At 46.3% G+C, this 70,846-nt stretch overlaps 4 protein-coding genes across 4 annotated transcripts in view; 3 read left to right on the top strand and 1 right to left on the bottom strand.

Moving 5' to 3' along the window:
• The first annotated feature begins 39,162 nt into the window (after nucleotides 1-39,162).
• LOC148784518 (zinc finger BED domain-containing protein RICESLEEPER 1-like) lies at nucleotides 39,163-43,464 on the top strand. The gene is made up of 4 exons (XM_088876938.1): nucleotides 39,163-39,660; nucleotides 40,880-43,025; nucleotides 43,125-43,202; nucleotides 43,301-43,464. The coding sequence occupies exons 2-3, from the start codon at nucleotides 42,308-42,310 to the stop codon at nucleotides 43,166-43,168; spliced, it is 762 nt and encodes a 253-aa protein (XP_088733064.1). The 5' UTR covers nucleotides 39,163-39,660; nucleotides 40,880-42,307; the 3' UTR covers nucleotides 43,169-43,202; nucleotides 43,301-43,464.
• A 3,139-nt stretch (nucleotides 43,465-46,603) lies between these two features.
• LOC105176781 (conserved oligomeric Golgi complex subunit 4) lies at nucleotides 46,604-49,762 on the top strand. The gene is made up of 2 exons (XM_020698763.2): nucleotides 46,604-48,261; nucleotides 48,976-49,762. Exons 1-2 carry the CDS (start codon nucleotides 46,672-46,674, stop codon nucleotides 49,603-49,605), a joined length of 2,220 nt encoding a protein of 739 aa, XP_020554422.2. The 5' UTR covers nucleotides 46,604-46,671; the 3' UTR covers nucleotides 49,606-49,762.
• Nucleotides 49,763-64,677: 14,915 nt separating this feature from the next.
• On the top strand, nucleotides 64,678-67,643 carry FTSH6 (FTSH protease 6). Its single transcript, XM_020698760.2, has 5 exons — nucleotides 64,678-65,449; nucleotides 65,571-66,111; nucleotides 66,251-66,564; nucleotides 66,888-67,128; nucleotides 67,221-67,643. The coding sequence occupies exons 1-5, from the start codon at nucleotides 64,842-64,844 to the stop codon at nucleotides 67,560-67,562; spliced, it is 2,046 nt and encodes a 681-aa protein (XP_020554419.1). The 5' UTR covers nucleotides 64,678-64,841; the 3' UTR covers nucleotides 67,563-67,643.
• A 140-nt stretch (nucleotides 67,644-67,783) lies between these two features.
• The window catches only part of YSL7 (YELLOW STRIPE like 7), a 4,920-nt gene continuing 1,857 nt past the window's right edge, over nucleotides 67,784-70,846 (bottom strand). The window contains exons 2-6 of the mRNA XM_011099686.3: nucleotides 70,174-70,337; nucleotides 69,755-69,852; nucleotides 69,535-69,669; nucleotides 69,157-69,346; nucleotides 67,784-69,065 (exon numbers count right to left, since the gene is read on the bottom strand). Of these exons, the coding sequence (XP_011097988.1) occupies nucleotides 67,968-69,065; nucleotides 69,157-69,346; nucleotides 69,535-69,669; nucleotides 69,755-69,852; nucleotides 70,174-70,337 (1,685 nt within the window). The 3' untranslated portion in view covers nucleotides 67,784-67,967. The remainder of the gene's footprint in view (nucleotides 69,066-69,156; nucleotides 69,347-69,534; nucleotides 69,670-69,754; nucleotides 69,853-70,173; nucleotides 70,338-70,846) is intronic.

Raw genomic sequence — 70,846 nt, 5'->3', positions numbered from 1 at the left:
CCATGTGTGCGGAGCTGCCGCAAGTCAGGAGGTGATCTAGGCGTTGAGGCCGTTTTGGTGTGCGAGATGCCACCTTTTGTGGAGAGTGGTGGATGAAGGGCCACCTTCTCATGAGGATTCGAGGAACCTTCCAGCGGAGAAGGATGAGCATAATGTTGAGGTGCTTAGGCACAATTGCACATGAGGTGCTTGGAACAAGCCACCCTTGGGGTTGCGAGGAGTGGATGTTGAGACCCCTTCGTTTGTGGGCAGTTGTCGGTATGTGCCGTATGTGGCCGAGCAGAAATGTGGGATGGAATGCTGTTGTGGTAGATGAGAGTGCGTCTAGAGGAATGACAGCACGCTTCAAGAACCAGAGGAGCATAAGCATCCGTTATGAGAAAAACGGCAACTTGTCCGGAGCTTGAGTGGGAGCAGCCCACTAAGCCGTGCGTTGGATGCTCGTCAGAAGCATAGTTGAGCGGAACTGCGAATGTTCTTCGAGGGGATTCTGACACCATATTATGGGCTCTTTGGTTGATGGATTTCCGAGGGGGACTACCGAGTTGAGATTTGAGGGGAGCATCAGGCTCCACTGACACCACGAGCAGCATGGTGCGGTCGGGCTTGAAATGGAATTCGAGTTTGCGGTTGGGCTGGGGGTTGAAAATCCCCTTCTTGTGGGTGCTAGCAGGCAGGGATTTGAGCTTGAGTTTTGTAGTTGGGCGAGGATTCAGAAATCTTAGCCTTGTGTTGCGTTGTGAATGAAAATCCCAGTCCCGCAATCTTTGAGGGCAGTGACCTTATTTTGTGCTGAGTCAAGAGAGGACTCTTTGCAGAGATGTTTGGTCCACGAGCGGCGTGGTTCCGACAGTTTGGGCAACCGGCCCATGTGCGTTTAAGTTGGTTCAAGTGTGAACAACCGCAGCGGCGGGTATGAGTGTTTGCCGAGGACGGCAACACCTCGAGTGGGGGAGAGAGTGTGAAGCGTGCACACAGACTCCACACTTCAGTCGTTCCAAATCAATTCGAGTGTATCTGAGGCACTGTTTTGAGGGACATCAGAGTTTCAAAGGCGCACTTGACAGGACTTGAAGCACAGTTTGCTACCCACCCGTTTGAAAAGTCGTGAAGAGAGTACAGAATGCGTGTACAGACTTCCGACCTGTGGTATTTGCATTGTAAATTGAGTGTATTCAGACACTACCTGTGGGGGCAAACAGTCAGTGAGCAACAGTTCGGAGAGAGTGTAGCAGCGTACACAGACTCCATTATCGATTGAGCGACATTGGGGAAGAGAGTGTAGAGGAGTACACAGACTTCCAACTTGAGCAGACAATGAGAAATGCAGTGCATTGAGGCACGATTGTGGAGAGCTACCCGCCACTTTGGGAAGAGAGTGCAGAGAGAGGCACAGACTTCCGCTTTGAATTTTCGTGATGAATCGAGTGCGTTTGAGGCACTATGTTTTGTGGGGGAGCTTAGCACAGATTTGGGAAGAGGGTGTCGACGAGTACACGGACTTCCACTTGCGTTGAGATGATCACATCAGGTGCGGCAGAGGCACCGTTTGTGGGGAGATTACGTGGGGTGCTGAAGAGGCACTACACGACCGAAGTGCTCGAAAGAGTAGGAGGACGGTCTGGTGTCGCGCGATACTGAGAGAGAGTATTGGGCACCGCATACACCTCAATCCTTCGTGTATGTGTTGACGAGGACGTCAACGGATCGAGTGGGGGAGAATGTCACTGGCCGCTCCTTGGGCAAGACGGCCGGCAGTGACTTGCGGAGTACGTGCGGGCGGCTAGGGGAGGCCGGCCGGCACGCAGGTGCGCAAACGGCCTACGAGCAGAGACTCTTACCGATTGGGGATTGCAAAACTGTTCGTATGGGAACTTCCTTGATGTGTGGGGATGCTATCCGCCAAGTATGAAGTCATTCCGAGGACGTTTGGGCAAGGAGATATAAGGGCGACGATCAGGCGCCACCCTGCGCGCGAGCAGGAGAGAAATGCGTGAAGCAGAGTGCTTTATCTTTCGAGATTTGCAAAACTGTTTCTATGGCGAGATCCTTGGAGTGTTGGGAACACCTCCAAGATGTTTCAGAGGTAGACGGTTCCGTTTGGGTAGGAAACGACGATGATCTTCAGAGTCTGCCAGTGCAGTGGCGAGACTGTAATTTCAGAATATTGCGTGGGCAATTCCTCAGCGATGGATGATCGGATGGGGCTGAAATTCAAGAGTTATGATGTAGAAGTCGTAGGCTACGCTACGGTTCAAGCGGCACGTGATTTGGACGTCGGTTGAGGGAGATGCGAAAAAGGTGCGCTCCTCAACCCCTTTCAATGTCTACTGCTGGAAATAAGAAAAACTTTCTTAAGCCTATTATAAGGGGGGTATGATGCGGTGAGCTCCAGCCGGCCCTCCCCGTGCACGACGGCAGTGGCGGTAGGCAACGTCGGCACTAAATGAGCATCTCTTGGGGGCATGTTGGGGGCCTCCAAGGGCCGGCTCTAGGCATCTCAAAGGAGTGTTTAGAGTCCCCGAAAGGCATGGGAACCGGACGGGCAGCGTAGGGCCAGGACGGCCTACGTTGGGCACAAATGCGGCCGAGAGGTTCCGTGTGACGTGCAAGGTTGCTCCGCGGGCTGCGAGATATTTGGGGCAACACCTCTCGTGCGAATGGGTGATCGAGGCAAGCACTCCAAGACCTCGTGATCCAACTCATGGCACGTGCTATCGGGTTCTAGCCGTCCATGGGGGTCCGTTGGCTAAGATGAGCGGTCGTGGGGCGACGCCGCACTGTGGGCAAATTATGTAGCCACGTCGAAAGGCAAGAGGGCATGTCGGGCATGCCATGCGGGATCAAAGCAAGATGTCGGCATATCATGTGGGCCTCGGACTTAAGGTGCGGTCCTACTCGGGCGAGGCATAAAAGACGGCCACGACGAAGGCGTGCGCCAAGGATGCCCCGAGTGTGCATTGGACATGAGACGGGCGTTGCTGGCGCATGCGGAGCGCCGTAATGCCGAGGCAGAGCGAGGATGCTCCTTGCCATCGAGGGATGCGTCGGCGGGTTCCGAGATTGTGGGCGAGACGCATGGCGGCAGACTAGCTAGTCGGGGCCGGCCGCTAAGAGACGCTAAGGCGTGCGTGCCGAGAGCCTCGGCGAACATGGGCATTTTGGATAGGCGAGCGCAAAGGCACGCGGTGCCGCGCAGGGATGCGTTCAGATGTCGTGCTAGCGAGCTTCAGTGTCGAAGACACGCGACGAACAGTCGGTAAACTCTGAGATGTGCGAAGGCTGGTCGAAGGTTGGGTGAAACCTGAGACGCCGCACGGGCGAAAAATATATTCCGCTGCGTGACAAGAGAGTCCGCCCGTGACAGTTGGTATCAGAGCCCGGTACCCGGGCTCTGGACTCTTCAAAGAGAATTGTGCCCAGTTGAAGATCTGGATTGGCACACGCCTCTACATCAGGTAGAGCTCAGTTGGGTTGAGACCGTCAGTTGAGACAAGATTATGCCGTAATTCGGGCACAGATATGTGGCTTTGTTGTCTTGGGCTTTAAAATGCTTCAGCGAGCCGATTGAGAGACGGTATGATTTTGGGGGACGTCTTCCACAGAGATTATGCTCAGTAGAGTCCTTTCGCGCGAGTTTGAGCTGCTTCAAGAGAGCAAGTGGCTACGGTCCAACTTTGATGATATTGGTTGGCAGTTGGGTTAGCGTCGCAGATATGTTGAGCGAGCTGTCAACCGTGGTCCGAAATTTTTTTTTGGAAGGAACGAATATCAGATTTCAGAATTCATCTTGGCTTCCCTGAGCGAGAGGGGGACATGCCGATGCGTCGGGTGGACTGCGAGAGCCACGATTGCGAGATAAGCAACCATGTGTGCGGAATTGCCGCAAGTCAGGAGGTGATCTAGGCGTTGAGGCCGTTGTGGTGTGCGAGATGCCACCTTTTGTGGAGAGTGGTGGATGAAGGGCCACCTTCTCATGTGGATTCGAGGAACCTTCCAGCGGGGAAGGACGAGCAGAAAGTTGAGGTGCTTAGGCACAATTGCACATGAGGTGCTTGGAACAAGCCACCCTTGGGGTTGCGAGGAGTGGATGTTGAGACCCCTTCGTTTTGTGGGCAGTTGTCGGTATGAGCCGTATGTGGCCGAGCAGAAATGTGGGATGGAATGCTGTTGTGGTATATGAGAGTGCGTCTAGAGGAAAGATGGCACGCTTCAAGAACCAGAGGGGCATAAGCATCCGTTATGAGAAAAACGGCAACTTGTCCGGAGCTTGAGTGGGAGCAACCCACTAAGCCGTGCGTTGGATGCTCGTCAGGAGCATAATTGAGCAGAATTGCGAATGTTCTTCGAGGGGATTCGGACACCATATTATGGGCTCTTTGGTTGATGGATTTCCGAGGGGGACTACCGAGTTGAGATTTGAGGGGAGCATCGGGCTCCACTGGCACCACGAGCGGCATGGTGCGGCCGGGCTTGAAATGGAATTCGAGTTTGCGGTCGGGCTGGGGGTTGAAAATCCCCTTCTTGTGGGTGCTAGCAGGCAGGGATTTGAGCTTGAGTTTTGTAGTTGGGCGAGGATTCAGAAATCTTAGCCTTGTGTTGCGTTGTGAATGAAAATCCCAGTCCCGCAATCTTTGAGGGCAGTGACCCTATTTTTGGTGCTGAGTCAAGAGAGGACTCTTTGCAGAGATGTTTGGTCCACGAGCGGCGTGGTTCCGACAGTTTGGGCAACCGGCCCATGTGCGTTTAAGTTGGTTCAAGTGTGAACAACCGCAGCGGCGGGTATGAGTGTTTGCCGAGGACGGCAACACCTCGAGTGGGGGAGAGAGTGTGAAGCGTGCACACAGACTCCACACTTCAGTCGTTCCAAATCAATTCGAGTGTATCTGAGGCACTGTTTTGAGGGACATCAGAGTTTCAAAGGCGCACTTGACAGGACTTGAAGCACAGTTTGCTACCCACCCGTTTGAAAAGTCGTGAAGAGAGTACAGAATGCGTGTACAGACTTCCGACCTGTGGTATTTGCATTGTAAATTGAGTGTATTCAGACACTACCTGTGGGGGCAAACAGTCAGTGAGCAACAGTTCGGAGAGAATGTAGCAGCGTACACAGACTCCATTATCGATTGAGCGACATTGGGGAAGAGAGTGTAGAGGAGTACACAGACTTCCAACTTGAGCAGACAATGAGAAATGCAGTGCATTGAGGCACGATTGTGGAGAGCTACCCGCCACTTTGGGAAGAGAGTGCAGAGAGAGGCACAGACTTCCGCTTTGAATTTTCGTGATGAATCGAGTGCGTTTGAGGCACTATGTTTTGTGGGGGAGCTTAGCACAGATTTGGGAAGAGGGTGTCGACGAGTACACGGACTTCCACTTGCGTTGAGATGATCACATCAGGTGCGGCAGAGGCACCGTTTGTGGGGAGATTACGTGGGGTGCTGAAGAGGCACTTCACGACCGAAGTGCTCGAAAGAGTAGGAGGACGGTCTGGTGTCGCGCGATACTGAGAGAGAGTATTGGGCACCGCATACACCTCAATCCTTCGTGTATGTGTTGACGAGGACGTCAACGGATCGAGTGGGGGAGAATGTCACTGGCCGCTCCTTGGGCAAGACGGCCGGCAGTGACTTGCGGAGTACGTGCGGGCGGCTAGGGGAGGCCGGCCGGCACGCAGGTGCGCAAACGGCCTACGAGCAGAGACTCTTACCGATTGGGGATTGCAAAACTGTTCGTATGGGAACTTCCTTGATGTGTGGGGATGCTATCCGCCAAGTATGAAGTCATTCCGAGGACGTTTGGGCAAGGAGATATAAGGGCGACGATCAGGCGCCACCCTGCGCGCGAGCAGGAGAGAAATGCATGAAGCAGAGTGCTTTATCTTTCGAGATTTGCAAAACTGTTTCTATGGCGAGATCCTTGGAGTGTTGGGAACACCTCCAAGATGTTTCAGAGGTAGACGGTTCCGTTTGGGTAGGAAACGACGATGATCTTCAGAGTCTGCCAGTGCAGTGGCGAGACTGTAATTACAGAATATTGCGTGGGCAATTCCTCAGCGATGGATGATCGGATGGGGCTGAAATTCAAGAGTTATGATGTAGAAGTCGTAGGCTACGCTACGGTTCAAGCGGCACGTGATTTGGACATCGGTTGAGGGAGATACGAAAAAGGTGCGCTCCTCAACCCCTTTCAATGTCTACTGCTGGAAATAGGAAAAACTTTCTTAAGCCTATTATAAGGGGGGTATGATGCGGTGAGCTCCAGCCGGCCCTCCCCGTGCACGACGGCAGTGGCGGTAGGCAACATCGGCACTAAATGAGCATCTCTTGGGGGCATGTTGGGGGCCTCCAAGGGCCGGCTCTAGGCATCTCAAAGGAGTGTTTAGAGTCCCCGAAAGGCATGGGAACCGGACGGGCAGCGTAGGGCCAGGACGGCCTACGTTGGGCACGAATACGGCCGAGAGGTTCCGTGTGACGTGCAAGGTTGCTCCGCGGGCTGCGAGATATTTGGGGCAACACCTCTCGTGCGAATGGGTGATCGAGGCAAGCACTCCAAGACCTCGTGATCCAACTCATGGCACGCGCTATCGGGTTCTAGCCGTCCATGGGGGTCCGTTGGCCAAGATGAGCGGTCGTGGGGCGACGCCGCATTGTGGGCAAATTATGTAGCCACGTCGAAAGGCAAGAAGGCATGTCGGGCATGTCATGCGGGATCAAAGCAAGATGTCGGCATATCATGTGGGCCTCGGACTTAAGATGCGGTCCTACTCGGGCGAGGCATAGAAGACGGCCACGACGAAGGCGTGCGCCGAGGATGCCCCGAGTGTGCGTTGGACATGAGACGGGCGTTGCGGGCGCATGCGGAGCGCCGTAATGCCGAGGCGGAGCGAGGATGCTCCTTGCCATCGAGGGATGCGTCGGCGGGTTCCGAGATTGTGGGCGAGACGCATGGCGGCAGACTAGCTAGTCGGGGCCGGCCGCTAAGAGACGCTAAGGCGTGCGTGCCGAGAGCCTCGGCGAACATGGGCATTTTGGATAGGCGAGCGCAAAGGCACGCGGTGCCGCGCAGGGATGCGTTCAGATGTCGTGCTAGCGAGCTTCAGTGTCGAAGACACGCGACGAACAGTCGGTAAACTCTGAGATGTGCGAAGGCTGGTCGAAGGTTGGGTGAAACCTGAGACGCCGCACGGGCGAAAAATATATTCCGCTGCGTGACAAGAGAGTCCGCCCGTGACAGTTGGTATCAGAGCCCGGTACTCGGGCTCTGGACTCTTCAAAGAGAATTGTGCCCAGTTGAAGATCTGGATTGGCACACGCCTCTACATCAGGTAGAGCTCAGTTGGGTTGAGACCGTCAGTTGAGACAAGATTATGCCGTAATTCGGGCACAGATATGTGGCTTTGTTGTCTTGGGCTTTAAAATGCTTCAGCGAGCCGATTGAGAGACGGTATGATTTTGGGGGACGTCTTCCACAGAGATTATGCTCAGTAGAGTCCTTTCGCGCGAGTTTGAGCTGCTTCAAGAGAGCAAGTGGCTACGGTCCAACTTTGATGATATTGGTTGGCAGTTGGGTTAGCGTCGCAGATATGTTGAGCGAGCTGTCAACCGTGGTCCGAAATTTTTTTTTGGAAGGAACGAATATCAGATTTCAGAATTCATCTTGGCTTCCCTGAGCGAGAGGGGGACATGCCGATGCGTCGGGTGGACTGCGAGAGCCACGATTGCGAGGTAAGCAACCATGTGTGCGGAATTGCCGCAAGTCAGGAGGTGATCTAGGCGTTGAGGCCGTTGTGGTGTGCGAGATGCCACCTTTTGTGGAGAGTGGTGGATGAAGGGCCACCTTCTCATGTGGATTCGAGGAACCTTCCAGCGGGGAAGGACGAGCAGAAAGTTGAGGTGCTTAGGCACAATTGCACATGAGGTGCTTGGAACAAGCCACCCTTGGGGTTGCGAGGAGTGGATGTTGAGACCCCTTCGTTTTGTGGGCAGTTGTCGGTATGAGCCGTATGTGGCCGAGCAGAAATGTGGGATGGAATGCTGTTGTGGTATATGAGAGTGCGTCTAGAGGAAAGATGGCACGCTTCAAGAACCAGAGGGGCATAAGCATCCGTTATGAGAAAAACGGCAACTTGTCCGGAGCTTGAGTGGGAGCAACCCACTAAGCCGTGCGTTGGATGCTCGTCAGGAGCATAATTGAGCAGAATTGCGAATGTTCTTCGAGGGGATTCGGACACCATATTATGGGCTCTTTGGTTGATGGATTTCCGAGGGGGACTACCGAGTTGAGATTTGAGGGGAGCATCGGGCTCCACTGGCACCACGAGCGGCATGGTGCGGCCGGGCTTGAAATGGAATTCGAGTTTGCGGTCGGGCTGGGGGTTGAAAATCCCCTTCTTGTGGGTGCTAGCAGGCAGGGATTTGAGCTTGAGTTTTGTAGTTGGGCGAGGATTCAGAAATCTTAGCCTTGTGTTGCGTTGTGAATGAAAATCCCAGTCCCGCAATCTTTGAGGGCAGTGACCCTATTTTTGGTGCTGAGTCAAGAGAGGACTCTTTGCAGAGATGTTTGGTCCACGAGCGGCGTGGTTCCGACAGTTTGGGCAACCGGCCCATGTGCGTTTAAGTTGGTTCAAGTGTGAACAACCGCAGCGGCGGGTATGAGTGTTTGCCGAGGACGGCAACACCTCGAGTGGGGGAGAGAGTGTGAAGCGTGCACACAGACTCCACACTTCAGTCGTTCCAAATCAATTCGAGTGTATCTGAGGCACTGTTTTGAGGGACATCAGAGTTTCAAAGGCGCACTTGACAGGACTTGAAGCACAGTTTGCTACCCACCCGTTTGAAAAGTCGTGAAGAGAGTACAGAATGCGTGTACAGACTTCCGACCTGTGGTATTTGCATTGTAAATTGAGTGTATTCAGACACTACCTGTGGGGGCAAACAGTCAGTGAGCAACAGTTCGGAGAGAATGTAGCAGCGTACACAGACTCCATTATCGATTGAGCGACATTGGGGAAGAGAGTGTAGAGGAGTACACAGACTTCCAACTTGAGCAGACAATGAGAAATGCAGTGCATTGAGGCACGATTGTGGAGAGCTACCCGCCACTTTGGGAAGAGAGTGCAGAGAGAGGCACAGACTTCCGCTTTGAATTTTCGTGATGAATCGAGTGCGTTTGAGGCACTATGTTTTGTGGGGGAGCTTAGCACAGATTTGGGAAGAGGGTGTCGACGAGTACACGGACTTCCACTTGCGTTGAGATGATCACATCAGGTGCGGCAGAGGCACCGTTTGTGGGGAGATTACGTGGGGTGCTGAAGAGGCACTTCACGACCGAAGTGCTCGAAAGAGTAGGAGGACGGTCTGGTGTCGCGCGATACTGAGAGAGAGTATTGGGCACCGCATACACCTCAATCCTTCGTGTATGTGTTGACGAGGACGTCAACGGATCGAGTGGGGGAGAATGTCACTGGCCGCTCCTTGGGCAAGACGGCCGGCAGTGACTTGCGGAGTACGTGCGGGCGGCTAGGGGAGGCCGGCCGGCACGCAGGTGCGCAAACGGCCTACGAGCAGAGACTCTTACCGATTGGGGATTGCAAAACTGTTCGTATGGGAACTTCCTTGATGTGTGGGGATGCTATCCGCCAAGTATGAAGTCATTCCGAGGACGTTTGGGCAAGGAGATATAAGGGCGACGATCAGGCGCCACCCTGCGCGCGAGCAGGAGAGAAATGCATGAAGCAGAGTGCTTTATCTTTCGAGATTTGCAAAACTGTTTCTATGGCGAGATCCTTGGAGTGTTGGGAACACCTCCAAGATGTTTCAGAGGTAGACGGTTCCGTTTGGGTAGGAAACGACGATGATCTTCAGAGTCTGCCAGTGCAGTGGCGAGACTGTAATTACAGAATATTGCGTGGGCAATTCCTCAGCGATGGATGATCGGATGGGGCTGAAATTCAAGAGTTATGATGTAGAAGTCGTAGGCTACGCTACGGTTCAAGCGGCACGTGATTTGGACATCGGTTGAGGGAGATACGAAAAAGGTGCGCTCCTCAACCCCTTTCAATGTCTACTGCTGGAAATAGGAAAAACTTTCTTAAGCCTATTATAAGGGGGGTATGATGCGGTGAGCTCCAGCCGGCCCTCCCCGTGCACGACGGCAGTGGCGGTAGGCAACATCGGCACTAAATGAGCATCTCTTGGGGGCATGTTGGGGGCCTCCAAGGGCCGGCTCTAGGCATCTCAAAGGAGTGTTTAGAGTCCCCGAAAGGCATGGGAACCGGACGGGCAGCGTAGGGCCAGGACGGCCTACGTTGGGCACGAATGCGGCCGAGAGGTTCCGTGTGACGTGCAAGGTTGCTCCGCGGGCTGCGAGATATTTGGGGCAACACCTCTCGTGCGAATGGGTGATCGAGGCAAGCACTCCAAGACCTCGTGATCCAACTCATGGCACGCGCTATCGGGTTCTAGCCGTCCATGGGGGTCCGTTGGCCAAGATGAGCGGTCGTGGGGCGACGCCGCATTGTGGGCAAATTATGTAGCCACGTCGAAAGGCAAGAAGGCATGTCGGGCATGACATGCGGGATCAAAGCAAGATGTCGGCATATCATGTGGGCCTCGGACTTAAGATGCGGTCCTACTCGGGCGAGGCATAGAAGACGGCCACGACGAAGGCGTGCGCCGAGGATGCCCCGAGTGTGCGTTGGACATGAGACGGGCGTTGCGGGCGCATGCGGAGCGCCGTAATGCCGAGGCGGAGCGAGGATGCTCCTTGCCATCGAGGGATGCGTCGGCGGGTTCCGAGATTGTGGGCGAGACGCATGGCGGCAGACTAGCTAGTCGGGGCCGGCCGCTAAGAGACGCTAAGGCGTGCGTGCCGAGAGCCTCGGCGAACATGGGCATTTTGGATAGGCGAGCGCAAAGGCACGCGGTGCCGCGCAGGGATGCGTTCAGATGTCGTGCTAGCGAGCTTCAGTGTCGAAGACACGCGACGAACAGTCGGTAAACTCTGAGATGTGCGAAGGCTGGTCGAAGGTTGGGTGAAACCTGAGACGCCGCACGGGCGAAAAATATATTCCGCTGCGTGACAAGAGAGTCCGCCCGTGACAGTTGGTATCAGAGCCCGGTACTCGGGCTCTGGACTCTTCAAAGAGAATTGTGCCCAGTTGAAGATCTGGATTGGCACACGCGGGGCTGTTTCCGCACCGGCGCGCTCGCGCCGGCGGGGCTGTTTCCGCAAAGCCGCGCGCGCGCACGCGGGGCTGTTTCCGCACCGGCGCGCGCGCGCACGCGGGGCTGTTTCCGCACCGGCGCGCTCGCGCTGGCGGGGCTGTTTCCGCACACGCGCCGGCAGCGTCCGCACAGGCGCGCGCGCGCACGTCGGCAGTGGCTTCCTACACGGGCGCCCGTCTTGTGCCGACAGGCCTGCGCGCGCGCACGTCGGCAGTAGTCGGGCAGGCGGCGTTTGCCGCCGTCGGCAATTTTTTCCCGATGCTTCTTCAATCTTGTGGGACGCATAATATAACATAATATAATAAAATAAATATTTCGCGATTCAAATACAATGCGTAAAAAATTAAAATATTATTCTAATATGTCTTCATATTTTTCCCTTTTTTCCCATTTATTTATTATTTTTTTAATAATTAAAATAATTAAATAAATATTTTAAATTAATAATTAATAATAATTATTTTAATTAAAATAATTAAATTAATCGTGTGATTTTGAGGCGACGTGAAAATTTTTATGCTGCGGCCGCCCAAGGCGCGCGCGCGCACGGCGGCAGTGCCCGAGCAGGCGCGGGCGCACGCCGCCAGTGCCCGCGCTGGCGCGCGCGCGGGCGCGCGCGCGGGCGCCCGTCGGCAGTGCCCGCGCGGGCGCGCGCGCGGGGGCGCCCGTCGGCAGTGCCCGAGCGGGCGCCCGACCGCCCTGCCTGTGCCCGCGCATGCGCGGGCGCCCGACCGCCCTGCCTGTGCCCGTGCAGGCGCGGGCGCCCGTCGGCAGTGCCCGAGCGGGCGCAGGCGCAGGCGCCCGACCGCCCTGCCTGTGCCCGCGCAGGCGCGGGCGCCCGACCGCCCTGCCTGTGCCCGCGCAGGCGCGGGCGCCCGACCGCCCTGCCTGTGCCCGCGCAGGCGCGCGCGCGCGGGCGCCCGATCGCCCTGCCTGTGCCCGCGCAGGCGCGCGCGCGCGGGCGCCCCGCCGCCCTGCCTGTGCCCGCGCAGGCGCGCGCGCGCGGGCGCCCGAGCGCCCTGCCTGTGCCCCGATCGCCCTGCCTGTGCCCGCGCAGGCGCGCGCGCGCGGGCGCCCCGCCGCCCTGCCTGTGCCCGCGCAGGCGCGCGCGCGCGGGCGCCCGTCCGCCCTGCCTGTGCCCGCGCAGGCGCGCGCGCGCGGGCGCCCGAGCGCCCTGCCTGTGCCCGCGCAGGCGCGCGCGCGCGGGCGCCCGTCGGCCCTGCCTGTGCCCGCGCAGGCGCGCGCGCGCGGGCGCCAGTCGGCCCTGCCTGTGCCCGCGCACGCGCGCGCGCGCGGGCGCCCGTCGGCCCTGCCTGTGCCCGCGCAGGCGCCCGCGCGCGGGCGCCAGTCGGCCCTGCCTGTGCCCGCGCAGGCGCGCGCGCGCGGGCGCCCGTCTGCCGTGCGCGCGCGGCCGCCGGCAGGCGGCGTCTTCCGGCGGCGGAGGCCGGCGGCGTCTGCCGGCCGGCGGCGGTTTTTTCCCAAATTTTTTTCAAACTTTTGCGACGCATAATATAACTGAATATAATAAAATAAATATTTCGCGATACAAATACGATGCGTAAAAAATTAAAAAATTATTCTAATGTGACTTCATATTATTCCCTCTTTTCCCTTTTATTTATTATTTTTTTAATAATTAAAATAATTAAATAAATATTTTCATAACTCAAAAATAAATTATTTCGACAAAAATTAATTAGTCATGTGATTTTGCGGTGACGTGCAAATTTTCGGCAGCGTCCGCAAAGGCGCGCGCGCGCACGTCGGCAGCGTCCGCAAAGGCGCGCACGCGGGGCTGTTTCCGCAAAGGCGCGCGCGCGCACGCGGGGCTGTTTCCGCACCGGCGCGCTCGCGCCGGCGGGGCTGTTTCCGCAAAGCCGCGCTCGCGCTGGCGGGGCTGTTTCCGCACACGCGCCGGCAGCGTCCGCACAGGCGCGCGCGCGCACGTCGACAGTGGCTTCCTACACGGGCGCCCGTCTGCTGCCGACAGGCCTGCGCGCGCGCACGTCGGCAGTAGTCGGGCAGGCGGCGTCTGCCGCCGTCGGCAGTTTTTTCCCGATGCTTTTCAATCTTCTGGGACGCATAATATAACATAATATAATAAAATAAATATTTCGCGATTCAAATACAATGCGTAAAAAATTAAAATATTATTCTAATATGTCTTCATATTTTTCCCTTTTTTCCCATTTATTTATTATTTTTTTAATAATTAAAATAATTAAATAAATATTTTAAATTAATAATTAATTATAATTATTTTAATTAAAATAATTAAATTAATCGTGTGATTTTGAGGCGACGTGAAAATTTTTATGCTGCGGCCGCCCAAGGCGCGCGCGTGCACGGCGGCAGTGCCCGAGCAGGCGCGGGCGCACGCCGGCAGTGCCCGCGCGCGGGGGCGCCCGTCGGCAGTGCCCGAGCGGGCGCAGGCGCGGGCGCCCGTCCGCCCTGCCTGTGCCCGCGCAGACGCGCGCGCGCGGGCGCCCGAGCGCCCTGCCTGTGCCCGCGCAGGCGCGCGCGCGCGGGCGCCCGTCCGCCCTGCCTGTGCCCGCGCACGCGCGCGCGCGCGGGCGCCCGTCGGCCCTGCCTGCGCAGGCGCGCGCGCGCGGGCGCCAGTCTGCCGTGCGCGCGCGGCCGGCGGCGGCGTCGGCCGGCAGCGGCGGCCGGCAGCGGCCGGCAGCGGCGGCCGGCGGCGTCTTCCGGCGGCGGCCGGCGGCAGCGGCGGCCGGCGGGGCCTGCCGGCCGGCGGCGGTTTTTTCCCAAATTTTTTTCAAACTTTTGCGACGCATAATATAACTGAATATAATAAAATAAATATTTCGTGATACAAATACGATGCGTAAAAAATTAAAAAATTATTTCGAAAAAAATTAATTAGTCATGTGATTTTGCGGTGACGTGCAAATTTTCGGCAGCGTCCGCAAAGGCGCGCGCGCGCACGCGGGGCTGTTTCCGCAAAGGCGCGCGCGCGCACGCGGGGCTGTTTCCGCAAAGGCGCGCGCGCGCACGCGGGGCTGTTTCCGCACCGGCGCGCGCACGCCGGCGGGCCTGTTTCCGCAAAGCCGCGCGCGCGCACGCGGGGCTGTTTCCGCACCGGTGCGCTCGCGCCGGCGGGGCTGTTTCCGCAAAGCCGCGCGCGCGCACGCGGGGCTGTTTCCGCACCGGCGCGCTCGCGCTGGCGGGGCTGTTTCTGCACACGCGCCGGCAGCGTCCGCACAGGCGTGCGCGCGCACGTCGGCAGTGGCTTCCTACACGGGCGCCCGTCTGCTGCCGACAGGCCTGCGCGCGCGCACGTCGGCAGTAGTCGGGCAGGCGGCGTCTGCCGCCGTCGGCAGTTTTTTCCCGATGCTTTTCAATCTTCTGGGACGCATAATATAACATAATATAATAAAATAAATATTTCGCGATTCAAATACAATGCGTAAAAAATTAAAATATTATTCTAATATGTCTTCATATTTTTCCCTTTTTTCCCATTTATTTATTATTTTTTTAATAATTAAAATAATTAAATAAATATTTTAAATTAATAATTAATAATAATTATTTTAATTAGAATAATTAAATTAATCGTGTGATTTTGAGGCGACGTGAAAATTTTTATGCTGCGGCCGACCAAGGCGCGCGCGCGCACGGCGGCAGTGCCCGAGCAGGCGCGGGCGCACGCCGGCAGTGCCCGCGCTGGCGCGCGCGCGGGCGCCCGTCGGCAGTGCCCGCGCGGGCGCGCGCGCGGGGGCGCCCGTCGGCAGTGCCCGAGCGGGCGCAGGCGCGGGCGCCCGACCGACCTGCCCGAGCGGGCGCAGGCGCGGGCGCCCGACCGCCCTGCCTGTGCCCGCGCAGGCGCGGGCGCCCGACCACCCTGCCTGTGCCCGCGCAGGCGCGCGCGCGCGGGCGCCCGATCGCCCTGCCTGTGCCCGCGCAGGCGCGCGCGCGCGGGCGCCCCGCCGCCCTGCCTGTGCCCGCGCAGGCGCGCGCGCGCGGGCGCCCGACCGCCCTGCCTGTGCCCGCGCAGGCGCGCGCGCGCGGGCGCCCTTCCGCCCTGCCTGTGCCCGCGCGCGCGCGGGCGCCCTTCCGCCCTGCCTGTGCCCGCGCGCGCGCGGGCGCCAGACCGCCCTGCCTGTGCTCGCGCAGGCGCGCGCGCGCGGGCGCCCGTCCGCCCTGCCTGTGCCCGCGCAGGCGCGCGCGCGCGGGCGCCCGAGCGCCCTGCCTGTGCCCGCGCAGGCGCGCGCGCGCGGGCGCCCGTCCGCCCTGCCTGTGCCCGCGCAGGCGCGCGCGCGCGGGCGCCAGTCGGCCATGCCTGTGCCCGCGCAGGCGCCAGTCGGCCATGCCTATGCCCGCGCAGGCGCGCGCGCGCGGGCGCCAGTCGGCCCTGCCTGTGCCCGCGCAGGCGCGCGCGCGCGGGCGCCCGTCTGCCGTGCGCGCGCGGCCGCCGGCAGGCGGCGGCGGCCGGCGGCGTCTGCTGGCCGGCGGGGTATGCCGGCCGGCGGCGGCGGCGGCCGGCGGCGTCCGGCGGCAGCGGCGGCCGGCGGGGCCTGCCGGCCGGCGGCGTCTTCCGGCCGGCGGCGGTTTTTTCCCAAATTTTTTTCAAACTTTTGCGACGCATAATATAACTGAATATAATAAAATAAATATTTCGCGATACAAATACGATGCGTAAAAAATTAAAAAATTATTCTAATGTGACTTCATATTTTTCCCTTTTTTCCCTTTTATTTATTATTTTTTTAATAATTAAAATAATTAAATAAATATTTTCATAACTCAAAAATAAATTATTTCGACAAAAATTAATTAGTCATGTGATTTTGCGGTGACGTGCAAATTTTCGGCAGCGTCCGCAAAGGCGCGCGCGCGCACGTCGGCAGCGTCCGCAAAGGCGCGCGCGCGCACGCGGGGCTGTTTCCACAAAGGCGCGCGCGCGCACGCGGGTCTGTTTCCGCACCGGCGGGCTCGCGCCGGCGGGCCTGTTTCCGCAAAGCCGCGCGCTCGCGCTGGCGGGGCTGTTTCCGCGCGCGCACACGCCGGCAGCGTCCGCACAGGCGCGCGCGCGCACGTCGGCAGTGGCTTCCTACACGGGCGCCCGTCTGCTGCCGACAGGCCTGCGCGCGCGCACGTCGGCAGTAGTCGGGCTGGCGGCGTCTGCCGCCGTCGGCAGTTTTTTCCCGATGCTTCTTCAATCTTCTGGGACGCATAATATAACATAATATAATAAAATAAATATTTCGCGATTCAAATACAATGCGTAAAAAATTAAAATATTATTCTAATATGTCTTCATATTTTTCCCTTTTTTCCCATTTATTTATTATTTTTTTTAATAATTAAAATAATTAAATAAATATTTTAAATTAATAATTAATAATAATTATTTTAATTAAAATAATTAAATTAATCGTGTGATTTTGAGGCGACGTGAAAATTTTTATGCTGCGGCCGCCCAAGGCGCGCGCGCGCACGGCGGCATTGCCCGAGCAGGCGCGGGCGCACGCCGGCAGTGCCCGCGCTGGCGCGCGCGGGGGCGCCCGTCGGCAGTGCCCGAGCGGGCGCAGGCGCGGGCGCCCGACCGCCCTGCCTGTGCCCGCGCAGGCGCGGGCGCCCGACCGCCCTGCCTGTGCCCGCGCAGGCGCGCGCGCGCGGGCGCCCGATCGCCCTGCCTGTGCCCGCGCAGGCGCGCGCGCGCGGGCGCCCCGCCGCCCTGCCTGTGCCCGCGCAGGCGCGCGCGCGCGGGCGCCCGACCGCCCTGCCTGTGCCCGCGCAGGCGCGCGCGCGCGGGCGCCCTTCCGCCCTGCCTGTGCCCGCGCAGTCGCGCGCGCGCGGGCGCCAGTCGGCCCTGCCTGTGCCCGCGCAGGCGCGCGCGCGCGGGCGCCAGTCGGCCATGCCTGTGCCCGCGCAGGGGCGCACGCGCGCCCGTCTGCCGTGCGCGCGCGGCCGCCGTCAGGCGGCGGCGTCTGCCGGCCGGCGGCAGCGGCGGCCGGCGGGGCCTGCCGGCCGGCGGCCTCTTCCGGCCGGCGGCGGTTTTTTCCCAAATTTTTTTCAAACTTTTGCGACGCATAATATAACTGAATATAATAAAATAAATATTTCGCGATACAAATACGATGCGTAAAAAATTAAAAAATTATTCTAATGTGACTTCATATTTTTCCCTTTTTTCCCTTTTATTTATTATTTTTTTAATAATTAAAATAATTAAATAAATATTTTCTTAACTCAAAAATAAATTATTTCGACAAAAATTAATTAGTCATGTGATTTTGCGGTGACGTGCAAATTTTCGGCAGCGTCCGCAAAGGCGCGCGCGCGCACGTCGGCAGCGTCCGCAAAGGCGCGCGCGCGCACGCGGGGCTGTTTCCGCACCGGCGCGCTCGCGCCGGCGGGCCTGTTTCCGCAAAGCCGCGCGCGCGCACGCGGGGCTGTTTCCGCACCGGCACGCTAGCGCCGGCGGGGCTGTTTCCGCAAAGCCGCGCGCGCGCACGCGGGGCTGTTTCCGCACCGGCGCGCTCGCGCTGGCGGGGCTGTTTCCGCACACGCGCCGGCAGCGTCCGCACAGGCGCGCGCAAACACGTCGGCAGTGGCTTCCTACACGGGCGCCCGTCTGCTGCCGACAGGCCTGCGCGCGCGCACGTCGGCAGTAGTCGGGCAGGCGGCGTCTGCCGCCGTCGGCAGTTTTTTGCCGATGCTTCTTCAATCTTCTGGGACGCATAATATAACATAATATAATAAAATAAATATTTCGCGATTCAAATACAATGCGTAAAAAATTAAAATATTATTCTAATATGTCTTCATATTTTTCCCTTTTTTCCCATTTATTTATTATTTTTTTTAATAATTAAAATAATTAAATAAATATTTTAAATTAATAATTAATAATAATTATTTTAATTAAAATAATTAAATTAATCGTGTGATTTTGAGGCGACGTGAAAATTTTTATGCTGCGGCCGCCCAAGGCGCGCGCGCGCACGGCGGCAGTGCCCGCGCAGGCGCGGGCGCACGCCGGCAGTGCCCGCGCGGGCGCGCCCGTCGGCAGTGCCCGAGCGGGCGCAGGCGCGGGCGCCCGACCGCCCTGCCTGTGCCCGCGCAGGCGCGGGCGCCCGACCGCCCTGCCTGTGCCCGCGCAGGCGCGGGCGCCCGTCGGCAGTGCCCGAGCGGGCGCAGGCGCGGGCGCCCGACCGCCCTGCCTGTGCCCGCGCAGGCGCGGGCGCCCGACCGCCCTGCCTGTGCCCGCGCAGGCGCGCGCGCGCGGGCGCCCGATCGCCCTGCCTGTGCCCGCGCAGGCGCGCGCGCGCGTTCGCCCCGCCGCCCTGCCTGTGCCCGCGCAGGCGCGCGCGCGCGGGCCCCCGACCGCCCTGCCTGTGCCCGCGCACGCGCGCGCGCGCGGGCGCCCGTCCGCCCTGACTGTGCCCGCGCAGGCGCGCGCGCGGGGGCGCCCGAGCGCCCTGCCTGTGCCCGATCAGGCGCGCGCGCGCGGGCGCCCGTCCGCCCTGCCTGTGCCCGCGCACGCGCGCGCGCGCCGGCGCCCGTCGGCCCTGCCTGTGCCCGCGCAGGCGCGCGCGCGCGGGCGCCCGTCGGCCCTGCCTGTGCCCGCGCAGGCGCGCGCGCGCGGGCGCCCGTCGGCCATACCTGTTGTCACAGGTCGGCTATTACCTGTGGGCAACGTGCGGGCAATCGGGTTGATGTAGGCCAGCACGGGACGACATGCGGGCATCTCGGGTTGATGTAGGCCAGCATGTAGCGACGTTGTGCGCAACCTTAGGCACGAGTAGAAGCAAATGTGCGGAACAGAGTGCTTTGATGCGGGAACAGAGTGCTCTAGCCTTGGAGATGCTGAAAAAGTGCACTCCTCGGCCCTTTCAGTGTGCTACTCTTGGGAAAAGTGATTTTTTTCTTAAGCCTATTATAAGGGGGACATGATACGGTCAGCATCAGCCGGTCCTCCCCGTGCACGACGGCAGTAGCATGAGACGACGTGTGCACAAAGTGAGCATCTCTTGGGGGCATGATGGGGGCCTTCAAGAGCCGGCTCTAGGCAGCTCGTGAGCGGAGCGCTAGAGTCCCCGGAGGGCTGAGAAACCCGACGGGCGGCGTAGGGCCAGGATGGCCTACGTTGGGCACCGATTGTGCTGAGAGGCTCCGCGTGGTGTGCTAGGTTGCCCCGCGGGCTGCGAGTTATCTGAGGCAGCACCTCTCGAGCGATTGGGTGATCGAGGCAAGCATTCAAAGACCTCGTGATCCAACTCATGGAATGCGCTATCGAGTTCTAGCCGTCCATGGGGGTCCGTTGGCTAAGAATAGGCGGTCGTGGGACGACGCCGCACAGTAAGCCTAAGCCGGAAGGCAAGAAGGCATGCCGGGCACGCCGCACGGGAGAACGGCAAGGTGTCGGCATATCGATTGGGCCTCGGACTTGTGATGATGTCCTACTCGGGCGAGACATGGAAGGCGGCCATCGAGGGCGAGCGCCTAGGATGTACCGAGTGTGTTGGACAAGAGACGGGCGTTGCGTGCGCAAGCGTAGTGCCGTAATGCCGAAGTGGAGCGAGGATGCTCCTTGCCATTGGGCAATGTGTCGACAGGTTCCGAGATGATGTGCGAGACGCAAAGGGCATGGATGTAGAGAGCCTCAGCGAGCACCCGGACTGTCGCGAACTCTGATGTGTGCAAAGGCCGGACGAAGGTGGGTTGGCACCTTTGTGGCATCACAGGCCAAAATTATATGAAAAATGATATTCCGCTGCACTGAAGATTGGCAGGCCTGTGACATATGGTATCAGAGCCTCGTTGCCTTCACGGGACGAGGCGCATTGCGAACTTGGAGGACGTGACCCTCCAGTCGACGAATGGAATATGAGCCCTGATACTGTGACAAGAGGTATCAGCTTTCAGTCGACGAGTGGTATAAAAGCTCTACGTCTGAGGTAGAGACGAGTTGGAATCCGTAGAGACCATCAGTTGAGACAAGATCAGACCGGGTTGTGACGGGACGATTTTGGGGGACGTCTACCTCTTAGAGGACGTTGGGATACCTCTAAGAGGGTGTTGGTTAGAGTCCTAGCAGAGCAAGCGTCTACGGCCCAACTTCGTTTGTTGTTGGTTGGCAGGTGAGTGAGCGCCGCAGATGTGTGGGCGAGCTGTCAACCATGGTGCAGAATTTCTTTTCGGCAGATCGATATTCGGACTTCAGAATTCACTTGGCTTCCCTAAGTGAGAGGGGGACATGCCGATGAGTCGGATGGACTGCGAGAGCCATGTTTGTGAAGTAGAGGTAGCAACCATGTGTGCGGAATTTCGCAAGTCAAGAGGCGGCCTAGTCGCCAAGGCCGTTTTGGTGGACGGAACACCACCTTGAGTTGAGATTGGTGGACGAAGGGCCACATTCTCAATAATCTGAAGAACCTTCCAGCAGAGGAGGACGTGCTGAATATTCATGAGCCGAAGCACAGTTGCACATGAGGTGCGTGGAACAAGCTACCCTTGGGGTTGCGAGGAGTGGACGTTGAGACCCCTTTATGGGCAGTTGTCAGTGCAAGCTGTGTGTGGCAGAGCAGAGTTATGGGATGAAATGCTATTGTGGTAGATGAGGGTGCGTTAGGGGAGACGACACGCTTCAAGAACCAAGGAGCATAAACATCCGCTATGTGTGTGAAAGACAACTTGTCCAACACTTGAGTGGGAGCAGCCCACTAAGTTGTGTGTTGAGTGCTCATCAGGAGCACGAGCTTGAGCACGATGGGAGCAGCAGGCTTCATCGATGTCGGGAGCAACAGGCTCCGTTGGCACCATGAGCGGCATGGTGTGGTCGGCCAAACAGGGATTGGGAGGGGGAGACCCCAACCTTGTTAGTGCGGTCGAGATGGGAGTTGGATACTCCCCTTTCTTGTTGGTGTTCGGACCGATGCGAGACTGGTGTTTGGAGGTGCTGCCGGACGGGGATTCAGAGATCCTATCCTTGCAGTTGCGGTCGAGCGCTCGGGACGAGGCAACGAGATTGTGTTTTGTGGTCAAGCTAGGAACGCTTGGTCGTCAGCCAGATTTGGGACAGGCGGTCTCATTTTCGTGGTGGGTTGAGTGGCAACCCTTTTCGAAAGCTGTTCGGGTCGCAAGTAGCGTTCTGCCGACAGTCGGGCAGGTGGCCCGTATTTTGCGGTCAAGTAGGAAAACTTGGTCGTCTACCGGATTGAGAACAGTGACTCCTTTCGGTGCGGGGTTGAGTGATAACCCTTTTTCGGTCCACGAGTGGTGTGTTTCCGACAGCTGGGCAGGCGGCCCATGGTGTGTTTGCAAGTGTTTGAGTGTAGTCTACCGCAGAGGCGGATCCGTGTGTTTGCCGAGGACGGCAACACATCGAGTGGTGGAGAGAGTGTGAAGTGTGACGCCGGGTTTCCACACTTCCGTATCACAGACTCCACACTTCGTTCGTTCCAGATCAATTCGGGTGTATTGAGGCACTGTCTTGAGGAGCATTGGGGATTTGAGAGGCGCACCTGACAAGACTTGGAGCACAGTTGAGAGAGTCTGGAAGAGAGTGTAGAGCTAGGGACAGACTTCCGAAGAGAGTGTAGAGAGACACAGACTTCCGAAGAGAGTGTAGAGCCAGGCACAGACTTCCGACTACATTGGGAAGCGAGTGTAGACGTAGTACACAGACTTCCATCTTGAGGAGATCTCGTGTTGTGTAGAAGAAACACTTCACGATTGGAGTGCTCAAGGGAGCAGGAGGTCGGTCTGGTGTCGCGAGATACTTAGAGAGTATTGGGCACCGCATACAAATCCTTTGTGTGTGTGTTGACGAGGATGTCAACAGATCGAGTGGGTGAGTCTCTTGTGGACGACGTGCGGGCGACTAGGGATGTCGACCAGCACGCAGTGGATGATGACTCGTGTGGTGCAAGAGAGGCACTTCACGACTGGAGCGCTCGAAAGAGCAGGAGCGGTCTGGTGTCGCTAGATACTTGGGGAGTATTGGACACTGCATACACTTCAATCCTTCGTGTATGTGTTGACGAGGACGTCAACAGATCGAGTGGGTGAGAATGTCACAGGTTGGCTATTACCTGTGGGCAACGTGCGGGCAATCGGGTTGATGTAGGCCAGCACGGGACGACATGCGGGCATCTCGGGTTGATGTAGGCCAGCATGTAGCGACGTTGTGCGCAACCTTAGGCACGAGTAGAAGCAAATGTGCGGAACAGAGTGCTTTGATGCGGGAACAGAATGCTCTAGCCTTGGAGATGCTGAAAAAGTGCACTCCTCGGCCCTTTCAGTGTGCTACTCTTGGGAAAAGTGATTTTTTTCTTAAGCCTATTATAAGGGGGACATGATACGGTCAGCATCAGCCGGTCCTCCCCGTGCACGACGGCAGTAGCATGAGACGACGTGTGCACAAAGTGAGCATCTCTTGGGGGCATGATGGGGGCCTTCAAGAGCCGGCTCTAGGCAGCTCGTGAGCGGAGCGCTAGAGTCCCCGGAGGCTGAGAAACCCGACGGGCGGCGTAGGGCCAGGATGGCCTACGTTGGGCACCGATTGTGCTGAGAGGCTCCGCGTGGTGTGCTAGGTTGCCCCGCGGGCTGCGAGTTATCTGAGGCAGCACCTCTCGAGCGATTGGGTGATCGAGGCAAGCATTCAAAGACCTCGTGATCCAACTCATGGAATGCGCTATCGAGTTCTAGCCGTCCATGGGGGTCCGTTGGCTAAGAATAGGCGGTCGTGGGACGACGCCGCACAGTAAGCCTAAGCCGGAAGGCAAGAAGGCATGCCGGGCACGCCGCACGGGAGAACGGCAAGGTGTCGGCATATCGATTGGGCCTCGGACTTGTGATGATGTCCTACTCGGGCGAGACATGGAAGGCGGCCATCGAGGGCGAGCGCCTAGGATGTACCGAGTGTGTTGGACAAGAGACGGGCGTTGCGTGCGCAAGCGTAGTGCCGTAATGCCGAAGTGGAGCGAGGATGCTCCTTGCCATTGGGCAATGTGTCGACAGGTTCCGAGATGATGTGCGAGACGCAAAGGGCATGGATGTAGAGAGCCTCAGCGAGCACCCGGACTGTCGCGAACTCTGATGTGTGCAAAGGCCGGACGAAGGTGGGTTGGCACCTTTGTGGCATCACAGGCCAAAATTATATGAAAAATGATATTCCGCTGCACTGAAGATTGGCAGGCCTGTGACATATGGTATCAGAGCCTCGTTGCCTTCACGGGACGAGGCGCATTGCGAACTTGGAGGACGTGACCCTCCAGTCGACGAATGGAATATGAGCCCTGATACTGTGACAAGAGGTATCAGCTTTCAGTCGACGAGTGGTATAAAAGCTCTACGTCTGAGGTAGAGACGAGTTGGAATCCGTAGAGACCATCAGTTGAGACAAGATCAGACCGGGTTGTGACGGGACGATTTTGGGGGACGTCTACCTCTTAGAGGACGTTGGGATACCTCTAAGAGGGTGTTGGTTAGAGTCCTAGCAGAGCAAGCGTCTACGGCCCAACTTCGTTTGTTGTTGGTTGGCAGGTGAGTGAGCGCCGCAGATGTGTGGGCGAGCTGTCAACCATGGTGCAGAATTTCTTTTCGGCAGATCGATATTCGGACTTCAGAATTCACTTGGCTTCCCTAAGTGAGAGGGGGACATGCCGATGAGTCGGATGGACTGCGAGAGCCATGTTTGTGAAGTAGAGGTAGCAACCATGTGTGCGGAATTTCGCAAGTCAAGAGGCGGCCTAGTCGCCAAGGCCGTTTTGGTGGACGGAACACCACCTTGAGTTGAGATTGGTGGACGAAGGGCCACATTCTCAATAATCTGAAGAACCTTCCAGCAGAGGAGGACGTGCTGAATATTCATGAGCCGAAGCACAGTTGCACATGAGGTGCGTGGAACAAGCCACCCTTGGGGTTGCGAGGAGTGGACGTTGAGACCCCTTTATGGGCAGTTGTCAGTGCAAGCTGTGTGTGGCAGAGCAGAGTTATGGGATGAAATGCTATTGTGGTAGATGAGGGTGCGTTAGGGGAGACGACACGCTTCAAGAACCAAGGAGCATAAACATCCGCTATGTGTGTGAAAGACAACTTGTCCAACACTTGAGTGGGAGCAGCCCACTAAGTTGTGTGTTGAGTGCTCATCAGGAGCACGAGCTTGAGCACGATGGGAGCAGCAGGCTTCATCGATGTCGGGAGCAACAGGCTCCGTTGGCACCATGAGCGGCATGGTGTGGTCGGCCAAACAGGGATTGGGAGGGGGAGACCCCAACCTTGTTAGTGCGGTCGAGATGGGAGTTGGATACTCCCCTTTCTTGTTGGTGTTCGGACCGATGCGAGACTGGTGTTTGGAGGTGCTGCCGGACGGGGATTCAGAGATCCTATCCTTGCAGTTGCGGTCGAGCGCTCGGGACGAGGCAACGAGATTGTGTTTTGTGGTCAAGCTAGGAACGCTTGGTCGTCAGCCAGATTTGGGACAGGCGGTCTCATTTTCGTGGTGGGTTGAGTGGCAACCCTTTTCGAAAGCTGTTCGGGTCGCAAGTAGCGTTCTGCCGACAGTCGGGCAGGTGGCCCGTATTTTGCGGTCAAGTAGGAAAACTTGGTCGTCTACCGGATTGAGAACAGTGACTCCTTTCGGTGCGGGGTTGAGTGATAACCCTTTTTCGGTCCACGAGTGGTGTGTTTCCGACAGCTGGGCAGGCGGCCCATGGTGTGTTTGCAAGTGTTTGAGTGTAGTCTACCGCAGAGGCGGATCCGTGTGTTTGCCGAGGACGGCAACACATCGAGTGGTGGAGAGAGTGTGAAGTGTGACGCCGGGTTTCCACACTTCCGTATCACAGACTCCACACTTCGTTCGTTCCAGATCAATTCGGGTGTATTGAGGCACTGTCTTGAGGAGCATTGGGGATTTGAGAGGCGCACCTGACAAGACTTGGAGCACAGTTGAGAGAGTCTGGAAGAGAGTGTAGAGCTAGGGACAGACTTCCGAAGAGAGTGTAGAGAGACACAGACTTCCGAAGAGAGTGTAGAGCCAGGCACAGACTTCCGACTACATTGGGAAGCGAGTGTAGACGTAGTACACAGACTTCCATCTTGAGGAGATCTCGTGTTGTGTAGAAGAAACACTTCACGATTGGAGTGCTCAAGGGAGCAGGAGGTCGGTCTGGTGTCGCGAGATACTTAGAGAGTATTGGGCACCGCATACAAATCCTTTGTGTGTGTGTTGACGAGGATGTCAACAGATCGAGTGGGTGAGTCTCTTGTGGACGACGTGCGGGCGACTAGGGATGTCGACCAGCACGCAGTGGATGATGACTCGTGTGGTGCAAGAGAGGCACTTCACGACTGGAGCGCTCGAAAGAGCAGGAGCGGTCTGGTGTCGCTAGATACTTGGGGAGTATTGGACACTGCATACACTTCAATCCTTCGTGTATGTGTTGACGAGGACGTCAACAGATCGAGTGGGTGAGAATGTCACAGGTCGGCTATTACCTGTGGGCAACGTGCGGGCAATCGGGTTGATGTAGGCCAGCACGGGACGACATGCGGGCATCTCGGGTTGATGTAGGCCAGCATGTAGCGACGTTGTGCGCAACCTTAGGCACGAGTAGAAGCAAATGTGCGGAACAGAGTGCTTTGATGCGGGAACAGAGTGCTCTAGCCTTGGAGATGCTGAAAAAGTGCACTCCTCGGCCCTTTCAGTGTGCTACTCTTGGGAAAAGTGATTTTTTTCTTAAGCCTATTATAAGGGGGACATGATACGGTCAGCATCAGCCGGTCCTCCCCGTGCACGACGGCAGTAGCATGAGACGACGTGTGCACAAAGTGAGCATCTCTTGGGGGCATGATGGGGGCCTTCAAGAGCCGGCTCTAGGCAGCTCGTGAGCGGAGCGCTAGAGTCCCCGGAGGGCTGAGAAACCCGACGGGCGGCGTAGGGCCAGGATGGCCTACGTTGGGCACCGATTGTGCTGAGAGGCTCCGCGTGGTGTGCTAGGTTGCCCCGCGGGCTGCGAGTTATCTGAGGCAGCACCTCTCGAGCGATTGGGTGATCGAGGCAAGCATTCAAAGACCTCGTGATCCAACTCATGGAATGCGCTATCGAGTTCTAGCCGTCCATGGGGGTCCGTTGGCTAAGAATAGGCGGTCGTGGGACGACGCCGCACAGTAAGCCTAAGCCGGAAGGCAAGAAGGCATGCCGGGCACGCCGCACGGGAGAACGGCAAGGTGTCGGCATATCGATTGGGCCTCGGACTTGTGATGATGTCCTACTCGGGCGAGACATGGAAGGCGGCCATCGAGGGCGAGCGCCTAGGATGTACCGAGTGTGTTGGACAAGAGACGGGCGTTGCGTGCGCAAGCGTAGTGCCGTAATGCCGAAGTGGAGCGAGGATGCTCCTTGCCATTGGGCAATGTGTCGACAGGTTCCGAGATGATGTGCGAGACGCAAAGGGCATGGATGTAGAGAGCCTCAGCGAGCACCCGGACTGTCGCGAACTCTGATGTGTGCAAAGGCCGGACGAAGGTGGGTTGGCACCTTTGTGGCATCACAGGCCAAAATTATATGAAAAATGATATTCCGCTGCACTGAAGATTGGCAGGCCTGTGACACTGTGCCCGCGCAGGCGCGCGCGCGCGGGCGCCAGTCGGCCCTGCCTGTGCCCGCGCAGGCGCGCGGCCGCCGGCAGCCGGCGGCGTCTGCCGGCCGGCGGGTTCTGCCGGACGGCGGCGGCGGCGGCCGGCGGCGTCTTCCGGCCGGCCGGCGGCGGTTTTTTCCCAAATTTTTTTCAAACTTTTGCGACGCATAATATAACTGAATACAAATACGATGCGTAAAAAATTAAAAAATTATTCTAATGTGACTTCATATTTTTCCTATTTTTTTCCTTTTATTTATTATTTTATTAATAATTAAAATAATTAAGTAAAAATTTTCACACAAAAATTAATTATTTCAACAAAAATGAATTAATCATGTCATTTTGAGGTGACGTGCAAATTTTCATGCAGTGGTCGGCCAAAGCGCGCGCGCGCGCGTCGGCACGGGCTGCCTGAGCGCGCGCGCAGGCCGGCACGGTCCGCGCAGGCGCGCGCGGGCAGGCCGGCGCGGGCCGCGCAGGCGCGCGCGGGCAGGCCGGCGCGGGCCGCGCAGGCGCGCGCGCGCATGCCGGCGCAGGCCGCACAGGCGCGCGCGGGCAGGCCGGCACAGTCCGCGCAGGCGCGCGCGCAGGCCGGCACAGGCCGCGCAGGCGCGCGCGGGCAGGCCGGCACAGGCCGCGCAGGCGCGCGCGCGCAGGCCGGCACAGTCCGCGCAGGCGCCCGCGCGCTCGGCAGTGCCCGCACTGGCGCCCGCGCGCAGGCCGGCTGTCACGGGCGGACTCTCTTGTCACGCAGCGGAATATATTTTTCGCCCGTGCGGCGTCTCAGGTTTCACCCAACCTTCGACCAGCCTTCGCACATCTCAGAGTTTACCGACTGTTCGTCGCGTGTCTTCGACACTGAAGCTCGCTAGCACGACATCTGAACGCATCCCTGCGCGGCACCGCGTGCCTCCTATCCAAAATGCCCATGTTCGCCGAGGCTCTCGGCATGCACGCCTTAGCGTCTCTTAGCGGCCGGCCCCGACTAGCTAGTCTGCCGCCATGCGTCTCGCCCACAATCTCGGAACCCGCCGACGCATCCCTCGATGGCAAGGAGCATCCTCGCTCCGCCTCGGCATTACGGCGCTCCGCATGCGCCCGCAACGCCCGTCTCATGTCCAACGCACACTCGGGGCATCCTCGGCGCACGCCTTCGTTGTGGCCGTCTTCTATGCCTCGCCCGAGTAGGACCGCATCTTAAGTCCGAGGCCCACATGATATGCCGACATCTTGCTTTGATCCCGCATGGCATGCCCGACATGCCTTCTTGCCTTTCGACGTGGCTACATAATTTGCCCACAGTGCGGCGTCGCCCCACGACCGCTCATCTTAGCCAATGGACCCCCATGGACGGCTAGAACCCGATAGCACGTGCCATGAGTTGGATCACGAGGTCTTGGAGTGCTTGCCTCGATCACCCATTCGCACGAGAGGTGTTGCCCCAAATATCTCGCAGCCCGCGGAGCAACCTTGCACGTCACACGGAACCTCTCGGCCGCATTTGTGCCCAACGTAGGCCGTCCTGGCCCTACGCTGCCCGTCCGGTTCCCATGCCTTTCGGGGACTCTAAACACTCCTTTGAGATGCCTAGAGCCGGCCCTTGGAGGCCCCCAACATGCCCCCAAGAGATGCTCATTTAGTGCCGACGTTGCCTACCGCCACTGCCGTCGTGCACGGGGAGGGCCGGCTGGAGCTCACCGCATCATACCCCCCTTATAATAGGCTTAAGAAAGTTTTTCCTATTTCCAGCAGTAGACATTGAAAGGGGTTGAGGAGCGCACCTTTTTCGTATCTCCCTCAACCGACGTCCAAATCACGTGCCGCTTGAACCGTAGCGTAGCCTACGACTTCTACATCATAACTCTTGAATTTCAGCCCCATCCGATCATCCATCGCTGAGGAATTGCCCACGCAATATTCTGAAATTACAGTCTCGCCACTGCACTGGCAGACTCTGAAGATCATCGTCGTTTCCTACCCAAACGGAACCGTCTACCTCTGAAACATCTTGGAGGTGTTCCCAACACTCCAAGGATCTCGCCATAGAAACAGTTTTGCAAATCTCGAAAGATAAAGCACTCTGCTTCACGCATTTCTCTCCTGCTCGCGCGCGGGGTGGCGCCTGATCGTCGCCCTTATATCTCCTTGCCCAAACGTCCTCGGAATGACTTCATACTTGGCGGATAGCATCCCCACACATCAAGGAAGTTCCCATACGAACAGTTTTGCAATCCCCAATCGGTAAGAGTCTCTGCTCGGAGGCCGTTTGCGCACCTGCGTGCCGGCCGGCATCCCCTAGCCGCCCGCACGTCCTCCGCAAGTCACTGCCGGCCGTCTTGCCCAAGGAGCGGCCAGTGACACCGGCACAGTCCGCGCAGGCGCGCGCGCGCCCGCCCGAGTGCCCGAGCAGGCGCGCGTGCGCCAGCCCGGCAGTGCCCGCGCAGGCGCGCGCGCGCCCGCCCGGCAGTGCCCCCGCAGACGCGCGCGGCCCCGCCCGGCAGTGCCCGCCTGCGCGCGCGCACCGGCAGCGTCCGCGCAAGCATTTTTTTTTTTTTAATAATTAAAATAATTAAATAAAAATTTTCATAACTCAAAAATAAATTATTTCAACAAAAATGAATTAATCATGTGATTTTGAGGTGACGCGAAAATTTTCATGCAGTGGACGCCCGAGGCGCGCGCGCGCGCACGTCGGCACGGGCTGTCTGCGCGCGCACGTCGGCAGTGCCCGGACAGGCGCGCGCGCGGCCGTCGGCACTGTCCGTACAGGCGCGCGCACGCACGTCGGCAGTGGCTGCCTGCGCGCGGCCGTCGGCAGTGGCTACTGCGCGCGCGCGCCGGCAGCGTCCGCGCAAGCGTTTTTTTTTTTTTTTAATAATTAAAATAATTAAATAAAAATTTTCATAACTCAAAACTAAATTATTTCAACAAAAATGAATTAATCATGTGATTTTGAGGTGACGCGAAAATTTTCATGCAGTGGACGCCCGAGTCGCGCGCGCGCGCACGTCGGCACGGGCTGCCTGCGCGCGCGCGTCGGCAGTGCCCGCACAGCGCGCGCGCGGCCGTCGGCACTGTCCGTAGAGGCGCGCGCACACGTCGGCAGTGGCTGCCTGCGCGCGGCCGTCGGCAGTGGCTGCTGCGCGCGCCCGCCCGGCAGTGCCCGCCTGCGCGCGCGCCGGCAGCGTCCGCGCAAGCGTTTTTTTTTTTTTTTTAATAATTAAAATAATTAAATAAAAATTTTCATAACTCAAAAATAAATTATTTTAACACAAATGAATTAATCATGTGATTTTGAGGTGACGCGAAAATTTTCATGCAGTGGTCGCCCGAGGCGCGCGCGCCCACGTCGGCACGGGCTGCCTGCGCGCGCACGTCGGCAGTGCCCGCACAGGCGCGCGCGCGGCCGTCGGCACTGTCCGTACAGGCGCGCGCGCGCACGTCGGCAGTGGCTGCCTGCGCGCGGCCGTCGGCAGTGGCTGCTGCGCGTGCACGTCGGCAGTGGCTGCCTGCGCGCGCACGTCGGCAGTGTCCGCGCGAACGTGAACCCTCCAGTTTTTTTCCCAATTATTTTTCAAACATTTGGGACGCACAATATAACTGAATATAATAAAATAAATATTTCGCGATACAAATACGATGCGTAAAAAATTAAAATATTATTCTATTGTGTCTTCATATTTTTCCCATTTTTTTCCTTTTATTTATTATTTTTTTAATAATTAAAATAATTAAATAAAAATTTTCACACCTCAAAAACTAATTATTTCAACAAAAATGAATTAATCATGTCATTTTGAGGTGACGTGCAAATTTTCATGCAGTGGTCGGACAAGGCGCGCGCGCGCGCGCGTCGGCACGGGCTGCCTGCGCGGGCGCGCGCGCGCGCGCGCGTCGGCACGGGCTGCCTGCGCGCGCGCGCGCAGGCGCGCGCGCGCAGGCCGGCACAGGCCGCGCAGGCGCGCGCGGGCAGGCCGGCACATGCCGCGCAGGCGCGCGCGCGCATGCCGGCACAGGCCGCGCAGGCGCGCGCGGGCAGGCCGGCGCAGGCCCCACAGGCCGCGCAGGCGCGCGCGCAGGCCGGCACGGGCCGCGCAGGCGCGCGCGCGCAGGCCGGCACGGGCCGCGCAGGCGCGCGCGCGCAGGCCGGCACGGGCCGCGCAGGCGCGCGCGGGTAGGCCGGCGCAGGCCGCACAGACCGCGCAGGCGCGCGCGCGCAGGCCGGCACAGTCCGCGCAGGCGCGCGCGCGCAGGCCGGCACAGGCCGCGCAGGCGCGCGCGCGCATGCCGGAACAGGCCGCGCAGGCGCGCGAGGGCAGGCCGGCACAGGCGGCGCAGGCGCGCGCGCGCATGCCGGCACAGGCCGCGCAGGCCGTACAGGCCGCGCAGGCGCGCGCGCGCAAGCCGGCACGGTCCGCGCAGGCGCGCGCGCGCACGCCGGCACAGGCCGCGCAGGCGCGCGCGCGCACGCCGGCACAGGCCGCGCAGGCGCGCGCGCGCACGCCGGCACAGGCCGCGCAGGCGCGCGCGCGCATCCCGGCACAGGCCGCGCAGGCGCGCGCGCGCATCCCGGCACAGGCCGCGCAGGCCGCGCAGGCGCGCGCGCCCAGGCCGGCACAGTCCGCGCAGGCGCCCGCGCGCCCGGAAGTGCCCGCACTGGCGCCCGCGCGCAGGCCGGCACAGTCCGCGCAGGCGCGCGCGCGCCCGCCCGAGTGCCCGCGCCGGCGCGCGGGCGCCAGCCCGGCAGTGCCCGCGCAGGCGCGCGCGGCCCCGCCCGGCAGTGACCGCGCAGGCGCGCGCGCGCCGGCAGTGCCCACCTGCGCGCGCGCGCCGGCAGCGTCCGCGCAAGCGTTTTTTTTTTTTTTTTTTAATAATTAAAATAATTAAATAAAAATTTTCATAACTCAAAAATAAATTATTTCAACAAAAATGAATTAATCATGTGATTTTGAGGTGACGCGAAAATTTTCATGCAGTGGACGCCCGAGGCGCGCGCGCGCGCACGTCGGCACGGGCTGCCTGCGCGCATGTCGGCAGTGCCCGCACAGGCGGCAGTGTCCGCGCAGGCCTTTTATTTATTATTTTTTTAATAATTAAAATAATTAAATAAAAATTTTCATAACATAAAAATAAATTATTTCAACAAAAATGAATTAGTCATGTGATTTTGAGGTGACGTGAAAATTTTCATGCAGTGGTCGCCCGAGTCGCTCGCGCGCGTACGTCGGCACGGGCTGCCTGCGCGCGCACGTCGGCAGTGCCCGCACAGGCGCGCGCGCGCACGGCGGCAGGGGCTGCGCACGCGGCCGTCGGCAGTGTCCGTACAGGCGCGCGCGCGCCCGTCGGCAGTGCCCGTGCAGGCGCGCGCGCGCACGTCGTCAGTGTCCGCGCAGGCCTTTTTTTTTTTTAATAATTAAAATAATTAAATAAAAATTTTCATAACTCAAAAATAAATTATTTCAACAAAAATGAATTAATCATGTGATTTTGAGGTGACGTCCAAATTTTCATGCAGTGGTCGCCCGAGGCGCGCGCGCGCGCACGTCGGCACGGGCTGCCTGCGCGCGCACGTCGGCAGTGCCCGCACAGGCGCGCGCGCGTACGGCGGCAGGGGCTGCGCGCGCGGCCGTCAGCACTGTCCGTACAGGCGCGCGCGCGCACGTCGGCAGTGTCCGCACTGGCGTGCGCGCACGTCGGCAGGGGCTGCCTGCGCGCGCACGTCGGCAGTGTCCGCGCAGGCCTTTTATTTATTGTTTTTTTAATAATTAAAATAATTAAATAAAAATTTTCATAACTCAAAAATAAATTATTTCAACAAATATGAATTAATCATGTGATTTTGAGGTGACGTCCAAATTTTCATGCAGTGGTCGCCCGAGGCGCGCGCGCGCGTACGCCGGCACGGGCTGCCTGCGCGCGCACGTCGGCAGTGCCCGCACCGGCGCGCGCGCGCACGGCGGCAGGGGCTGTGCGCGTTGCCGTCGGCAGTGTCCGCACAGGCGCGCGCGCGCGCGTCGCCAGTATTCGGGCAGGCGGCGTCTGCCGCCTTCCGCCTGCCCGCGCGCACGTGAAGACGTACAGGATGTGCTCGTGAAGATGCAATGCTCATGTATACATAATGTTTTTGTTGGAGAACAACGGATTTGAACGTGAACCCTCCAGTTTTTTTCCCAATTATTTTTCAAACATTTGGGACGCTCAATATAACCGAATATAATAAAATAAATATTTTTCAAACATCAAGGGGTATTCACACCACAATTATATTCAATTTCCACCACTCCTTCATTTCCACATATCACCATTCTTGTAAGCAACTAGTAACGTAAAATCATATATCAATACATTCTCATTTTCAGACACCCACAACATAACATACAACAAACATAATATTTCAACGTGTCTTCGCATTCCACGTACACAATATCGTCAATCAAATTAAATCATTCACCACTCATATATTTTCAGATAAACCAACGTCAGCATGAACCACAAATTTATATAACAGTAATATCACAAATAAATGGAACATATATAGATAATACTAATTATTTACTTACCTCGCCCTTACAACGTTTCTTTCTACTCAATCGCTAATTGTCAGTCCTTTCACCTCACCCCCGTATCCTATAATGAGTTATACCACATACAGTTAATATATCGAGAATATCATAATTTCTTTTAAATACAATATTAAATATTATTCGTACAATTTCTAATAATTCTTTAATATTCCACTTCTATCGAAGTACAAATCTTCGTTGTTTTTCCTCTTTATTAACATACCATTTATTAAATATAATTCTCAGAATATTTTTATGAATTTTCTATCGATTTCTCGCTGCTATACAATTTAATTAAGCAATAATACATAAAATTACATATTTGGTTAATCATTTCGATGAAATTGTATAAATTAGCTATAGTAATAATTAAATCTAACAAATCTAATATTTTAATTACCCAACTATATCATTTTTATAGCAAATATGATATTTAATTCGACACTAATTTAATTAGCCAAAATCATAAAGTACTCTGATTAAATAATACATCGCTCAATATAAATTATATTTAGTAAAAGAACTAATTAAATAATATAATTATGTAAATTAATATAAATTAAAACATAAATTCATACCTTTCGATTTCTTCTTGGCCGCAGTGAGAAATTGCAAATTCTGAAGTAGAAATCTACATATGTGTATATTATATATGTGTGTAATGAGAGAGAGGAGAGAGAAGTGAGGTGGGCTTGGCCGCCACTCTCATCCACTCTCTTTTCTCATAATTTTATATGTATATATCTATATACTTATTATTATATATATGTTTTATATATATTATTATATATATAATATTATTATTATTTTATTTATTTAATTAAACTTTTCACAAAATACCAATTACGTCCTTCTTAATTTCTTAATTAATATAATTTGCTCTCAAATATTATAACGAACTCCAATTTAACTCGTTCAAGTTTTATTATATTCTAATTATGGAGCATATTTTATTTATTAATTAACTAAGTTTTATAAAAATTTATCAATTAATCCCCCATTTATATATTATAATTTTTTGGGCGTTACATAGGTAGGGCTCATGAGCAGGGTCGGGTTTTGGTAGTGGGCCTTTCAGGTAGGTCACTTTGATGGGCCTTAGGTGGGCCTACCACTAAATAGGTCATTAGGCCGCATAATATATAACACACTCTACCTTGGACCAAGACCTCACGTAAAAGAACAAGGTCTGGAGTCTTTTTGGATCTAGCGTATCATCACTATCGAAAAGTTCGCCTTAGGTGTACCTGCAATTTTAGAACGAATCTTTGCCCGCGTATGTGTTAGTCAAAAATAGATTTAAAATTTTCAAATAAGTAATGAATTTTTCTGCAGGTAACACTTAGTACCCATATCAGCTGGGTTTCCTTCAGTTTTAATTTTTTTTCAATTTTATGACTTCTTTTCCTACAATGTCCCGAATGAAGTGGCATTTTAACTTCAATATGTTTTTTCTCATCATGAAACACTAGGTTTTTACATAGTTGAATGGAAGATTGGATATCAGAAAAAACTATGAGTTTATCATTAAAGAAGCCTATTTCTTTTATTAGTCCATCTAACCAAATTGTCTCTTTAAAGGCTTTAGTAGTAGCAATATATTCAGCCTCAATAGTAGATAATGCAACTATATGTTGAAGTTGGATTTCCAACTTATGCATGAGCCAACGTGTGTAAATATGTAAGATGTGGTGGACTTCCTACTGTCTCTGTCATTTGCATAGTTAGAGTCTACATACCCAACAAGTCGAATATTTTCAAAAACTTTAGAAAAAGTAATAAAATATTTTCAGATCCATGTAGGTATCTTAGTAACCATTTTAGAGCTTTCCAATGAGGAGGGCCAGGATTTGACATGTATCAACTAAGACAACTGATGGCATATGCAATGTCAGGTCTAGTGCATAGGTTAAGAAACATAATAGATCCAATAACATTTAAGTATGGTATCTTATCCATTTTTGCTTTTTCAATCTCAGTTTTGGGACTTTGGTCTTTATTCAGTTGGAAATGAGCCAGCTAGAGGCACATAAGTGGGTTTAGAGTTTTCCATAGCAAATTTCTTTAAAATGGACTGAATGTAGGTTTTTTGATTTAAAAGTATTATCGATTTTTCTCTATTTCTAGCAATATTCATACCAAGGATCCTTTTGGCATCACCAAGATTTCTCATTTCAAAAGTTTTGCAAAGATCCTTTTGCAAGTAATCAATAAATTTAAAACTAGGACTAACAATAAGCATATTATCAACATATAACACAAGAAATATAGGTATGTCATTCACATGCTTAAAATAGAGACAATGATCATAATGGCTTCTTTTGAAATTCAAGGAATGCATGAATAAATTGAATTTCTTGTTCCACTGTCTAGGAGATTACTTTAAGCCATATAAAGACTTTTTTAATAAGCACACATGATCAGGTTTGGACTTATCAATGAAACCAATTGGTTGATGCATGTAAATATTTTCATCCAAATCAACATGCAAAAAAGCAGTTTTCACATCCATTTATTTTAAGTCCCAATTATAGTGCGCAGTAAGAGCAATGATAATGCGAACAATAGTATATTTAATAACAAGAGAAAAAATTTCATTATAGTCCATTCCTTCCTTCTGAGTGAACCCCCTGGCTACGAGTCTAGCTTTATATTTTATGAAATTTTCTTGCTTAATTTTTAAAATTCATTTACAATCAACTATTGAGGAATTTTTAGGTTTGGGAACTAGATCCCAAGTTTTATTATCTTTCAAGGATTTCATTTCCTCATTCATGGCACTTAGCCATTATTCTAATTTCATTTCTTCATCAACGCTAGTAGGTTCAGAAATTTCAGCATTAAGGGCTATATGAAAGTCTCTAAACTTAGAGGAAACCCTAGGTTGCCTTCTATTTCTATCCCTAACTAGTTGGTAATTTTCAAAAGTGTTTTCTACGTTTGTATTTTCAGGAATTTCTTCATTTTGTTCTTCTAAATTCTCTATTATTCCTCCCCCCTATTGGTTATCCTCTGTATTTTTCTCCACCTTATTGAAAGTGAATTCTTTATGTTCAATTTCTATTTTATTGAGACAGGGCATTTCATTTTCGTTGAAAGTGACATCTTTACTTATTAAGACTCTAAAACCTGGTTGACTACGTACCTAAAGTCTATAACCTTTTACCCCTTCAGGATAACCAATAAAGACACTTTTCAGGGATCTAGGTTCTAAATTATCTTAATTTTGATGAACTAAAGCAGAACATCCAAACACACATAGAGAAGAAATATCAGGTTGTTTTTTAGACCAGACTGTTTCAGGTGATTTCCCAAGTAAAGGCACAGAAGGTGACAAATTTATTAAATGGGCAGCTGTCAAGACAACTTCTCCCCAAAAAGATTTTTGTAAACTAGAACTTACTAATAAGAATCCAACCTTTTCAAGTAGAGTTTGGTTCATGCATTCAGCAACACCATTTTATTGGGGGTATAGGTATTGGTCTTGTGCCTTTTAATTCCGAATTTTTACATATAAGTCAGAAAAATTTTGATTACGAAATTCAAGACCATTGCCAGTTCGAAGAGATTTCAACTTTTTGCCCGTTTGGTTTTCCACCAAAGTTTTCCACTTTTCAAATTTTCCAAAAACTTCAGATTTATGCTTTATTAAGAAAACGAAAATTTTTCTTGAAAAATTATCAATAATGGACAAAAAATATTGGTTTCCACCATGGGTGGTTACTTTTGAGGGACCCCAAACATTAGCATGTACATAATCTAAAACGAAAGTGGACATAGAGGGATTAAGGGAGGGTGAGACAGGAAAATGCACTCTATGCTGTTTACCCATCACACAATCGTCACAAACTTTTAAATTTTCAATTTTGTTATTTAAAATTCCTTCCCTTCTTAATAGCTTAAGTCCCTTTTGGCTTATGTGACCTAATCTTTTATGCCATAGAGATGTTTTATCACATTCAGTCACATATGCAGCAATTGAGTCATAAGTAACATAGCACATATATGAATTCTGTTTTCTTTTTGCTTTGAAAACAATTGGTGATCCTTTCGTTATTTTGTAAGGCCCTTTCCCCATCTGCCCTCTAGACCCTTTTCTTCGAGAGCAGCATATGAAATAAGATTATAACTTATGTCACGAACGTACCTAAAGTTTCTTAGGGTTAACTTATAGTCCTCTTTGAAGTTCAAAGAAATGTCACCTAAACCTTTTATTTCACATCGTTTTTCATTTGCCATAGAGACAAAGCCAAAATTTTCATTTCTAAAATGTGTAAAAATTTCTTTGAAATGACTCATATGAAAAGTACAACTAGAGTCAATTAACCACTCATTTTTATTCACAGCATGAACTGAATTTGCTTCACATACAACAAATACTTCACCAGAATTGTCATCAGAAACATTATTAGCTTTTTTTTTATCTTCATAATATTTTTTTCTATTTTCTCTTTTGGGTTTTCTACAATTCTTAATGTAATTTTCTTTAATTCCACAGTTATAACATCGTCTTTCTCTTATTTTATCTTCTTTATATGGATTTTCCATAGTTCTAGATTTGCTTCTGCTGCCACTCCTACTTTTACTTCTGCATCCACTTCTACTATTGTACCTAAAGCCGGAGTTTCTAAATTTCGGTCTTCCCCTAACAAAATTAACCTCATGTTGGTTTTGACTAGGTTTATTTATTTTTAAGTCCATCTCCTTGCTTTTTAAACCATTTACGACTCCGTATTTTATGGCTGCTTTAACATTAGAATAGGTTTCAGGAATAACATTAAGTAAAACAATGGGAGAGTATTCATCTATATTTTTATCACCTGTGTGTTTTATATCTTGAATTAACTTAGTAAAATCATATAGATTTTCATCAATGTTTTTAGACAAGTCAAGATATCTAAAAAAATTTTCTAATAGAAAAAGCTTACTCGGTAAGGATGTTTCAGTATATAAATCTTCAAGTTTTTTCCAAAGTTCTTTTGAGGAATTTTGTTTTCCTACTTTTCTAAGAACAGTGTCAGCCAGGTCTAAAATAATAGAAGAGTATGCATATTCATCATTCTCTAACTTCTTTTCTTCTGAAACATTTTCAGTATATTTATCATCTATTGCTTTGAAAATCTTTTATTAAATAAGAATTTCTTTCATTTTCTGTTGCCATATTGAAAAATCACTTTTTCCATCAAAGGGTTGTAAATTATATCCGGCCATTTTGAAATAAATTAGTGTTTTTCAAAAAAGGGTATTTCACGAATTTTCAGAAGAATTGATTTTCATTTAAAAGGATTTTCAAAAATTATTATCACAGTTTAATTAGTAAATTCAGAAAATATAGCAGCAATGACAGTAATTTTAGAAAAAAATATAACAGTTAACGATAGTATTTTTCAAAAAATTATATTGAACAGATCACAATAATAATTTCATAAAGTTATCTCAAACAAATCTCAACAAATAATTTGCAGAAAATGATCATAGCGAGTCACAATAATAATTTAAGAAAAATAATCACAATAGATCACAATAATAGCATCAGAAAATAATCACAGCAGATAATAATTTCAGAAATAAGAAATCGAGGTTTTCCAGCCTAAGTCCCAACCAGATACCCGATGACCTCAAGGGTCCGATCAGGTGGGATATTAGGAGGATTTAACCGCGGTAAAAAAATAGTAGCAATTCAATAATAACATGACAATATAACTAAGATATAAGCAATTTAATAAAAAATTGTAGAAAAATAAAAGGAGGGGTTTCAGAGGTTACCACCACCAAGGCGAGATCGGTGGTCATAGACGAGGCTCTCATACCACTAGGGGTGGGCGAACGGGTCGGGTTTTTTGGGTCCCGACCCGACCCGATCGGGTAACGGAAAATCGGTTCGGGTTTGTCGGATTCTTTGTCGGTTTCGGATAACCCGAAACCCGATTCTTTCCAATCGGGTTTGGGTTCGGATATTAAATATCCACCCGAAAAACCCGATCGGGTACCCGATTAGGAGAAGGGGAAAAAGAGCTGTTGCCTGCTAGTGCTACGGGTACAAGCCAGAAAAGAAAAAACCCTTGCTTGCTGCTGCTCCTGCATTCTTGCTCCTGTTTCTTTCCTTACTGCCATTGTTGATTTGTTGCTGCCGTTGCTGCTGCTGTCGCCAGCAACCAGTCGCTGCGGCCGCGCCACCCACCGGACTCCGACGACGACGAGCTCTCCTTCATCGCCGACAACAATCGCTATTTTTGCGAATTTTCAGAATTGTGCCTGGTAATTTTTCAATGATTGGAGTTGTTTTGTTGATTTAATCATATAATAGTTATGTATTGTTGTTGTAATTAGATTTTTGGTTAGTTTTAATTTGTTTTACATTTTGATTTTGAAGGTAAGTTTGTATGCATACTTAGTGTTTGTTGAAATGTCACATTGAAGTTGTGTTTGTTGAAATGTCACATTGAAGTTGCATTTGCATGTTTCATCTTCATCCTGTTGCATACTGTTTTGTTGGCCATTCATTGTCTGCAGAGACAGGTTATTAGGTTAAAAAAATTAATAATCTAACTATATCACATGCAAAAATCAGAGTTACTCCTTCCCAGGGTAAGATTTGGTACATTCTCTTTCCTGAAAGTTTGAAATGTTGCACACAGAAACAGAGCAGAGATAAACACATGTTGGATATAATAAATGTAGTTCAATGCTAGGGCACCAATTACTGTTTTCTTTTAAGGTTAATGCACTAAGTTTAAAAACACCAAAAGCAATGCAAGTGATAAAGTTTCAAATCAATACTACATTTAGTTGAGAGGAATCGGCCTTTTTGTTTGCCAAAAGCTTATCATGTCTTATTGCTTCAAGGTGTTTTATCTTGAAGTGAATCTCGAGTTGCTTAGCACCATCAAAGTTTTGAACTTCTCCTTTTGTAAGTTCCCATGTTTGGAAAACTTCCAATTTTGGCTAATTAACATCATGCCAAATCATCTTCAGTTTGATTTAATTGGAAATAGGGAGTCTTATGTTCGATATAGGTAGCAGTAATTAGTGTTGCCTTTCAAGGTGTACATGTCCTAATTTATCTAAATACTAACTACTCATAGTCACTGAGAGTAAAATGGTCCTTTTGTTTACCAAAATCGTACAATCTCTTATTGCTTCGGATCTTCAGACTGCTATTGCTGTAAGTTATGCTGTTAAACTTCAGTTTGGAGATTTGTTTTTAATTCTCAGTTTCTTGTTCTATTTTTCCTGCCATAACAGAGGAGGAAATACTTTTCCCATAACTTTTAATTTTCTTGGTGTTATGAGTTTCTTTTGTGGCCTTTTTTGTCTTTCTCCAATGCTAAGTCTTCACCATTTGATAGTTTTTTCTCACGGTTTGCTTTATATTTTTTGCTTAATACTATCTTCTGTCATTATTTGTATTTTTATTCAATGCAAGGTTATGATAGAAGCAACTCCTAATATATTTTTTTGTTCTTATACTTTGCAGATTGGAAACATTGGCTTCTCAATATATCTTTCATAAATATGGATGGAATTGGAAGTCACTCTCAGTCTCAGTCTTACTCGTCACCAAATGCCCAAACCATAAATATGGATGGATTGAAAAATCATGTTAGTGGTGATCATCTTGAGAATGTTGAGCATTATTTTGATGATAATATTGATAAGGATTTGGAGGGAGAGGATGAGGAGGAAGATGTTTTAGGTGATTCTAAAAAAAGAAAAAAGAGGGTAGTGGCTTGTAGATCACCAGATTGGGATCATTTCGTTAAATTTCATTGTGAAAAGGATAATGTCCAAAAGGCTAGGTGCAAATATTGTAGTAGAGAGATCAAAGCCGATCCAAAAGCACATGGAACTAGACATTTGAAAAACCATTATGAATCTTGCAAGAAAAAACCCCAAGAAATCACCAGAAATCAAAATAGATTGTCTTTCCAACCAACTCGCATTGGTGATAGAGACGCCCCTCTTGTTAATTGGAGATTTGAGCAAGACAAAACTAGAGAAGCTTTGTGTCACATGCTGGTTGTGGATGAACTTCCATTTAAGTTAGTCGAACATCCTGGATTTAGGCATTTCTTGTCTGTTGCATGCCCGATGTTTGCTATTCCATCAAGAAGAACAATAACGAAAGATATTTTCAATATATATGTGCATGAAAGAGCAAGATTGAAGTTGTTTATTAAAGATCATGCTCAACGGGTTTCCATCACTACAGACACTTGGACATCCATTCAAAAAGTCAATTATATGTGTCTCACTGCTCACTTTATTGATGATGATTGAAACTTGCACAAAAGAATTTTAAACTTTTGTCCAATTATCGGGCATAAAAGTGAAGAAATAGGTAAAGGAGTAGAAAAATGCTTGTTTGATTGGGGTGTTGACAGGGTTTTCTCTATCACTGTTGATAATGCGTCTTCCAATGATGGGGCTATCGTTTACTTGAAAAAGAAGTTTGAAAATTGGGGGCAAAACATCTTAGGTGGGAGATATGTGCACATGAGGTGTATGGCACATATAGTTAACCTCGTTGTGCAGGATGGTTTAAAGGGTGAGCATGAAACTATCTCCCGTATTAGAGGGGCCATCAGGTATATTAGGAATTCTCCAACTAGGTACAAGAAATTTCAAGAGTGTGTTGAATTTGAAAAATTGGAAACGAAAAATTGTTATCTCTTGATGTGCCTACTAGACTGATCTTTCGAGACAACCATTTGATGGGATACCGACTGATTATGATTGGGAGAGGGCAAAGGTATTGGTGAAATTTTTAAGGCATTTTGACAGTCTCACTTTGCGCATTTCTGGTGCTTTTTATGTCACATCTAATTTGGTTTTTCGTGAAATATGTGAAGTTGACTTGCTTCTCAGATATTGGTTAAGTAGTAATGATGTTGAATTAAATGAGATGGCAAAAAAGATGAAAGAAAAGTATGACAAATATTGGGGATCAATTGAGAAGATGAATATGATTTTATATTATGTTGTGATCCTTGATCCACGTCATAAATTGGAGTTCATTGAATTTAGCTTTGATAAATTGTATGGTGGTACCGAACAAAGCAATGTGATGAAAGAACAAGTGAGAGATGGACTTTACGAGTTGTTTAATGATTATAAGTTGAGATACGGTTATAGTCTTCAAGGAACGCTAGAAAGCCCGGGATCATCATTTAGTCGTGTTTCTTCATCATCTTCCTCTTCAGTTGGGACATCTACGCAATACACTGATTATGAAGCGACTCGTGCGTTCACCATAGAGCAAGAGTTCAATATGTACAAATCAGGTGGAAAAGGGGATCGTGTGAAATCGGAATTAGAGAAATATCTTGGTGAGGATGTTGAAATGCATAGAGACAAATTTGACATACTAAATTGGTGGAGAGTAAACGCCCAAAGGTTTCCCATTCTTTCCAAAATGGCTTGGGATATATTAGCAGTTCCAGTCTCAACTGTTGCCTCGGAATCCGCATTTAGTACCGGTGGTCGTGTTCTTGACACTTTTAGGAGCTCTTTGTCTCCTAAAATAGTGCAAGCGCTTATTTGTACTCAAGATTGGATACGAAAAGACTCCAAACCAATTAGCATTGAGGAGGATTTGAGTGAACTTGAAGTGGTTGAGAAAGGTACTTATTTATTCTTTTTCTTGTATTTTGATTATTGTTCAATTTTATGTATTCTACTTATATATTTTACTTGTCTAACTACTTTCTATTTTGTTGTAGAGTTGACTAAGTTGGGGGTTGATTCAATAATTATTGATATTTAATGGTGCTAACTGGTACTTGTAAATTTTTGACAAGGTATTAGAATGGTAGAACCTCATTGTGTAATATTAAATTTTTAATCTGTTTAACTTTCTCTAATAGTTCTTCCACTTTGTATGTTTAATGCTTGACAGGTCGAGGACTCGAGGATGAAAATGTGATATGAGCTAGTTGCTTTTTCAGTCTGTAGGCATTAGGATTTAGGAGGCCTTGGCTTTATTGTTGTTACTAAAATAATTTACAAAAACCTATGATAATTTATGGATGTGATTGAACTCTTTTTTTCTTTTTGTATTTATGTAAAGTTTTAAGTATTTGTGTCCATAACTTATAGTTTAGATTTACATGGAGTGAATTACTTTCATTTTGAAAAATTGAGCTTGTACATTTTTTGAAGCTAAAAAACCCGAACCCGACTGTCGGGTACCCGATTGGTCCGGTATCCGACTTAGTCGGGTTCGGGTCCGGGTTCGGGTTCATTTTTTCCAAACCCGACATGTCGGGTACCCGACCCGAACTACCCGACCCGATGCCCACCCCTACATACCACTATAGAGAATAGAAACCCCTCGTGGTATTTCTTTCTCAAAATAACCTATCATCTATTACAGAAATGGAGTATGAAACTCCTTAAAATATTACAGGACAATATTACAAACTTTGAGTAATAATATGAAAAAAAATGAGAAACAATGAGAACAATAGTATAGTAATGAAAAAGGCTCAAAATAGCCAGATCCAAAATCGGTAAAGGGAACACAGTCACTAGACACTGCACCCACAAGCAAACCGACTCGTGGTTGCACCACCACAAACCTCAAGAACACCTCGATTTTTTAGATCACAAAGATCCATACACTTGGTCACTGAGACCCAACTTAGCTCACAAAGAACTTTAGGAGAGAAGGAGATAATACACAAAGAGAAAGAAGAACACTATGTTTTTTCAAGGCCGAAGACCAAGCCCCCTTTTAAAGGTGGGGGATCGGTGGAAAAATGGGAGGTCTAGGGTGGCTTTCCAAAAGCCATCGACTTGGCTTTGGAAAGTCACCACCATCAAAGGCGGTGGTATAAGGTAAGGAAAGCAACGGTAAGAAATCTGAGAGAGAGAGAGCAGCAGACTGCGTAAGAAAATGAGAGGGAAGAAAATGAGAGATAAGGGGTTAGGGTTAGATTTTCTTTTTTTATTGGCAAAAGCCGCCTGTGCCTAGGCGTGGGGGGGGGGGTTTGGCGGACCCCTACCTGTTTATTACCTCAAAAAAATTATAGAGTGTACAATTCAAAATCAGTAAATGAGGAGTACTTACTCCCTTTACAATCAAAGTAATTCTAATCTATGTGCAAATCAATGATGATCAAAATCTACCTATTCTAACTTGCTGCGTAATGCCCCCGCCAATCTCTTCCCGAATGAGGGGTTAGGGTTAGATATAAGTAGGTAGGATTCATGGGCTAGGTCGAGTGGTGAGTCGAGTTTGGCTATATATTGAGGCCCATAGTATAGGCGATTTCAAGTCCTTTAGCAACAACATTGGTTTCATCAAATGTGTTAGTCGCAAGGCCTAGGAACTCTTGGAAAGCAATGATTATGTGTCCTCTACCATCTCTTATAATTACCTCAACTCTTGTTAGATCTGTTGATCCTTTTGATGCAGCATCAGTATTTAATTTGAACCCACATTCTTCAGGTGTTCTTCATCTAACAATAACAATTTCCTTTGCGATTTTGGATGCTAATTTGAACTCCAAGTTTTGCAGCAACACGTGTATCCCCTCTCCATCTTTGAAAATCCAACTTGTTGCTAGCATGGAGACACCTAATGTAATTATGGGTCCTCCATATGACTCGTTATCCATTGAACCCCATATGCCTATGTTTAGAGTCATTCCTTTCTGTCCAAATAAACTAGAGAATGAGAATTAGGAGAATGGATCTTATGTGGGAGGTATGACTGAAAGCTGAAGAAAACTTCCACAATTGGATCATCTGGTAGACGTCATGTGTGGGAGGTGCCGATGTCAAAAAGATTAGTGAAATGATCCCACACCAGTTTACTCTTCGTACTAAGAAGGAAGAGATGTTCCACTGTTTCAGTTTGGCAAAGAGATCGTGATTTGATTCTTGATTATATCTTTTATTTTAATTATCTACAAAAATAACTGTATTTTCTCTTTAACTCTATCTTTTCTTTTCTTTTATGTTTCCTATACTTGTCTTAATTAATCAATTTCTCATGCAATTTTCAAGCTTTGTTTCTTTCTTTAAGGAAATATATAAAAAGTACATGCCAATTATAAATTACTGATTTATAAATTTAACGAAATTCTGCACAATTATCGATTGTGTCTTTCATTACTGTATTCGTGTGTCATATTGTATGTATGTATATATCTACATGTTTCAACGTCATGTCTAGAGAAATAGCAATTTTAGTCTCATAAGTTAGGCTCATGGCACTTTTGGTGCCATTGATTATGGGATTAGCACTTTTAGTCCCATTAACTTATAAAAAATAACACTTTTAGTCTCCATGCATTTTTTCATCTATAATTTAACGTGCCCAACATATTGCCGTTAAGTATTTTTGGTTTGAAAAAAATGGCCCTTTTTCCAATAGTAGCATATGAGTACTTCATTTGACCTACTTGATTCACTCGTGAAAGACATGATTCATTGTGTTGTTTCTACTTGGCTTCAACTTATAAAAATATGGAAATGATATAATTCAATTTATGCGAGAGAAGAGATAATTAACTATGTCTTTTGCCCTAAATTCCTTCACAATTTATTTTTTCCCCTCAAATGTAGTTATATATATATTTTTTTTCCAAAAATGGTCCAAAACCGGAAAACAAACTAATTTTCTCTCTAGCAAAAAATACTTAATGATCACATGCTAGACAAGTGTGCTACACCGTTAAATTATCAACAAAAAAGTGGATGGTGACCAAAAGTGCTAATTTTTATAAATTACGGGGTTAAAAGTGCTAATCTCGTAATGAATGAGATCAAAAATGTAATGGGCCTAACTTATGGGATAAAAAATATTATTTGCCCCCTCATGTCCCTTGTCGCTCTCCCTTTATTTAAATTAGCTTTGTTTCATAATTCATAATATTTAGGCTAGGAAATAAATGAGTCAAGTCGAGCTCAACACATTATTATTAAAGTTTCTTCGAATTATTATCGAGTTTGAATATTATTTTTTAGCTTCAGACAAACTTTAGACTAGATACGAGCTCAAATAATTTGATATTTTAAGAATATTTATTATTTTTTCACTAATTGAATGAAATTTGAGAGCAGGGTGAAAATTTATCAAACAAAAAATTTATTTAAGTTTGATTCGTTAAGAAATTGAGCTCGGACGAATTTTATTAATGAATCTCAATAAAATATGGAGCAGTTTGATTTATTTTTGATTTTCTGAAGGAAAAGTTTTTTTTATATTTATCGATAATCAATCGAAAGGCAAGAAGCTCCTCAGGATTGTCAGTCGCCCCAATGGCCGCAACACCGAGAAGTGAACCAGATGCCGATGCCTCCACCAACTCGTCTCTGCAATTCGGCACGGCGGAAGCGCTTGAACACGTGAGCAAACTGACAGATGTAGGGGCCATGACCCGTCTTCTCCATGAATGCATTGCCTACCAACGTGCCCTGGATCTCGAACTCGAAACTTTACTGTCTCAGCGCTCTGATTTAGATCGCCAACTCTCCAACCTCCAGAAGTTCGCTGATGTTTTGGAGATTGTGAAGGTTGACTCCTCCTACATGCTTTCCAACGTTACCTCCACCTCCTCCCTCGCCGATCAGGTCTCTGCCAAGGTGCGCCACCTCGATCTCGCTCAATCGCGCGTCCAAGACACGCTCCTCCGCATCGATGCCATTGTCGATAGATCCAACTGCCTTGATGGCGTCCACAAATCTCTCCTTGCTGAGGATTTTGAATCGGCCGCATCCTACATCCAGACCTTCCTCCAAATTGATTCCAAATTCAAAGACTCCTCCGCTGCTGATCAGCGCGAGCAGCTCCTTTCCTACAAGAAGCAATTGGAAGGCATCGCCAAGAAGAGGCTTTTGGCCGCAGTTGATCAGCGGGATCATGCAACTATTATCCGCTTCATAAAGCTCTATACGCCTCTCGGCCTTGAAGAGGAGGGCTTGCAGGTATATGTGAGTTACTTAAAGAAGGTAATTTCCACGAGATCAAGAATGGAATTCGAGCAATTGGTGGAACTTATGGAGCAGTCAAATAATAATAGTCAGGTGAATTTCGTAGTTTGTTTGACAAATTTGTTTAAAGACATTGTCCTGGCTATTGAGGAAAATAATGAAATTTTGAGGAATTTGTGTGGTGAGGATGGTATTGTTTACGCCATTTGCGAGCTCCAGGAAGAATGTGATTCACGAGGTTCTAATATTTTGAAAAAATTTATGGAGTATCGGAAACTGGCTAAATTGACTTCTGAGATAAATTCATATAAGAGTAACTTGCTATCGGTGGGTGCAGAGGGGCCTGACCCTAGAGAGATTGAGATTTATCTGGAAGAGATACTTTCGCTGACACAGTTAGGTGAGGATTATACAGAGTACATGGTTTCCAAGATACGGAGCTTGACCTCTGTTGATCCTGAATTATGCCCACGAGCCACAAAGGCTTTTAGAAGTGGGAATTTCAGCAAAGTTTCCCAGGACATTACTGGATATTATGTTATTTTGGAAGGGTTCTTTATGGTGGAGAATGTGAGGAAAGCCATCAAGATTGATGAGCATGTGCTTGATAGTCTCACCACATCCATGGTGGATGATGTATTCTATGTGTTGCAGAGCTGCTGCCGTAGGGCAATTTCTACCTCCAATATCAACTCGGTGATTGCAGTGCTCAGCAGCGCTGTGAGTTTATTGGGGGGTGAATATAGCGAGGCATTGCAGCAGAAGATGAGGGAGCCTAATCTCGGAGCAAAGTTGTTTTTGGGTGGTGTTGGAGTGCAGAAGACTGGTACAGAGATTGCCACGGCCTTAAACAACATGGATGTCAGTAGTGAGTATGCCTTGAAACTGCGTCACGAGATTGAAGAGCAATGTGCAGAGGTGTGTCAGATTGTCATTTGCTTACTGAGTAGTACTGTTCTTATAATGTCTGCTTTTACTATTTTGATTTATCAGAAGGTACTAACTTTGAAGTTGGAATTCCAAGTACTATGCACTAACTTAAGTTCTTAGGAAGATTGTGAAAAGAAGTACAATCAGTGATACTGTAAGTCGGTTTTAAGTATACACTACTACTTGCATTCTCTGCCTTTATTTTCGCAAGTTGTGACCTTGATGTTTAGACTGCATTCAAGATTGAATAAAAGTGTCCAAGATTTTGTCATTCTAACACTTCCTGTCAGATTTGATGCTCCAATTGAGACAACTAACATGTAATTCTTTGACACTTTGTAATCGGATCAATGGGAGATGGATGGTGCAGGTGCACTGTAGAATGATCTACAACTGGCTAGTTTCTTTTTTAGATACTCGAAAGCAACAATAATGATCATATCATCATGTCTTTATATTTTGAGTAACTCTACGATATATGTCTTATATTTATGTGGCGGTTGAAATTTTCAATAAATATGGTACTACTATAGGAAGTAAACTTCAGCAGGAAAAGTTAATGATGAGCTCATATCAAATTAAGCTTCAATAAATATCTTAGGAAGGGAAGACGCTTTTCTGTGTTTTCTGCCCCATCTTATTCTTTGTTCAGCTTATTCCAAAATTTTATGTTAATCAGACTGCATGGTTTCCTTACATCAGGCATTCCCTACACCAGCAGACAGAGAGAGAGTTAAATCTTGCTTAGCCGAATTGAATGAAATGAGCAGCAGTTTTAAGAAGGCACTAAATATTGGAATGGAGCAACTTGTGGCCACTGTGACACCCCGAATTCGTCCAGTGTTAGATAGTGTGGCAACCATCAGCTATGAACTTTCTGAAGCAGAATATGCGGACAATGAAGTGAATGACCCCTGGGTGCAAAGGCTTCTCCATGCTGTTGAGACCAATGTGGCATGGCTTCAGCCGCTGATGACGGCCAACAATTATGACACATTTGTGCATCTTGTCATTGACTTCATTGTGAAAAGGCTTGAAGTTATCATGATGCAGAAAAGATTCAGTCAACTTGGAGGTCTTCAGCTTGATAGGGATGCCAGGACACTGGTTAGTCATTTCTCCAGTATGACCCAGAGGACTGTTAGGGACAAATTTTCTCGTCTAACTCAGATGGCTACTATCCTGAACTTGGAAAAGGTCTCTGAGATTTTGGATTTCTGGGGAGAGAACTCAGGGCCCATGACCTGGAGACTGACTCCTGCTGAGGTCAGAAGAGTATTGGGTCTCCGAGTGGATTTCAAACCTGAAGCAATAGCTGCGCTTAAATTGTAGCCTTATTTCTATTTGTCATGCTCTCAGGCCAATTTCTTGTTGTTTTAAGTTTAAATTTTCTAGAAGAGATCAAGTTGCAACTACTGTACCAATCATGAGTTTCTTTAGTCTGTTCCTTTTCAAATACATATAAATACTGTAAATCGTCTCTTTCACATATGAGTCCCTTTAATACTTAATTATGTGAGTGAAAAGTGGTCGATACATAATTCCCTTTTGTTGCCAATTATGTGCCTTCAAGTTCGATAAGGGGGTTATTAGTATGTTGAAAAAGCAACGAAGGATCACGGAAGCCATGGTTCATGAAGGTGTTGTCATATTCATCACGCAAATCTGCTCTGGTGGTATGATTTCTTTTGCAATGCTGCATTGATCATTTTACCCCATATGACTGAGAGCTCAATATATTTTTCTGAGCTTCACTCTCATCCAGAAAGCAGTTTCCTTTATCTTACGACAGTTGATGAGGTTCATAAAACAGGTAACCTCTATCTTGCTAGAAAAAGTTGATTTTCAAAATTTTCCTAGTGTAAGAAGGAAGAGCTCAGCATCAGTCAGTGGTGTCCAAGCTTATCTGGAAACAACATTCCCTAAAGCTGCTGCAGAACAAACTTGTAAAAGTGAGTGATTAGATGACAGAACTTTATCTTGAGGTGAAAGTGTCTGTAACTTATGAGTGATCATTTGTCAAAAACTCAGAAAACTCATCTAAGGTCTTCCAACTACTAATGCATTTTAATTTTCTTTTTTTGTCATTTCTTAAAATTATTGCTTCACAATAGCTCTGATTCTGTAAGATCTTTTTTCAGAATTGCTATTCTCGCAATTCAAACTCTGTGGGCACCACTACATGCTCAGTGTATGAATGAGGAATACTGGAAGAATAGTAGTGGATCGAAGTTATTCAGGGTGTCTTTGTGCTTCATATTGACTTCATTACTAAAAGTTTATCTGGAATCTAGCTCTTACATACGTAGTTTCATCTCATCTACATGAAAAATATTCTTTTGATATTTAAGATCTGGTTTCATCTATCAGTGCATGTATCTCCTAGTTAAAAGTTTAGCTAAAGCAACTTAAATCGATTAAGTTGCTTTTCATCAATATATTACCGGGTCCTGTGCATTATTATCAACATTATTATTTGCTCCCATTAAATAATAATAATGAAATATAGATTAGAGAATGGAAAAAGAAAGAAAGTATGCTAAAATTATGTTGTTCATGTTGACTCATAGGTATGTGGTATCCCTAACCCAGATTATATTCTTTAGTTTGACTGGTCATGGAGTGTGTTCTTAGATTTCTGTTGAATGTGATTGCATTAGTTGGAAGTGTGCACCACTAGTTGGTTGATTTATGATCTGTAGACACATCTAACAACACCAAGTCCAACTTTGATTTAATCTGTTTATTAGTTTCTAGAGAGATATCCCTTCAAAAAGCATGCATATCCTCAAAATGGAGAAATGTTCCAGGACTGTCCACTTTGTAGAATAATTCTTGCATCTCAAGGACAAACAAAAAGATGTTTCTTATTAAGTATGGTTACTAGGAGGTACAACTTGACAACCGTTTAATTGCCTTGATTCTCTGGCCCTTTCTCCTTCTGGTTCCTCTTCTCATCACTGCAACGCCCCAGCCCCTCACCACCACTTTTGCTTGCAGTTGTTAGCCTTACTACTATTGTTTGTTTACCTTGTAAAGATCCTATCATGGACAAGTTTTTCTCTAGATGATTTTGGGCATTTTGGTCAAATATATATATATATATATATTATGACATGCAGAATTTGAGGTGTTCAACTCCTCTATGAGTACTTTGACCTCAGCCAATTACAGGGAATCAGTTTTTATGAGCTCTGAATGTTAATGCTGCATCTTGGGGACCCACCACCATCTAGATGGTTATATACATGTATAGCCCACCATCATTTTGCTAAGAGTCAAATGAATATATCGATATTCATCTGTCGAAAATATGACTTTTTTTTTGTCAATTTATAGTTCTCATTTTTCAGAGGAATGCTACAAATGACAAATGTTTTTACTTCCATCTTTACTAAGTTCTTGACTTATGGTTTTACCAAAAATCCAGTGAATGTAGGATGTTGATGGCGGAACATTTTTTGTAGTTTAGTTGCTTGTGCCTGCTAATCGATTTCATGACTAAGGTTGAGTCCTAATTACTTTTCAGGATGCTGTATCTCGAGGACTAGCGGGTGCAGGTGTAGATGTGATACAGTACGGGTGAGTGAAGCTTTCTGATGTGTCTAAGCTAGTAGTTCGCTTGACGAAAAGAATTTGATTGGCAAGACACTGAGAAATGCTGTTTATGTTTTCAAAAATTATGGGAACATTCTCATGCAATTGGAAGATGGATGCATAACTCTATGAAAGATGAAATACGCCTTAAATCATTTCCCACCTGTGGAGTACTGGCTACGCAAGGATGATAAGGCTGAACTAAAATGATTTGCATTGTATTATCGCTACAGAAATGATGCCATCTGACCGACAATTCTTTATAAGTTTTTCTTATGCTGTTGAAATGTGCATAATTAAGTATATGAGCAGTTATTTCAACCTCATATCTGACAAGTATCTATTTGGAAATTTGACTCGATTGTTTATGTTTATTCTATAGTTCAAATAATGCTGAGGTAGTATAACATTGGGAAGAATGAAGCGGTCAATATAGTTAGTCCGAATCCTGTACAGCATCAATTGGTTTAAAGAGTTATGTAAATTTTGTGTATAGCAGCAGGAGTCTGTGCATCATGCTCAAATTCCTGTTATCTGATCCCTTACTACTATTGTTTGTTTACCTTGTAAAGATAACAATCCTCTATGTTCTCATTTTCTCCGACCCATCTTGTCCCAAAGTTTGCTTCCTTTTTCATGCTTAGATTGATGGTGATGGATATCTCAGTTGCTCCACTTTTTATTTATATTATGTTTTCCAGAGACTTCAAAGGATTGAGTTCCCTTGTCTTCTACTTCTGCAGCAGTTACATTGATGCGACTGTGAATCAGTTCTCAAATTCTTGGAGACATCTGAAAGCTATAGATGAAACACTGTTCGCGTTTGTGCCAGGAATATGGAACAATAAATGATCTTCATTTTGGTAGCAAGGTTTGGGGATTTTGGAAGTGCGCCTTTCTCCATTTTTTCTAATGTTAGCGACAAATTTGTCATGCTTGATGCAGAGATTGAGAATACGTTTTATGATATGTTGTGAATAATCTTATGCTGTTATAGATATAAAGGTGCTATTTTCCAACGTGAACTTTATATCCTCTGCCCTTGTGTTTCAGTTTCTCTCCATTTGGTCTCATCTCTCAGTAACGTCAATCTCTTCAATGCTGTTGCAGGTAGCTGAAATTCTTGATGTTGTGCATTCTTGAATTGGATTATGTCAGAGAAACAGGCCCCCTGTTTGAAACCTGAAGAGTCTGAGTACCCCTGGTTTCAGTTGCTTGATTCACGAGTTAGTCACTTCTAAATAATGCTTATTGATTTATCTCCTTTTGGTGTATCATGTTTCAGAAACTTTTTCTTAATTTTATGTTTCTCCTCTAACTCCAGAGAAAGAATGCTTTTTCTTTTACAACTATTATATTCCTCAGGGTGTTTTACGATGATTTACTGTATGAAATGGTTAAAAGTTCTTCCTTCACATAATTTTATTTGTCGCGTTGATGGAAAGAAGCTCAATCCTTTGTGGTTTAAGCAGTCAACTGTGAACAATTTTAAATACTCAGCAGGTGATTGATTGCCTAAGTTTAAGCTGTCGAGGATGTCTTCTTGTTGTGTTCTTCACTGAAAATTCTGAATATTATTTGTCCAAGTGCGTGGACAGTGATCTTGACTGTGTATTACGATAACTGTGATAATAGCATCCTTTCTTACGTAGTCAGCAATATACTTAGGTTATTCGTCGAATTTATCAATTAGTTACTGTGGCTATAAAACAACTTGATTATTTACACATACATAATAAGTTAATTTTGAACAAATTGAGTGGTCATCTTGATGATTGAACATAAGTTATGCTGTAAAATAGTCCTGGATTTTTTCACATTTTCTATTTTCTTTACTCAATCGTCTTTTCCTTTTCGGTGATTGCTTGCTCTTCTTCTTTGAAGATGATCAAACATATAAGCGGAAAGGAAGGAGAATATATAGGTGATGTCAGCGAGATAAGAGGAACTGTTGACAGTGTTGAACGAGAGGGATCTACAACTGGTGAGGGAAAGAGGAGGAAGAGATCGTCGTTTTAGAGAGCATATGAGGGCCCTCTTTAAATTGAGTGCAAACAATAGGAATATGGATGGGGCTATTCTATGGGTTCTGGAGCTCAATTTTAAATCCGGGCATTCTCTGTATAAAGTTTAACTATGGGTATATTATGAAACCCCCTTTCCAACTGCAAAAATATTACAATTATATGAAGTTACCAAGATGTTTGGGGCAAAATATTCGAATAGCAATTAATTTATTTGATTATTTTTTCACATTTTAAGTCGGGGATGGACAGAAGGGAGGTTTTTTAATAATTAAAGAAGAAGGAGATGACTTGATAGTTACGAAACGTGTGTTTTTATACATATCATGGTTTTCTTAGGGGTTCAATTTCGTTGTACACCAATTCCTACTAAGATAAAAGTGTTGATGTTCTTAATGTAGCATTGTCTACAATAAAATTCAAAGCATCCTTCCAGTACTCATTTTCATCTTAAATCGCTCCTAAAATTTTGGTTTGTTGTTCATTATAGGTTTTGTGAGCTTTTGATGGATTGGAAATGCTATAAAACAGATTCTGAAATTTAAGCACTCAAAGACACTCTTGATGGATCAGTGGGTGAGTCCGAATATGAATATAATGAAGAATGCAAATTTAAATGTATCTCCAAGTGCCGTAAAGGTGCTGATATTATGAGGAAGTGTCACCATATTCATCAAAGAAATTGTTGTGGAATGAATGGATGTGCTCAGCTCTCCTGGGTCGTGTTGAAACTTCTCTCTGATAAAGGCATTCAGCAATCTGGTAATTTTTCACTTACAATACTTTGGATGCTTGGAAAATATGATTTGGAAAGAAGAATTCTGCTGCGTCTTGTTTATCTTGTATGCTATTCTCTTTCATAGAAATTGGTAATCTTATGATGGGTTTCCAACTTGATTCGTGTTATCAATTGTTTGTCTCTGTCCTGTCCTTGAGGCTCTATCCCTTGTTTTAATTTTTGTTACAGAGACTCTACCCCTTGATTGTTGTATCCTAACTCCTTGGTTTGCTAGCAATTTCAATAAAGTATTTAATTATGGTCATGCAACTTTATAATTCTTTGTTTTGTATGTTATATTGTGATCTTATTTCAAAACCGAATACATAAATGTGATCGTTATTATGAATTATGTGGAATCTATCACATTTCACAATCTACATGAGAGAGAGAGAGAGAGAGAGATGAGAAGCAAAAAGACAGAAGAAAGATGAATTATTTTTTATATAGGAGTAATTTAACCCATATATTAAACTGAAAATCAAGATAGTAACTCTGAACTATTCTGAATTATAACTAGCAGTTGGAGCACACTTGGTACATGCGCGAAATTTAAATCTTTATTGCATTTGTTTATTTCAGTAAAATGGAATGATAAAAGAAAATGAATAATTTGTTAACATTATTAAAATATTTTAATTTAAAATGTGCTTGAGTAGAAAACTATTGATAAACCAAGTGATCAAAGAAATGTTAGTTTGTTAAAAGATAAACATTTTGAAGGTTTTAATTAACAAACATTTTTTCAACTAAAATTATTTACAATAAGGTTCTCACACTTAACAAATATTATAAATAAATAAAATAAATGTGAAAGTAGTTACTAATAAAAACAATAAATATACTTGCTATATTTTAGTCAATTTAAGTAAAATATCTGCAAGAAGAATTCAACAGAAGCAAGTAAGTTGCGCTAAGTATGGAGTGGTTGCATTGTCAATTACCTATAAAACAATTGATGATTTAGAGGAAAGGAGCTTAAAGGTGAAGGTGCAAAACGCATCATTATAATGGAGACTGCTCGAAGTTCCCCAACTAGAAATACGCATCCTTTGCCACATGATTTCTTTGAGATTATTTTAGTAGGGAAAAAAAAAAAAAAAAAGAAGGGAGGGAGGGGGGAGGAATAAGAAAGAAACAGATGGAATTGACAAATCCAGACACATCAATGAAATGATGACAACATTATACTATCATACAAGTTATAATACATTACATGGTTTAATACTCTTACTATTGTTATAGCCACTACACAAAACAATCTAATATTCTTCGTTGGACAATAATGCATAGGAGTGACAATGGTAATTAACAGTGTCTGAAGACACTAGTGTGCCTGCAGTCTCATCTAACCTCCAAATCAGTTTACATCCTTCTCCAGAACCCCCACACTACATCATCACTAATTTACTAATTATCTTTCTCATCTCTTACGGTCGCTGAGTGAAAGCTCATTGTCGACTACCCCATGTATGAATCATCTATCTGTTTTCGTATGCGGTGGTTGCACTGTAAGAATCCCACTTATTTCCTTCCAGGGGTTGTCTGAATGGTGCTTTTCCTAGAGATATTTTAAGGGACAAGGTCATAGTTAATTGTCAAGATGAAGGCTTGTTCCTCCCGTTCAAGTGGTGCCCACCCAACAATTTAGCACTCCTCCATCTTCTCCAATACATGTATATCACAACTGTATGCCTAAGTTAAAAATGCAATGAGAAACTCGTCAAAACTTAGTACACTTAATCGCATTAAGCTAATCGCTGCTAATCATTTTCCTAGTTAATTGGCTTTCCAATTCAATGTTTCATCTTATTAGTTATAAGTGCCTTCTTGTTGGGAACAAGAATCTAGCTAGTGTCTTTTCAGGGCGAGATCATCAGCTCAGTGTTGATCATGTCAGATTACAGCATGACTATATCTGTGAATGGACAACCTCAGGTGCCTTGTGGCTTCAGATTTCATCCTACTGAAGATGAGCTCTTGCAGTATTACGGTCTTTTTTAACTTTCAGAAGATCACAAAATGATGTTGAATTTTTCTGGTTTGTTAGTCCAGAAAGGTGTAAATAACATTTGGGTTTCTGAGGCCATAAACTTTGAATTGGATCAAAAGATGATGATTCCTACCCTGCATTTCATCAGGTAATTTGGTTAAGGTAAGAGTATTTCAACAACGCCCTGGTGTTTGATTGCGTTTGGTGTATACTTTTTTCATGCATTAAAGAGCATTCTTGGACCTCCTACAATCTGAAAAACCTGACAGGTTTGCTTTTTTGCAATCTGCCATCCTTCAATCCGGTGAATCATGTCAACTGAACAATTTATTTCTCAACCTCTATTGATATCACACTTTCATTCTGGTCACATGTCTTTTCGCTCACTCCCTTCTCACATTTGGTCACCTCTACCACATCCACAAACAATATTTACACCAATTTCTTCTCATTTAATTTTGTATATACATCATCCTACACTTGTTTTGTTGGGAGCTTGGTACCCCAAATGCTGCATGCCCCAGAAGTCTCTGTTTCTTTTGAAGAGTATCAACCTTTTTTAAAGTTTCAAATATTAGCTCAAAATGTGTGCCTTTTCTTCTTCTGGTTGGTTGACTTGCTGTCGCTTGTCTGTTGTTTCTTGCATTTTTTTGGCTGTTGCATCTTGTTTTGCTGGTTCTGATTTTCTTTTGTTTGTGGAATAAGATTGGATTGGCTGGTTCTTGGTTTTATCCCAATTTGTGGAGAGCAGGTTGCTTATTTTGTTGTTTAAGGGAATGCCTATCTCTGATGGGAATCCAACAAGTTGAAGGAATTAGAGGGAGAAAAAAGAGGATTATAAAGAAAAAAGGAAAAAAAAGACGAAAAGAAGATTAATGCAAGATGGTCAATTGGATTTGGAATTGTCAATTGAATGTGTTCTTGGAATTCTTGTCCAGCCATTTAGGCTGTTCTTTTTCTTCCTTCTACAATTGGGCTTCTCTTTGCTGCTTTAGACTAGGGCTCTTCAATTTTTGTTTAGGCCTGCCTTGCTCTGGGCCATCAAACAAACCCAATTGTGGATGTTTAACTTTTGCCTGCAGAGGGATTAACAACTCGGCTCCACGCCCTTGGGCTTGTCTGCATTCTCTTGCTGCTAGGGTTATCAACCACACTGGGTTGCTGCTCGCACCTAAGCTATCTCCTTTCTGGGCCAATTTTGCATTTGATCACTCTGCTGGGGCTGTGCTGCTGCCGCCAGAACCAGTCCGCCTGCTGCGCGGCCCTTCTCCACTAATGGGCCGCTGCTGCTAGACTACTCCATTTGACTGGGCCTTTATCAGGCTGAATTAAGTGGCCTGTTCTTTTTGCAGAATTGATGGATTATTTTTGTGGGCTGCTCAGTTCTAATTTGAGTTATGTTTTATGTACAGCCCACCTAGTTTTGGGCTTTTATTTAGTGTAGGATTTTGTCATTTGTACAAAACATTGTGTACATGTTCTTAATCTTATTTAAAAGGGATGGAATTCCGACAACTCCCCCATTTAACTTGAAAAAACTAACCCTGAACCCTAATTCTTGCAAAAGGAACGGTTGCACATTATTGTAGATTTCAAATGATTGTAGAAATTAGATAACTAATACATAGATTTTGATATATAGAAACTAGAAACTTTAGATTAGAATTTGTGCTTGTAAAGGGAGTAAGTACTCCGATTTACGATTTTTTTAATTGTACAGGAATTTTATTTTTCGAGAGTTCAGGTGGTGTTTGTTTACAAAAAATAAAAGATAAGAAAAAACCTTGAACCTTGAACCTTGAACCCTAAACCTCTTATTAAAAGTGTGTTGCTGGCTATGTATCTTCATCTGTTGCAAGTACTCAAAGCCACCAAAAACCTGAATTATACGTATTGAAAGAATGTTTCATAGATTGTTCTGGGGTTCTACTCAAAACAAAAGAAACTTCACTGGACGTAATAAATAACCCTATTGCTGAGGGAGGACTGGGTGTTGGGAAGTTGAGCAATGCGGTTGAGGCTCTTTCGCTGAAATTGTGGTGGTGTTCTCCAGATCTAAATATTGCATGGTTCCCTGCCTTGGTCAGGTTAGGAAGTGTAAGAATGAGTGGCCTACTTGAAGACGATTGTGAGACATTCGATCTCAAGCAGAGATTAATATGTGTTGGGTCCCTGTTAGGAGATTGAAAATTATGGATGGATGGGAGGTCAGTGGCAGAATATTTGATTGGAGGATTATTGGGACATGGAGAAATTAATGCGATGCCTCCCAGCAGTTGGCACTCAATTCCTTTTTGTAAAGACATACCTTTCAGTTTTCATTGCTTGGAGTCGGGGTAAGTGGCAGTATCAGCATCGCGGATCACTTGGCGAATGAGGCGCTACTTTGCACTTGGAGGTGCTTTGTGCAGATTGTGAGCAGCAACTACTTTGACAGCGTCACGGAGTACTCTTGCATTTAATACTTCATTTAATGCTTATTCTTAGGAAAAAATGCAATTCAGCTCATGTGATATTGTAGTGCAAATTACCTCTGTATGTAAAAAAAAAATTAGCAAATTACCCCCTATATTTTTTAAAATACAATAATTTATCGGAGGTAATTGTTTTATTTTAAAAAATACAAAAGGATAAATTGTTATTTTTTGTGTTTTCTGAAATGTGTCTAGCTCCAAAAAACCTATAGTCATAGCAGCCAATCAAATAAGAAAAGGATTTTCTATGTTGATTGTTAGAGTAACAGGGGTTGATACATAGTTGTCTAGTTTGAGATGGGAACGGACCTCCAATTCCATACCCTATATATATTAAGACTGGGAGATGGCAGATGGAATGACCTTACCTATAACGGGTGTTCCTGAATTAAACGTTAGTGATTACTTAAATGTAATTTAATTAATCTGGTGAAAAGTATTTGCTATTTAAATTGTGTCATGGTACATATTCAAGTCTAGCTGAGGGTGAATCAATAGAGTCACACATAAAATCACTACAAATTTATTGAATTTAATTATGAATTAATTCTTGAAGAAAATAATTTCGAAGCGGTCAAATTAATCCTATAGAATAAATGATATGATTGTTTAATGGAGAGCCCATGTGATGGGAGCACAAGTTTTAATTATTGTGATTAATTGAAATTGGGCTTTACCTAATTAAATTAATGATATTAATTTATTTGGATTGGACTTAATTAATTAATATGATTGATTAATTGGGTCGGGCTTGATTTATTTAATATGATTAAATAAATTTGGATTGGGCCTTAAAATTAATAAGATTAATTTGTAGGACTGGTTAAATACTGTTGGGCTTGAATTAATTTAAATGTTAAATTTAAACAAGTCGAAGCCCATAAGCCCAATTGAAAGAGGTTGTTGAAGGTTCGGGCCGGTTGCAACTTCCTCCCATGAAGCAAGAGAGCCCCACTTGGCCACATACACATACCATGTACAAGGAGGCTTATCTTTTTTTGACTTATGGGATTAAATCTGCTCAGTAGTAAAATACTAGGACTAAAATCACAAAGGAATTAACTTATGGGACGTAAATTGCAATTTTTCCCATATCTAACTATATGCATTACATAATTCAGCAGAAACATAAAGACTATCCAAATAAGCACCATATATGTACATAATTGCATAACATCTTTAAATTTTATTTTGCCACGTAAGATTTTTTATTTTTATTTAAATTTAGATAAGTATAACATTATTTTGTCTTTATCCAAATATTTCAAAAATTTGTTTAGATAAATTACTTAATAATATAATTTAAAGTTTACTTTGTTATCTAATAATATTTTTATTTTTTATAATTATTTATGATTTTAATTATGATTTTTGAATTATTTATCACTTGTTATTCTATTTTCAAATTAAATTATTTAGAATTATTTATTTGTTTTCAAAACACATAATTATATTTGCTTTATGACAACCTCTTTTGAATTTTATTTTGCCACTTAATGAAATTATTCGTCATTGTTACCCTTTATCCAAAAGATTGACTTATTCTTTTAGGTAATAGATTAGTAAAAAAAATTAAATTCGTTTTTATATTCAATGCACTTTTGTATTTTTGTACTTTTTGATTATTTTTAACTTTTTATTTTAGATTATTTATTGTTCAATTATTTATATTCAAACTATTTACAAATTTATTTATTTATTTTTATTAAAAATATTTTTCTCCCATGGGCATGGATACTAACTAGCTAATTATATAAACAACAAAGTTTGATATGATACTGTTTAGTTACCAAATCAAAGTTGAAAGCATGATATACATAAAAATAGACTGGTTCAAAGAGAGTCAAGCAGTCCAATAAAGAAGAAAGAAACGGAAGGCACAAGATACCTCTCCGGAGGCCCGCGACATCCCATGCCCGTGCCCATAACGCTCTCAAGAGGCCAAGAATGATCCAATCCCCAGTCTAACTAGGTAGGGCCAAACAGCCTAAGAAGCCCATGAAGAGACCGGGACATCCCTTACTCGAACCATGGTTAAAGCCTGACAAAAAATTCGCTCAAAAGGCCCACACACGTGGCAGTCCACTCCCCCACGTGGCATCTCATCAACCCAGATGTCAATAGCCACCTTCCATCACATCAGCCCTAGGAGGCAACATGAGCAAGGAGGACCCCTCTGGTGGCTGGGACTCCTTACAGGTGAGGGGTCTCCCAAGATAAAGAAGAATCCTATTAAAGTACTCCTAGATACATATAAGAATGATTTATCTCTTATCCCAATCATTCCAACCAACTTCCGCAAGATTCTCAGGAGTGGGATACACCCATTGCAGACGGGGGCATTCCCCTTATAAATACAGGTTTAGTCCTTCATATAGGGGACGCCTCTCTCACTCTCTAAACACCTCTCTTACTATCTAAATTATTCCTTAAGCTCTTCCCAAAATATAATATCACGTGTTCTTGCACTTTTCACCATATTTTGATTCTTAATTAAATTCACTTACTCTTTTGTTTTATTTCATCTTGAGTCCAATACTAACTTGAGTTTCAAAGTGTTAAGATCTTTTTACATGTCACTCCTTCAAGATTTATATTTACTTCAATCCATACTTCGAATAATAATCCATATTCATTGGAACTTTGCATGTTTTGATCGCATCAGTATCCATGAGAAACATGTAGTATCTAAGCACACCACATTTATCGCTACATTATCATCTTCACTTCCCAAATGATTTCTCAAAAATCAAAATCACTTATTTGATGGATGGATTTATATTTGATAAGAGATTTTGAAAAGATTCTAAATGATCATATATTAAATATATTTAAAATCAGTCATTATATTATTGAGGGTAAAATACAGTTTGCCCCCTAACTATTCGACATGTAATATTTATCCCCATAAATTAATAAATATAAAACCTAACCCTTTTGTTAGACCAAAATGCCTTCATGCCTTGAACAATTATCCGATTTCAATATATTTTACTTCACATTAAATTATCACCAAATTATTTTTTCATTAATTTTTTTTAATAAGTGAAGAATTTACATTAAAAGTGGAGTATAAATTAATATATATAGTAGATACACAATAAATATAATATAACCAACAACTCATATATGTTTCTTAAAAGAAATTGACAACTATATATATGCTTAATCAAAAGTTAAATATTTTTTAAAAAAATGAATAAATATATTTTATCATAACTTTTAGAGAAAATATGTTAAAAAAAACTAATATTTAATTTTCATGAATTGCTTTGTGTATTTATTGTACTAATTTATTAGTTAACTTTGAGTTTCTAAAAAAAATAAAATTCGAACTATTTCACTAATTTTATTTTACTTTATTATAAATAAAGGATATATTTTTTCAACTAAGAAAATTTTAATTAAATTTAAAATGCAAAATTACTAAATAAAGAAACTTTTTGAACTATATATATACAATATAAGGATAATATTGTCTAAAAATTTAATTATACGGGGTAAATGTTATATTTGTTAGTTTAGGGGATAATTATTATATGACAAATAATTTAGGGAGACAATGTGTATTTTACCATATTATAGAAAATAGTTTAACTGAGAATTCAAGTATTTCAAATCATTTTAGACATTGACTATCCAAACAAATGTGATGGATTTATAATTATGGATTTGAAATCTTTATCTCAAGATAAATCAACCCAAATGGAACATATAAGGCTACATTTAAGTGCATTTGAATGGAAAGATTTTCATCTATATAAAGATTTAGATAAAAAACAATTAAAACCCTCCATTTGAAAAAAAATTCAAAATTCATTAATATCTCACAATCCATAATTCAGACGAGAATTGAAAGATCTAAAACACTTTCTATATGAAATTATCCTAATAAATTAAAGGAAAAAATATTTTTTTAGTCCGTTAAGTATGCTCAATTTTAGTTTTAGTCCGTTAAGTATGCTCAATTTTAGTTTTAGTCCTATAAGTATGCCCATTTTTTATTAACTCCAATAACTTGCAAAATTGATTACAGTTAGTCCTTCGATTGATTGAATTTATAATTTACGCCGGAAAAGTGATATGACTGGACACCTAGATGCAATTTTTATTGATTTATAATCCTATGTAGCTAAAATCATAAAGTAGAAGACAAGTTAGTCATCTTTTGGAGGGAAGAAAGGTGACTTTTCCTCCAAAATACTTTTCCTAACCAACAAAATATATTTTCTTCTCTCCATGCTTGCACAAACCCATTTCTCTCCTTTATCCCTCGGCTCCAATTTTTTCTTCCATGGAAGGACCACTTTTTTGTTACTGCGGAAAGAAAGCAATGGTTCAAACTTCTTGGACTAATCAAAATTCAAGAAGGAGGTTCCATTCCTGTCAAGATTACAAGGTAATAAGCTCACTTTTTTCCCTAATCAATTTTTTTTTCAATTTTTTTAAATGAATTTAGTTTTGTAGAGAGAAGGGTCTGCCCAGTCAGCATACAAGCCACATATGCAAGCGACGTACTCTCCATGTGGCATGACACGTGGTTAATTGGCCCGAAATTGGACCAATTAATTTACACGTTGGCAAGTTCTAGGTAAATTTAAAATTTTGACAAAAAACAAAGTAGAAAACCCTCAAATGAACTAAATCTAATCAATTTTGCAAGTTACTGGAGTCAATAAAAAACGGGCATACTTATAGGATTAAAACTAAAATTGAAAATTCTTAACGGATTAAAAAAAATATTTTTCCCTAAATTAAATTGTGATCCGGGTCGAATAATGCGATCTCGAGACTCGATCTCAACTCAGAATGCCAATTCGTCCAAGACCAGATTTAGGGTTCCCTGAGAATAAAAACACGAATCGTGAGCTCGTCGGGCACGTCCCCGACAATGACCCTCCGACGCTCAAGTTAGGTTGATCGAGAGAAATAGGTGCGATCTAGAAATTCGGTCTCAATTAATACGTATCAGTTACCTCATTTATGGTGCGTCGGGGTCTATTTATAGAACACAGTTGTACGTCAAGTACTGGGCCACGTGGCCTCATCTCGTCGGTGCGCGTTCTGATCGAACGGTGGTTATTATTCGGGTCTTTGGTCGGTGTATGCGATCCGGGTCGGGTCAACTGCGACCCGCCTGCTACAACATACGCGGATCCTGATCGCGAAATGATTATAATGCCCTTAATGAGGGGCGTTTTGGTCCTTTTATAGGTGCGATATTTGGATACTCATCAAATTGATTTATTACGAGAAATTTATAATCTCTGCGTATTAAAATCTATCCATCCAAAAAAAAAGTACGTACCTGCACATCCTTAACATTTTGCATGTTCATGGAGAATTCCTAGGGCCCTCATGAAATTCTCAACTCAAAGACTTCATCATCCACGCAAGTGTGACGACAAAGGGCCCCAAAAATCTTCCAAGTGTATGGCCATGAACACAGCCTAAGCACGTCCTAGATTCTTCATGAAAAACCTGACATCAATAATCAACTGCATAACTCCAAAACCTATGTTACTAGAAACATCCCATTCTTTCATCCTATTTAAACTTTGCTTCGCTCATCGCATTCCCTCCAAAATCACCAGCTCTCATAAAACCTGTGAATTCTTTGACATATATATATATAGCAACAATCAGTTTTGGATTAATTTGCTGCTCGGATTGGTCTCTAAGAGGGTTTTTGAGCAAAGGAAATGTCTCCTGCTGTTTCGTTGTCTGCATCTTACCTGCCCGTTTGCAAATTCCAGGACTTCCCTAAAGATGATCATCTTCCCAGGATGACTGCTGCTGCAAGAGAGATGAACCCGTGGCAGAAATCACAGCAAGAAACCAAGCCCGGGAGAAGACAACTGATGATTAATACTACTGGGATTACTCTTCTGGGAGGGGTTCTAACGCAGCCTGGAAAATCAGCAGCAGCAGAACCTGAGAGCCCATTGGAGGCTACATCAAGCAGAATGTCGTACTCGAGGTTCTTGGAGTACTTGGATCAAGATTCTGTCAGGAAGGTGGATTTGTTCGAGAACGGGACTGTTGCAATCGCTGAGATATTCAATCCAGCGCTGAACAAAATCCAGAGAGTCAGAATTCAGCTGCCTGGATTGCCACAAGAACTCTTGAGGAAACTCAAGGAGAAGAACGTAGATTTTGCGGCGCACCCGATGGGAGTGAACGTTGCTGCAGCCACTCTTGACATACTGGGGAACTTGGCTTTTCCATTGATACTGTTGGGAGCTCTATTTTTGAGAACTAGGTCTCCCAATGTCCCTGGAGGTCCTAACTTGCCGTTTGGGTTGGGAAGGTGTGTGTTCAAATCCATGAAGTCCGACTAATAGTATTGAAATATGGTGAAAAATCTGTTCATTATTAGAAAATATGCATTTTCAGATCATGACTGATGGCTGATTCTTGTGTATGTGCAGGAGCAAAGCTAAGTTCCAGATGGAACCCAATACAGGAGTGACGTTCGATGACGTAGCTGGAGTTGATGAAGCAAAGCAAGATTTTCAGGAGATTGTTGAGTTTCTCAAGACCCCTGAAAAGTTTGCTGCAGTAGGTGCAAGAATACCGAAGGGAGTGCTCCTGGTTGGACCTCCAGGAACCGGGAAGACGTTGCTGGCTAAGGCCATAGCTGGTGAAGCTGGAGTGCCCTTCTTTTCGCTATCGGGATCAGAATTCATTGAAATGTTTGTTGGGGTTGGAGCTTCCAGGGTGAGGGATTTGTTCAACAAGGCTAAGGCAAATTCTCCTTGCCTGGTCTTCATCGATGAGATAGATGCCGTTGGAAGGCAGAGGGGAACTGGAATTGGTGGAGGAAATGATGAAAGGGAGCAGACGCTTAATCAGTTGCTCACAGAAATGGATGGTTTCACTGGGAGCAGTGGAGTGATTGTCATAGCAGCTACTAACAGGCCTGAAATTCTTGATGCTGCTTTGCTCAGGCCTGGAAGGTTTGATAGACAGGTAAATTTCTCATGCTAGACAGGATTTATGTTCACTTTATTGTTTAATAGACCACTATCTGATCTTGATAAACAGCTTGAGAACAGCAAAGACCTTATACATTAGTTCATAAGAATGATGTAATCTTTGTTTAAACCAGGTTACTGTCGGGCTACCAGATGTTAAAGGGAGGGAAGAGATACTCAAGGTTCACAGTAAAAACAAGAAGCTGGACAGCGATGTTGATCTGAGTGTTATCGCAATGAGAACTCCTGGATTTAGTGGGGCAGATCTAGCAAACCTGATGAATGAGGCTGCAATTCTTGCTGGTAGGAGAGGTAAAGACAGAATTACTTTAAAAGAGATTGATGACTCGATCGATCGTATTGTAGCAGGAATGGAGGGAACCAAGATGACAGATGGGAAAAGCAAGATCTTAGTCGCTTATCATGAAATTGGACATGCAGTTTGCGCGTAAGTGGGCCAGTCCCGATTCTGTCACAATTTTAGCTTTAAGGTTCTTTGATTCTTGTTTGTTCAATGCACAAAACTGAAAACCAAGAAGCTCAACTCATTATGCTGAATCATGTTATTGAGTCTGTCTTAAGATCGAGGGATGATTAGCCTGATCCTCCCAAGTTTGAGACATATTATAAAAGAATCCTTCAAACTGTACTGCATGCGTGGTTGGCGTAATCTTCCAGAATTGATGAGTTTCTTTCTAAAACATCAGAGGGAGTAACACCAATTATCAAGAAGAACCCTTCGAGCTAATCCTTTTGATTCTCTGCTGACAGGACCTTAACTCCTGGACATGATCCTGTACAGAAGGTGACATTGATCCCACGAGGACAGGCTCGTGGTTTGACATGGTTCATACCTGGAGAAGATCCAACACTAATCTCTAGGAAGCAGCTATTTGCTAGAATCGTGGGAGGTCTTGGTGGTCGAGCAGCAGAAGAAGTTATCTTTGGGGAATCGGAAATCACTACCGGTGCAGCAGGAGACTTGCAACAAATAACTCAGATAGCTAGGCAGGTACAGATTTCTCAGAACTTTCATCGTACAAAGCTAACATTCTTGTAAGAAACATAAGTTTTCTTGCTCAACTGATTTTTCTTGGACCTCAGATGGTTATAACCTATGGAATGTCGGAGATTGGACCATGGGCGTTGATTGATCAGGCAGTGCAGAGCAGCGATGTGGTGTTGAGGATGTTAGCAAGGAATCAAATGTCGGAGAAACTTGCAGAAGACATTGATAACTCTGTTAGGCATATAATCGAGAGTGCATATGAGATTGCGAAGAATCACATAAGGAACAACAGAGAGGCTATGGATAAGTTAGTTGACGTGCTAGTGGAGAGGGAAACTCTCACTGGGGAGGAGTTTAGGGCACTGCTCTCTGAGTTTACTGATATCCCTTCAGAAAATGTAGACAGGAAACCTATCAGGGAGTTGATTGAGGCCTAGGAAGCGAAACACTACTTGACTGTACCATAATACAAGTAAGAGAACAGATTTAGCAGAAAAACAATCACAGCTTGCCTGAAACTGTTTCATCCCCTTTTCGATATCAGAAGTTGCTAGCTATCTTGATTTGCACCAGATGTCTTCTCATCAAAATGCCAAGTGACGAGAAAGCATGAGAACCATTGACAATATGAAAATTGCAAAATTAGCATTAGCCCAGGTTTGATCACTTGATAAGCTTTGTCATCCATCTATCATAACAATTTGAAATCGAAGTATATTTACACAAACGCCAACCATGAAACATGACAGATCCAGGTTTTAAAAACGAGCAAACAACTATTAAGGAGAAAAAGAAATACAGGAACTTGATGAAACCTAAAGCAGAGAGGGATTAGCTATCTACTAAGAACCTAAGAAAGTATCGACCCTTGCATTTGCTTTTCTCGACAGAAACTTCATGCAAATCGGTGGCTTTACACCTGCCAAAGCTAAAACTGAACTAGGCAATGTCCATATGCCGTCTCCACATATCAATCCAGAAGCTACAGCAGGTCCAAATGCATCAGCCTTAACCTTGTCAATCTTCTCCCAAATAAAAAGTATTAAGCTCCCAACACACATATCGATAGTAAAGTACCCTCCAAGATAAAATGGAATTGCCATTGCCATGGGAAGAGGAATGAATTTCGCCCATTTTGGTCCAACAGCATCTCTGATGCCATTGATAACAGCAGCTGCAACAAAAAAGATGTAACACAATGTAAGACAATGCTTTGGCAAAGCCGAAAATCCTTCAACCCCCAAGATTGCCATGTTGCGGTACACAAGAGCGTAGGGTGCAGAATATTGTGAACCAGGTACGCCGAGATCGCTGAAGGCCTTATAGAAGAGCCAAAACACACAAGGCGAAATAACACAACCCATTGCCGTTCCGATAACCTGGCTCACGAACATGGATCGTGGAGATGCAAGGGTCATGTACCCAGTCTTGAAGTCCTGTGTGAGATCAGATGCAGTCGACACAATATTCATCATGACTCCACAGGCAGCCAACCCGGCAAGAACACCACCATGGCCGGCTCCGGCCCATGCACCAATGACAAATATTGCTAACTTCCCGTATGTAGATGCCAATGACCAGTCAGTAAGCCCGCATCCATATGCATTGCAGAAGGCTAGAGTTGGGGCAAATATGTATATGATGACAATGTAATACCATTTAAGCGGGGCAAAGATATGTGGAAGCGTTGCCGCAGAGACAATTGCTATGGTGACGTAGCCGACAATAGCAAGCCACATGGGGATTCGATCTTTGAGAAACAGTTGGGTTCTACGTTGATCATCATAAGATAAAGCAGGAGGTGAAGGAGAGGACTGGCTGCCAACTGGAAGGACATTTCTGTTACGGAGTTGGTGGTACATCCCAAATAAAGTGCGGCCAAGAACCTTAAAGAAGTTGTAGATGCCATCACCAAGGATCATGGCTATAGCTATGAAGACCTGAAGGAGAAAGGACAACCAAAGATTCAAAATCAGCAGAGGTTTCAGTGAACTTAGATACAATATGTAAAAATCAATAAATAAATGTTACCTTGTAACCTTGCAAACCATGGAGACTGCTAGAAGGATATTCAGCAGAGTACCAGTCGCCCTTCCTTTGCTCTATGAGCGGCCACATTATACCCCAGGATAGGATAGCTCCAACAAGCAACGATATGTTGATAATGTAGGGGCATATCATGCCAACACCAACATATGTTGCTGAGAAATCAAAGTAAAACCTAGATTCAACAAATACAGAGAGCAAAGCAAGTAAGAAAAACAAAATGGTTGACTTAGCATTAATTTAATAAACATGTGATGAATTTATTTCACGTGCCAATGCACATATGTTGTGATGCAACATCAAAGCACGAAGAAAATCAAACATTCCATATTCAGTTATGTGAGAATTTATTAAGTCACACACTTGTTCTCATAGGCTTTCAGACCAAAGGTAGGAAAATTCACAAATCCACAGTCGTCTCCTGCAGTGAAAAACCATTGAAAGAATCCCCACAGGAAGCTGAAAGAGAAGAATTTCCCCAAGGCCCTCACTTGTTTCCTGGATGTAGCAGTGAAATTATATGAGATCGATATTAAAATAGTTTGGCTGATTGGCATCAAAATAAGAGATTGCAGTGACTCACTTAGCTAGCTTGGCTCCCTGAGGAGTGTGAAAGCTATTGATCAGATGAGCGGTAGCCGTCCCACTTGGATAAATCAGTTTGAAATCTATGATCATTATCTGAAACCATTTTAAAAAATATATATATAAATCAACAAGGTCATAGAAATGCAGCAAATTTTAAGAAATTCTAGCTATTTATCTTGATACCAAAATTTTGTTACTAACTTGAACAGCAGTGGAAGCTTGATATGCATGAACCCTCTGACTACATTTTTGTATTATATGATCATTTCATCTATCAACAGTTGCAGAATGAAAATTTTCATGTCCATGGTCATGTATGCATTGATTGACACTGATAAGTGTAAGTTTTATCAGTTCTTAGGCATCTTAGCTGTCATATTATAGAATGAAGCATTCTTGAACATGAGAAGGTACCTTCCGGAGGGGCAAGACAGAGAAGAGTCCCAAAAAGCTAACGACAAAGAGGAATCCAATCATCCATGCAAGTGACGGATTCTTAATATCTAGGGCATCATTAGCTTCTGTAGATTGCTTTGCAACAACTTCACTCATGCCAAAAAGGTAACTTCCAAAACCTCCTGATGATTCAATTTAAGTTAAAGAGTTTAGCAAGCCGAGAATTCAAAATTTCAAGTAACATATTTGGCAATATAGAATTCAGTATTTTGTATGCTTGCTCCAACAGCTGTCAACTGTTAACTAAAGATGGCGAATATAAACTTTGTGAACACATAAAAGAACATCTCAAACATAACCTTAGTTTTATCTGATACATCCTTTTCTTCATTAATTTATGTGATACTCCGTTCCATCCATGATAAAATTCTACTGAAACAATGAAGCTAAACTGAACAAAGTTTCCTTCTTTTTACGTGTTAATACTGGAGCACACTCGACCTGAGTGGACAAATGTTAATAAAATATATCTAACTTATAAAGACAATTTAAAGATAATTTAGAAACACAAGAAAAATGAGAGAAAATAGATTTTATAAAAAGGTGGAAGAAAAAAATAGAGACAAAAGAGATTGAGAAGTCAGTGCAGGCTAAGCCTGCAGTTAAGTTATCAAAGAATCATGCCACCATC

Source organism: Sesamum indicum, linkage group LG13 (assembly GCF_026168435.1).
Source record: "Sesamum indicum cultivar Baizhima isolate 11 linkage group LG13, ASM2616843v1, whole genome shotgun sequence".
Lineage (NCBI taxonomy): Eukaryota > Viridiplantae > Streptophyta > Magnoliopsida > Lamiales > Pedaliaceae > Sesamum > Sesamum indicum.
The sequence above is the reverse complement of the archived record's forward strand: the minus strand, read 5'-3'. Positions and strand labels throughout refer to the sequence as shown.

What these genes read in the sequence shown, in the direction of transcription:
- LOC148784518 (XM_088876938.1), top strand. Translation starts at nt 42,308, where the DNA reads ATGGCAAAAAAGATGAAAGAAAAGTATGACAAATATTGGGGATCAATT. An exon ending in ACTTGAAGTGGTTGAGAAAG is followed by an intron (nt 43,026 to 43,124) that starts GTACTTATTTAT and finishes ATTTTGTTGTAG; the next exon opens with AGTTGACTAAGTTGGGGGTT.
- LOC105176781 (XM_020698763.2), top strand. Translation starts at nt 46,672, where the DNA reads ATGGCCGCAACACCGAGAAGTGAACCAGATGCCGATGCCTCCACCAAC. An exon ending in TTGAAGAGCAATGTGCAGAG is followed by an intron (nt 48,262 to 48,975) that starts GTGTGTCAGATT and finishes TCCTTACATCAG; the next exon opens with GCATTCCCTACACCAGCAGA.
- FTSH6 (XM_020698760.2), top strand. Translation starts at nt 64,842, where the DNA reads ATGTCTCCTGCTGTTTCGTTGTCTGCATCTTACCTGCCCGTTTGCAAA. An exon ending in CTGGAAGGTTTGATAGACAG is followed by an intron (nt 66,112 to 66,250) that starts GTAAATTTCTCA and finishes TGTTTAAACCAG; the next exon opens with GTTACTGTCGGGCTACCAGA. An exon ending in ATTGGACATGCAGTTTGCGC is followed by an intron (nt 66,565 to 66,887) that starts GTAAGTGGGCCA and finishes CTCTGCTGACAG; the next exon opens with GACCTTAACTCCTGGACATG.